This window comes from Aulonocara sp. 'chitande type north' Nkhata Bay, linkage group LG4 (assembly GCF_057382095.1).
Source record: "Aulonocara sp. 'chitande type north' Nkhata Bay isolate Kocher_YH1m ecotype deep benthic linkage group LG4, A_spYH_male_GT1.1, whole genome shotgun sequence".
Classification (NCBI taxonomy): Eukaryota; Metazoa; Chordata; class Actinopteri; order Cichliformes; family Cichlidae; genus Aulonocara; species Aulonocara sp. 'chitande type north' Nkhata Bay.
The window spans coordinates 38,089,812-38,161,078 of record NC_141347.1 but is presented as its reverse complement, the minus strand read 5'-3'; the positions used below and the strand labels follow the sequence as shown (position 1 = coordinate 38,161,078).

The 71,267-nt window shown below is 44.6% G+C and overlaps 3 protein-coding genes across 5 annotated transcripts; 2 read left to right on the top strand and 1 right to left on the bottom strand.

Moving 5' to 3' along the window:
- The first annotated feature begins 15,841 nt into the window (after positions 1 to 15,841).
- Positions 15,842 to 17,460, top strand: gh1 (growth hormone 1). Its single transcript, XM_086290430.1, has 6 exons — positions 15,842 to 15,906; positions 16,000 to 16,133; positions 16,554 to 16,670; positions 16,773 to 16,916; positions 16,989 to 17,135; positions 17,215 to 17,460. The coding sequence occupies exons 1-6, from the start codon at positions 15,888 to 15,890 to the stop codon at positions 17,275 to 17,277; spliced, it is 624 nt and encodes a 207-aa protein (XP_086146556.1). The 5' UTR covers positions 15,842 to 15,887; the 3' UTR covers positions 17,278 to 17,460.
- Positions 17,461 to 33,420: 15,960 nt separating this feature from the next.
- cdc27 (cell division cycle 27) lies at positions 33,421 to 55,735 on the top strand. Of its 3 annotated transcripts, none has more exons than XM_086290429.1 (20): positions 33,421 to 33,611; positions 46,353 to 46,428; positions 46,507 to 46,654; positions 46,809 to 46,934; positions 47,018 to 47,115; positions 47,199 to 47,344; positions 47,424 to 47,644; positions 47,734 to 47,833; positions 48,345 to 48,454; positions 48,685 to 48,784; positions 48,899 to 49,079; positions 49,166 to 49,338; positions 50,559 to 50,711; positions 50,787 to 50,867; positions 50,996 to 51,123; positions 51,824 to 51,941; positions 52,304 to 52,432; positions 53,782 to 53,856; positions 54,031 to 54,160; positions 55,356 to 55,735. In XM_086290429.1, the coding sequence occupies exons 1-20, from the start codon at positions 33,585 to 33,587 to the stop codon at positions 55,445 to 55,447; spliced, it is 2,412 nt and encodes an 803-aa protein (XP_086146555.1). In that variant the 5' UTR covers positions 33,421 to 33,584; the 3' UTR covers positions 55,448 to 55,735. The 3 variants fall into 3 exon arrangements, with proteins under 3 accessions (XP_086146555.1, XP_086146554.1, XP_086146553.1); XM_086290428.1 differs by lacking the exon at positions 33,421 to 33,611 and adding an exon at positions 34,111 to 34,234 and having other exon boundaries at positions 55,359 to 55,735; XM_086290427.1 differs by lacking the exon at positions 33,421 to 33,611 and adding an exon at positions 34,112 to 34,234.
- A 1,920-nt stretch (positions 55,736 to 57,655) lies between these two features.
- Positions 57,656 to 62,849, bottom strand: maptb (microtubule-associated protein tau b). Its single transcript, XM_086290426.1, has 10 exons — positions 62,552 to 62,849; positions 62,182 to 62,250; positions 61,840 to 61,880; positions 61,609 to 61,666; positions 61,453 to 61,532; positions 60,007 to 60,156; positions 59,850 to 59,931; positions 59,632 to 59,741; positions 59,123 to 59,290; positions 57,656 to 59,022 (listed from the first exon to the last, which is right to left on the bottom strand). The coding sequence occupies exons 1-10, from the start codon at positions 62,640 to 62,642 to the stop codon at positions 58,990 to 58,992; spliced, it is 882 nt and encodes a 293-aa protein (XP_086146552.1). The 5' UTR covers positions 62,643 to 62,849; the 3' UTR covers positions 57,656 to 58,989.
- Between the last annotated feature and the right edge of the window lie 8,418 nt (positions 62,850 to 71,267).

Genomic DNA, 71,267 nt, shown 5'->3' with positions numbered 1-71,267 from the left:
GAGAAACTGATCAGGAAGGCTGGCTCTGTGGTCGGCATGAAGCTGGACACTCTGGTGACAGTGGCAGAGAAAAGGACACTAAAAAACTACTGGACATTATGAACAATGCTGGGCATCCTCTGTACACGGCCATTAACAACCAGAGGAATTTGTTCAGTGACAGGTTGCTTCTCCCAAAGACAAGAACCAACAGACTTAAAAACTCCTTTGTCCCACACGCAATCAGACTGTTTAACTCCTCTCTGGAGGGGAGAGGGAGGGGAAACAGGAGGACAAAGGAGGGGGGAACAACTAAGCTGTAGTGCCTCTTCACTTCACTGTGCAATACCTTTAGTGCAATACTTTTGTTAATAGTCAACGGTGTGTCACAACCCAGCTCATAGGAAGTGACAAACAAATGGGAGACCACACACAGGCTTTTAAAGGCTGTAAGACATATTTAATGAAAATAAGGTAAAGCAACTTAAACACAATTTAAAGGACATAACAGCCATAACTGAAACTTCCAAATGAGCATGACAAGTGCCAGAGAGAGCGTCAAAGCCAGCCACCACTGGTTCAGTCAAGGTGTCTTTAAACACTGGGACTGGCCTCTCAGGTGTGCTGCATCACTAATTGGGTCAGCTCCACCTACCTGCAAGAAACAGGTAAAAGAAAAAGCAAAACACAAGGCCAGCCCACTGGCTGTCACACTTCCCCCCATAGAACAGGGTGTCACCCTGAATTGGCAAACACATTTACATTATGAATTTGCAACTAGAAGAACTAACATATATTAAATACATAACATATATACACACATAAGCACCCTCACTTTCAACACCTTTTGTATGCTCAAAAATCATCTTCAGCTCAACTCCAACCTCAGCAACCTTGGTACCTAGGAGCAATTTAAGAGGAAGGAAAACGATACTGGAGAGGACATACTTCAAGCATATGAGGAGTGAAGCTGCTGGTTACAAAGGGGCACGGGACAAAGCATCTGCCAAGACATTATCTTTGCCCTTAATGTGCTGGATATCCAAATTGTAAGGATGCAAAAAGAGAGCCCACCGCATGAGCCTCTGATTTGGGTTCTGCAATGTGTTCAAGAAAGTGAGACGGTTATCGTCAGAAAATACCTCAATTGGCCGAGCAGAATCTAAATATACCCTAAAATGCTGCAAGGCCAAGACTAATGCCAAAGCTTCCTTCTCAATGACCGAATAATTCAGCTGATAAGAGTGGAACTTCTTGGAATAGAAACTAACTGGATGTTTAGTACCTTGCTTGTCAGCTTGGACTAGAACAGCACCTGCACCAATGTGGCTTGCGTCCACATACAGCTTGAAGGGCTGATCCAGACAAGGGGCTAAAAGCACAGGTTCAGAGCACAGTAAAGCTTTTACATCCCAAAAAGCTTGCTGGCATGCTGCAGACCAAATAAACTTCATTTTGGCCTTCAACAAATCAGTCAGAGGAGCAACCACTGTTGAGAAGTTTCGACAAAAACAGCGATAATAACCGACCAGACCCAAAAATCTCATGAGTTCTTTTTTGGTTACTGGAACAGGGAACTCTTTGATGGCCAACACCTTTGCATCAACTGGCCTCACATAACCTTGGCCCACAACCTTACCAAGATAGGTCACAGTTGCTTTTGCAAATTCACATTTTGCCAGGTTGATAGTCAGATTTCCCCAAACTAATCGTTCAAACAGAGTGCGAATGCGATCCAGATGATCCTCCCCGGTGTTACTATATACCACCACGTCATCTAGGTAAACAGCACTGCCTTTCAGCCCATTAACAACCATATTTATGAGTCGCTGAAATGTAGCTGGAGCATTGCGTAAACCAAAACCCATGACTGTATATGAATAAAAACCAGATGGCATGATGAAAGCAGATATTTCCTGAGCTCTGGGAGTCAGCGGCACCTGCCAATATCCCTTCAACAGATCAAACTTGCTCACATATTGCGCTGCACCAACTTGGTCAATACAGTCATCAATATGAGGCAAGGGGTAGGAATCGGGTTTGGTCACTGCATTTACTTTACGAAAGTCTGTGCAACAACGTGGTGATTTATCAGCTTTTTCAACCAACAAGCATGGGGAAGCCCAGCTTGATGACGACGGCACTGCAATGTTGTTTTCCAACATGTAATGAACTTCCTTATCGATTATTTTCCTCTTGTCCTCAGAGACCCTGTAGAACCTCTGCCGGATTGGTTCTGCATCACCCACATCAATATCATGCTCTATCAAAGTTGTTTTAGAAGGTGTGTCTCTAAACAATGTTGGATACCTTTTAATTAATGTAGACAGTTCCGCACATTTGTCAGCAGGCAAATGGCCCAACAGCAGCTCTAAGTTCCGAAGAGTCTCTGAATTCTTCAGACGACCCAGCAATAAAGGATCATCAGGTGCTGCCACATCCTCCCCCCCACAAACTGACTTCGCCACTGTACAAGCCGACAACCCTGGACTCGATGTGGAAGGAGAAACGAAAGAGCCCGACAGACCGACGGATAAGGGACGAACATGATAGGGTTTCAACAAATTAATATGGCAAAGTTGATTTCTTTTCCGGCGATCCGGAGTAGCAATCAAATAATTCTGTTCAGACAGTTTCTGTACCACGGTGTAAGGCCCAGCAAACCGTGCCTGGAACGGTGACCCTGCAATCGGCAGTAAAGCCAAAACCTGGTCACCTGTACTAAACTGCTGCTCATCAGAACGCCGGTCATAAAAATATTTCATCTTGACCTGAGCCTTTTCAAGGTTCTGATTGGCCAACTGACCTGCCACATACAGTCTGTGCCGAAAACCATTAACATAATCTATCAAGTTCACTGGTGGTTCACCTGACAACCACTTATCGCACAGCACTGTCAACGGTCCCCGAACTTTGTGGCCAAAGACCAAGTCATTTGGGCTAAACCCAGTACTCTCCTGGCACACTTCACGCGCTGCCAACAGAAGCCACGGTAAACCTTCCTCCCAGTCACTCCTCATTTCGGTGCAATAGGCACGTAACAAGGACTTCAGTGTTTGATGGAAGCGCTCTAAAGCACCTTGGCTCTGTGGATGATAAGGAGAGGCTTTATTATGTACAATATTCAACAGCTTAAGAACTTGTGCAAATAGATGTGACGAAAAGTTTGATCCCTGGTCACTCTGAATAATCTGCGGTATGCCAAATATAGAAATAAACTGTGTCAAAGCCTTCACCACAGACTTAGCTGTGATGGTACGCAACGGATATGCAGCAGGATAAAGCGTAACCTGGCACATTACAGTTAACAGACACTCCGAACCAGATTTTGATCTAGGAAGAGGGCCCACACAGTCAATGATCAAATGTTCAAATGGGTTACTCACAGCAGGGATGGGACAAAGTGGAGCAGGTTTAATAGACTGATTTGGCTTACCTACAATTTGGCAAGTATGACAGGTCTTAATGTAAGCTGAAACATCACGCTTAAGACGTGGCCAAAAGAAGTAGCGCAAGATGTAATTATAAGTCTTCGTCACACCCAAATGCCCAGATTTGTCATGAGAACACTTCAACACCTCGTCACGGTATTTAGTTGGAACCACAATCTGGACAACTGGACTTCCAACACAGTCCAACCCTTGCGGAATCCACCTACGGACTAGCACCTCCTTCTGCAGAAAATAACCAGAGGCCGCACTTCTAGCGTCATCACTAGGTTGCACTTTGTGAAACAGCTCAGTCAGTGAAGCATCAGCACGCTGTGCCTGAATTAACTCTTGCTGGGAAACTGACAAATGTTCAGGAACAATCAAATCTGGTTCAACCTGACACTCTTCTGCTTGAGTTACAGGCTCTGCATCCCTTTTAGCTGCAGCCCTCGTAACAGCACAAGCTGCAAAGTCAGAAAAACCCTGTTCACACTCATGGGACTCATTCAGAACTCTAGATTTAACAGGTAAAGAACTGTCAGCCCAGACTCGATTTCCAGCCAAATCATTCCCCAAAATCACATGTACGCCCTCAAGTGGCAAAGCAGGACGAACACCAAGGCAGATGATATCATCCACAAAACTGCATGACAGCCTGACTTTATGCAATGGAGCACAGATAGTGGTTAAACCCATGCCTTGAACAAGCACGCACTCACCAGTATTAGTAACCTGTGAAAATGGCAACACGGAGGCTAAGATAAAAGAATCCTTCGCGCCTGTGTCACGCAAAATCTTTACAGGAACTTTATGAACATCACCCGGGAGTGATACAAACCCCATCTGACACAAAATCCTCAAACCCCGAATAGCTCTCTGAGTCAGACTTAGTCGAAACTGGCGTCTCCCGAGAGACTACTGAATTTTCCCATGCAGGAATTGTAAGAGCCGCAGGCTTAACCTGTTTGCCTGTACGCGCCAACTTGCTTTTCAACAAGGGACATTCTGCTTTCCAGTGTCCATCACCATGGCAGTAGTTGCATGCTTGACCAAACTTACTGGGCTTCACACCACCAATGGCCTTCGCAGGGTCCGATGACATAAACTTAGTTTGACCAAAAGCTCTAGCGGGAGCACCAACTGAAAAACAGTTTCTACCAACCTGCCCCTTATGTGCCAAGATATATTCATCAGCCAATTTAGCAGCGTCAGAAACTGTTGTCACTTCCCGTTCGGCAATATAAGTGGCAACCACAGGAGGAACACACTCTTTAAACTGCTCCAATACCATCAACTCACATAAATCCTGAAAAGTTGTCACTCCCAGTGCCAAACACCATCTGTTGAAGTGTTTAGTTAAATCCCTCGCAAATTCTATATGCGATTGCGTATCAGACTTCCTCCATGATCTGAAACGTTGGCGGTAAGCTTCTGGTACCAACTCATACGCCCTCAGAACTGCATCTTTCACAGTAGCAAAACTCCGACAATCAACTGCACTGAGTGCTGAATATGTCAGGAATCGCTGTGCGGCAGGCAGGAGTAGGACCCAAAATGCAGGACTCACAGGCACGAGGGAATGAACTCAAAACTCAGCTTTATTTGCTGGCAGAACAAACATACAAACTAAACTAAACTGGGAAACCACAAACTAAGAACTCACAGAGAGACACAGGGAGATCCACACAGCATGAGGGACGACGTCACGCTGAACAGAGGGAGACGCAGACAGAAATACACAGAGGGTTAACGAGGAAGGTGGGAACACACGGGGAACACAGGTGACACTGATAATCATAACGAGACAGGGCGGGGTGAACTGAACATGACATGTACGGGCGTGAGAGTCACAAAGTAAACAGGAAGTGCACAGAGGTTCAGACAGGAGGAGAGAGAGCACGGGGAAAACACAGACATAACGGGCTGGGGAAACATGAAACAACCACAAAGGGAGACGAGGGCTCATAAATACATAGAGGGCACACAGGGGGAAGAGAGAGCACGGGGAGAACTTAGACATAATGGGCAGGGGAAGCATGGAATAAAACATAAGGAGAGACGAGGGCTCACAGATACACAGAGGGGCACACAGGGGGTAAAAGCCATGAAGGGAAAACACTTAGGGAACAACACAACAGGGCAACTCAGAAAACATGGCCTAAGCAAGGAACAAAATACAAACATACAAGGAAACTAAGAACACTGGGCCAACATGGCCCAGGACCATGACAGAATAAGCTTCCTGAGCCTTTCCAGTCAAAACAGACTGTAACATAATCACACAGTCAGCTTCTGGCCATCCCCTCAATTCGGCAATGCGTTCAAAAAGGGAAAAAAAGCATCTGGCTCTCTTTCATCAAATTTCGGCACCAAGCGCAAATTATGCACAACATCAAAAGTTTCAACTCCTTGTGGAGAAGACTCTTTAGCCTCAACACCACCTGATAACTTGCCCACTTTGATTAGGTCTAACCGATACTGCTCTAACTCCAACTTTTCCTTTTCTAAAGAATGCCTTACACGTTCTTTCTCAATGCTCAGCTTGTCTCTTTCCATTTGTAAGAGTAACAACTCCTTTTGCTGCTCAAAAGTCAAAGCAACGGCAGTTGAGACCACAGACTGATCAACCTCAGCCACTAAAGTTTTCATTTTACCTGGCAACACGACTTTCTTTACTAATGCAGCCTTTAACACTCCTTTAATCGCATCTTTCAACTGTTTATCTCCAACGTCGACATCGTAATGTTCAGCAAGCTTCAAGAGTTGTTCTTTAGTACAACTATTCAAAAGTTCCTCCGATGGAGACTGAACAAAAGCATCAACAGTAGCCATAACAGCAAAGTATTGATTCTCGACATGCAATTTAAAACAGCACTTTCCCACTAACTGCCTAACCAAATCTACTTAACTAAAGCCTAGTCTTCATGCAGTTACTTACGGTGGGTACTTATGCACTAAAAACTGCCAGAAAGAGAAAGGCAACTGCAGAAACAGCGACCCCCTCAATCCTGGGGACGTGCTCCCGAGACAACGGCTCTAACCGTGTTCACCGCAACAGAAATTTCAGTGAATGATTCTCGAGAGAAACACTCCTTCAACCTAACAGGGAAAGCACTGATTTCAACTTTGCATATTCAATAATCAACACAGCTCATACGCTCCAAAGTTGACACAAGACAGCACATCAACACTAGCTCCAGTAAACTTAAGTCTACAGCAAACAACAGTATTAACATGACTGCCTCCACTCAATCTGCCTAACCAAATGGCCTCCCAAACACAATACACAGCAGACCCAGATTATCAAAGCACCACAAATAACCAAACTGATCAGCAATCAACTCAATAATTGCCTACCAGGCAAGTCCTAGCCAAGACAGACAGACGATCCCAAACGAGCCCCCATTTGTCACAACCCGGCTCATAGGAAGTGACAAACAAATGGGAGACCACACACAGGCTTTTAAAGGCTGTAAGACATATTTAATGAAAATAAGGTAAAGCAACTTAAACACAATTTAAAGGACATAACAGCCATAACTGAAACTTCCAAATGAGCATGACAAGTGCCAGAGAGAGCGTCAAAGCCAGCCACCACTGGTTCAGTCAAGGTGTCTTTAAACACTGGGACTGGCCTCTCAGGTGTGCTGCATCACTAATTGGGTCAGCTCCACCTACCTGCAAGAAACAGGTAAAAGAAAAAGCAAAACACAAGGCCAGCCCACTGGCCGTCACAGGTGCAATAGACCTCAATACTTGAAATGTGCAATTCACTTGTATATTTATTTTCATTCCTATTTATTCTATTTATCCCCTTCGTATATTTTATTTATATATGTCTCTATATTTATATATGTGTGTATATATATATAATATTCTGCTCACGCTCTGTAACTTCTGTCGGTGCTGTGCTTTTGGAAACCGAATTTCCCAGAGGAACCCACCCGAGGGATTAATAAAGTTTTATCTTATCTTCTTATTTATTTATTGTTATTTTTTATTTCTTCACTGAATGTGTTTTTTGTTGTTTTTGGGTTGTTATGTTTTTTTAAATGTCCAAAATAATAAAAAAAACCTTTAATTACAAAAAAAAATCATCATCAGAAAAATTTTAATTTGATAAATGGCTGACCTGAGAAACTTTAAAAGTGTTTTCTGTTCAGGTTAAAGTTCTGCCTCAGTTCTTCAGGGAAAATAAAGATCTTCAGTTTTTTTTCTTTAGAGGAAGTTTACATGCAGCATTTGACAAGCTAAAAAACCTATCCCTGCGCTGAAACCTAAAGACTACACCAACGGAAGAAGGAGATCTGAAACACTAGCTTCCTCATAGAGACAGAGGGCTGGGATCTTTAACTATTTTCTCTGATAATTTTTCTGTTTTGGACCATCAGACTCTCTGTGTGTCCAGGAAAATCGTCTGTTAGATAATCAAACAAAAAGGACCAGCTCAACATTAAAACAAGAAGTTTGGACATTTTGTATCCCCTGGCACCAAAAGTCCAACAGATAAATAAAGCCTGCCTTATTTTTCCAAATGAATCCCACAGTCGTTTTTAACAGGATATCCTCCAATGTGAATATCAAATATGTAGGGCTGCTGTTTGCATTTGTGTCATGGATCGGCTGTGTGGCAGGCGGGAGGAGGACCCAATCGCAATATTCACAAACACGGGGATGAACTCAAAAGCAGCTTTATTGCTGACAGGCAGAACATAGGAAATACAGAACTCAACTAAACTGGGAATCAATAAACTAACACTCGTAGGGAGACACAGGGAATCCACACAGCAATGAGGGAGAACGCGACGCCGAACAGAGGGAGACGCAGACAGAAATACACAGAGGGTTAACGAGGAAAGTGGGAACACACGGGGAACACAGCTGACACAGATAACCATAACGAGACAGGGCGGGGTGAACATAATACTGACGGGAGACGGGCAGAGTCAAACAGGAAGTACACAGAGGTTCAGACAGGAGGAGAGAGCACGGGGAGAACATAGACATAACAGGCTGGGGAAAACATGGAATAAAACACGAAAGGGGACAAGGGCTCATGAATACATAGAGGGGCACACAGGGGGTGAGAGTCACAAAGGGAAAGCACACAGGGAACAACATAACAGGGCACTTCGGAAACAGAACCTAAACAGGGAACTGAATACAAAAATACAAGAGAACTTAGAATACTGGGCCAACCCGGCCCAGGACCATGACATCACCGCCCCCACAAGGGCTGGCCCCAGACAGCCCAAAACAGGAAACAAAAACGAACAACAGAAAACACAGGAGCACAAGACCACAGTCCAAATAAAGTTCAGGGGGCCGACCCAGAGCCCACCGGCACAAAAGTTCATGGGTCACACGGTCGGGGGGCCGACCAGGCGGGTGGCACAGGTAACAGAGCTGGTCCGGAGGCCGGCCGTGCGCAAGGCAACGGCGGCGACGAAGGAGCAGACTGAGCAGTTCAGGGGGCCGACCGCGCGGAAGGCAGCAGCGGCGGCGAAGGAGACTGAGCAGTTCAGGGGGCCGACCGCGCGGAAGGCAGCGGCGGCGGCGAAGGAGACTGAGCAGTTCAGGGGGCCGGCCGCGCGGAAGGCAGCGGCGGCTCTCCAGTGTCAGGCGTACTGGCCGAGGCCCGGTGGGCACAGGACCAGACGAGGCAGGACCAGACGAAGCATAGGCTGAAGCTGGACCAGGAGGAGCAGAAGCCGAAGACTCTGAGGCTGGGCCAGGCGAGGACGAAGACTCTGGGGCTGGGCCAGGCGATGCTGCAGAGGCTGAGGCTGGGCCAGGCGATGCTGCAGAGGCTGATGGAGGCTGAACAGGCCCCTCGGACCCTCCAGCGGAGACAGGAGGCTGAACGGGCCCCTCGGACCCTCCAGCGGAGACAGGAGGCTGAACGGGCCCCTCGGACCCTCCAGCGGAGACGAGGAGGTGCTGGCCGGGCTGAGCAGAGCCACCAGCGGAGACGAGGTGCGGGAGAGGTTCTCTTGAACCCCCAGCGGAGACGAGGAGCGGCTGGAGGGGTCCTCCTGAACCCCCAGCGGAGACAGGTGCAGAGCCAGCTGGTGCAGAGACTTCTGGCTGAGGGGACGCTAACTGTGGCTGCACAGGGCGCGCAGTCGGCTTAGAAGGCAACGGCTGGGGCTGTGCAGGGCTAACAGTCTGTCCAAGCTTTGTCAGCACGACGCTGTCCTCAACTGGCTGAGTGAGCTCACAAGAGCTTCTAGCAGAGGATGGCGGTGACTGGACGAGTTGCTGAACTACTGACTGATCAGGAAACAAAGTTACTAACTGAGCTAAGAACTGAACAAGCAATGGAAGAAACTGAGGTGACAACGGAGCGGATGACTGAGCGGGTAAATGAGCTGCTAACTGTGCCAAAGTCTGGACTGGTGACAAAACAAGAAACTGTGCTAATGACTGAGCTACAGACTGCGTTGTGGACAGGGATGCCAGGTGTAGTGGTAGGTGCGCTTGTGGTTGAGGTGACGGCTGAATGTCCATCAACCCCACCCGAGGGGTAGGTACGGGTGCCGGGACGAACGGAGCCTCTGCCAGGCTGGGGATAGGAGCAGGGACCAGCTGGACCTCAGCCACCCTCACCCGAGGAGCTGATACGGGTGCAAGGGAAAGCTGGGCCCGCGCTGCCCTGGTTGTAGGAACTGGAGGTGGAGAGCGACACATAGGAACAGAAACAGTGACTGGGTGAACTAAGTTGTTGGAGTCAAATACAGTGTCAGTAAACAGAGACTCATGGTGGGCTGGTTCTAGTATCTCTGCTGTACTTAAGTTGTCCATGTCATAATTAGCAGTTTTAGAAGGAGTGAGTCTAGGAGCAGCCACAGGTACTGGAGACCTCACACAAGCAGCGTCTGGACAACCTGAATGTGAGACAACACTACACACAGTCGTACAGGATGTAGCCCGAGACGAAGTGCACATAGAGTCCATAAAACCTGGCTGAAAAGCACGGCGCACAGAGTTAGACTGACATGACCGGGGAACAGAAAAGTTAACCTGTGCAAACAGCTCTGCAGTGCTCAAACTAAGATCTTTTGCCAGTCTCTGTATGGCAGATGAAACCTTGCGGCTCTTAACCTTAGCAGGCATTGAATACACAGTCTCAAGGAGTCCACAAGGAAAAACAGAAGCAGTTTCCTGCCTAGCAGGCACGAGAGGAGGTGGGTTTACACAGGTAGCGTCCGAGTTAGCACTTTCAAGTTGTGGCACAGAAAAAACCACAGCCTGAGAAACTGAAGGAGCAACACTGGGAGTCACAGATACAAGAGCTGGTTTAAAGATTACACTGTTCATGGCAGAGGAATGGCTACTAGTCTCTGTGTCACCTGGCTCAGGCAGAACGCTAAGCGTAGATGTTAAGTTGGCTGGCTCAGCAACACAGGTCTTGTTCTTAGTAACTCTCTGAGGAGCCGCGAAGGCAGTGGCTGGTTGAGGAGTAGGCTGAGAAATATCAGGAATGTCTAAAGACAAAATAGGCTGGAACATGAAACAGTCACTAGGAGGAGCATTAGCTATAGAACACATAGTCTCTGATGGTTTGTGCTCCTCAGCATGTACCGTTATATCTAGAGCTAATGATGCTACCGGTGTATGGCTGAACTCTGACCGGGAAACCCTAGAGTCCAAGGGCGGAGTAACACAGTTCTGCGGGGCTACAATGCTAGTAGCAGTGTGTAGATGAGTCTGGTGAGAAATAACAGTCTTAGGTTCAGTTACCTCCACGGGTGACACCGTCATATCTGCTAAACCAAAGGAAACGCTGCGAGCGTTTCCTGAATCAGAGGGCTCAAAAACACAGGGGTTACCAGCGAGAGCACCAGGTGAATGATCGGGCACGGAGGTGCCTCGCTGTATAGTGTCCCTGGAGTCCAAAAAAAAGGGAACAGAATTATCCAAGTCCGGTGTCAAAAAAACAGCGCCACTCACGATTGTGCATGAGTTATGGAGTCCGGGATCCGAAGGCTCGGGCTGAGAGTGTGACACACGGTCACTCTCTCCCAGGGGTGAAAACTGCTCCGCTGCTCGGGAACGGCGACGACGGGGATGCCGTTTTCTCCGGGAAGGGGGAGGAGACGAGCCGGGCCGCGAATCCGTCAGCAGGCCGGGCTGAACATCCTCTGGCTCTTCGTACAGGAGCGACTGCTCCGGGAGGACGCCTACAGTGGAGACGAGGAAGTCCTGGATGTGGGGGCGGAGCGCGCCGAATAGCCACGGGAGTCCGGACACCATCCGCTGTAGACGGACGGCTACGGTCTCCCGGTACTCACCCTCGGGCAGCGCCACCCACTCCTGACAGTGATGCTCCACTGTATAAATCAGATCCTCCCGGAGGTCAGCGGAGGGGTTGTGAATCGCTGGGTCCATGTCATGGTCGCGTTCTTCTGTCATGGATCGGCTGTGTGGCAGGCGGGAGGAGGACCCAATCGCAAGATTCACAAACACGGGGATGAACTCAAAAGCAGCTTTATTGCTGACAGGCAGAACATAGGAAATACAGAACTCAACTAAACTGGGAATCAATAAACTAACACTCGTAGGGAGACACAGGGAATCCACACAGCAATGAGGGAGAACGCGACGCCGAACAGAGGGAGACGCAGACAGAAATACACAGAGGGTTAACGAGGAAAGTGGGAACACACGGGGAACACAGCTGACACAGATAACCATAACGAGACAGGGCGGGGTGAACATAACACTGACGGGAGACGGGCAGAGTCAAACAGGAAGTACACAGAGGTTCAGACAGGAGGAGAGAGCACGGGGAGAACATAGACATAACAGGCTGGGGAAAACATGGAATAAAACACGAAAGGGGACAAGGGCTCATGAATACATAGAGGGGCACACAGGGGGTGAGAGTCACAAAGGGAAAGCACACAGGGAACAACATAACAGGGCAACTCCGGAAACAGAACCTAAACAGGGAACTGAATACAAAAATACAAGAGAACTTAGAATACTGGGCCAACCCGGCCCAGGACCATGACAATTTGCATAATATCTCTAAAGTTAGAAACATCCTGTCTCAGACTGATGCTGAGTTGCTGATGCAAGATTTGCGTTAAACGTCGCAAATCTCTCACATCTCAAAACACCGCCGTCACTCCTAAAACTTCCCCCTTCCTAAACAACTAAATGTCATGTTGCCATATCATTTTTTGATTGGTCCACATGGTACATTTTTCCACCAATAGGAAAGGGCGGGGTTTTTTGGTTTTGTTTTTGCTCACAGGCTTTCGAGCGTTTTCCTTATAAAACGCCGTTTTTACCGTTTCTTCCCGCAGTAAATATAAACAACGACAGTATTCAGGAAGAAAAACAAACATTGCAGATATTTTATCATAACTCTGGTTTTACGTGGCCGATCAACACAATTTAAAAACTGGTATAAAGTCCACACTTTGTCCGTCAGTTGATCCGTCTGTCCTGCTCACATCTCCAATGGTTGTACACGTTGTCATTAACGTGGCTTCACTCCACATCAGCCGCTTTGCTCGCTAAAACACCGGTGTCGGCACATAAGGACGCTGTCATAGCCTGTCAACCACGTTGATTAGCTGCGTATATACGAATGTGAATCCCATCATTGGCTGGACTATGGGATAAGGTGGCATCGCAGATTTTCTGTGTGCAGAGACCGTGACAGCAGTGCGCAATTGCGCACGTGCGCAGCTTAGAGGAAACATTTACAATACACACATGGTTCTTAGTTTAAAGAAAGACTTTCTACAACTTCAAGCACATTTCATATGGAGACTGCACAAGATTTTCTCCTTTCTACGTCTTTTTATATCCATTCACTGGGATCCAAATCATCTTCCACCATCAATGCAGCTGCTGAACAAAAGCACAGGAGGAAGAAAGAACAAAGATACGCTGTGGAAGAGAGCCAGAGTATTAATAACTCATGATTAAACACATCAGGAGTGAAAAAGCTGGGTGCAGAAGATGCACCCAGTGCATGGGAAACCTACAGACAACTAAACCTATTGCAGCATATCTGGCTCCGAATCTACTTTTAAATATCCTAGGAAGCTTTCTGTGAAGGTTCTCAGTCATCCAGGTCATGGTTATCAAAGGAGTTTGGAAAGAAAAGCATCTGGACTTCTTTAAGGTTCTTGAATATGTTTCATCCGAGAAGCTTCTTCAGTTCAAAGACCAACTGGTGTAGACTCACAAAATTTTTAGTCCCATTGGGAGAATCCTTAAGGGGTCGCTGACCCACTATTGATCACCTATCTAATCACATGAGCCAAGGTTTGAAAACAGGAGTGGGTCACTATCAGCCAAGTTTGTGAGACCTAGACCCACCCTGTTATGTGACTTACTGAGGTCAAATAGCACAGAATGTGAGTGGGCGTTAAGGCGTCTAGGAAGGGTCTCAAACCGGACTATAGATGGCATGCCAAGTGAGGAGAAAACGAGAGCAGGAAAGCCACAGGTAAGACAGAAACCCACACCTGAGAGAGCGAATTGCTCGTCTACATTTAACTGTTTTACTATCTGGTGCAGATTTTTTATTCTTTACTCTTTTTTTGAGATGATGGGAGCAGGCACAGGCCGTATGGAGACAGAATCGTGCTATAGAAAGTTTTCAGTGCTTCACCCTCGATGCAGGCTGATGTTTGCTGATGTCGCTGTGCAAGTTTTAAATACTGTCATGGTCCTGGGTCGGTGACCCAGCGCTTTTAGTTTGTTATCATTTTCTAGATGATGATTGTTTAAGTTCTGTGTTATATTCGGTCTGCCTCTGAGTCTGCGTCTGTATCTGTCTGTCTATGGTGTTACCCCATCTGTTTGTGAATCTGTCTGTTTAGTTCAATGTCTTGTCTGGTTCCATGTGTCTGAGTTTCCTGTTTTATTGTGAAGGTCCGTGTCGTATGTGAGTGTGATCAGTTTACGTTTCCCCTGTCCCGTCAGCCCAGATTCCTCCCAGCTGTGTTGCCCTCCTGTCTCTCATCCCCTGATTACTGGTGTGTGTATTTAAGCCCTGTGTGTTCTCCTGCCTGTTGCCGGTTCGTCTGTGTAACTCCGTGTCAGTCTGTTACCCTGTGTTCCACCTGGTCCTGGTCTGCGTCTCTCTGCTTCTCTGCTTCTCATCCCGTTGTCGTATGCTCCCAGGTCTGTTATTTTTAGTCCTCCCAGTTTAGGTGTCTTTAGTTATTTGTTATGCCCCACTGTTTGTTTGCCACTACACCTCTGTAAATAAAACCACCGGTATCTCATCCACTGCCTGCATCTTGGGTCCTTCTTCCAACTCCACACGGCTCGCCATCGGCAGCCGTGACAAATACATCTTTCGAACTTTCAGATTTGATCAATTCTTCATCACAGAGTCGTTCATGATCACAATGGCATCTGAGGGGGGTCTCCCAATGAATTATCCTCATTATTAAACACAATCATGTTGCTGTAATGGTAACACTGCTGACTTTAGACTTTAGTCCAGTACACATCAAAAGCTTATCAGCATCAGCAGGAACTATGGATTGAACGTAGCACACATAAGTTTTACTTTGTGGTTTTAATTATATCTAGTGTACTTGATTCTCCATCATGTGACTGATTTCACCTGTAAATGTGTCCATGGCTCGGCCCAGTGTGATATGACACCTGAGGAACAGAATGGGGAGAAGGAACCTTGAATTATGAAATAGCTACACTTTAATGTAAGTTTCATTAAAGTGTTTGCAGGTCCAACTGATAAAGCATGAATGTTAAATTGTGTCAACCTTTATTTCAGAATTTAGTTTAATGACTGAATGTTCAGTCAACAACAGGTGATTGTGAGTCATCAAAGCGAGCACTACTGTCTGTCATCATGAAAACCTGAACAAATGTCAAACTGTCGGTGTGAACATTTCTGGCCAGACTCAACACGTGGAGTTCGAAGTGACTTCTGTGTGGATTAAAGCTCGAATAAAATCTTTTCACCTGAAAAATTTGATTTGATATAAATATTTTGGAGTTCTTAAAAAACTTTACATTATATCTCCTTTTAAGTATTAACTTAATTAATTAATTAATTTCTTTTTCTTTCTTTTTCAGCTATTTATTTATGAGTGACTTATGTATGTATGTATATATATGTATATATTGTACTATTCTTAGTGTATTGTCTGTCTTGTCTTAATGTTGGTTTATAATGGAGCACTGTAACAAAAAATAATTTCCCCCAGGGATCAATAAAGTATTCTGATTCTGAACAAACATGTTGGATGTCAAAGCACTTTAGTCACCAGCGGTGTGTTTTTCATGTAGCATCAATATGATGATTGAGGTGTTAATGTTAATTAGACTTAGGCACACATGTTTGCTTGCATCACATTTCTCCTGATGAATTTAAACATCTAGTTTTCAACTATAAAAGCAAAAACTCTGAGCTGAAAACATCAGAACCACCGACTCACATCATAATCGTCTGAGCCGCAAACAGAGCCTGAACTGATGCCAGCCATGGACTCGGGTAAGACATCTGGGCTTCCACCACGAGAAGGGGCCGCTGCTTTATGCAAAGTAAACCGATGTTTAACAAAGTCTGAAACTGTCTGTCTGTCAGTCGTCCTCCTGCTGTCGGTCGTGTGTTTGGGCGTCTCCTCTCAGCAGATCACAGACAGCCAGCGTTTGTTCTCCATTGCAGTCAACAGAGTCACGCACCTGCACCTGCTCGCCCAGAGACTCTTCTCGGACTTTGTAAGCCTGCAGTAGCTCAGACAGACAAGAGTTCACCAATACCTTCATCAACAATCTTTCTTCTTTCTGAAAAAGACTAAATGTAATGCACAGGACAGAAACTATGTTCAAAATGTGTTCAACAAAATGTTCTGCATATTCAACGTGTGCAGTGAGTTTAGATGCACACAGACATATGGACACACTTCAGATTTGATGTCAAGGGAACTGAGACACTTTGTGAACTGTCACTGGTAAAAACACAGCAGACGTTTACACTTTACATTTTAGTCACAGTCAGCTATAATCTCAGGATATTCAGTTAAGAATTATGAAACGATATTAAAATTTGCTGTCAGAACTAACATTGGATTAAAACACGGGTATTCCTGTGTATTTTTTGTATTTTTGTATGTACCTGTGTATTTTTGTGTGTCATAGGAGAGCTCTCTGCAGACAGAGGAGCAGCGTCAGCTCAACAAGATCTTCCTGCAGGATTTCTGCAACTCTGATTACATCATCAGCCCGATTGACAAACACGAGACGCAGCGCAGCTCGGTCATTAAACTACACAGTACTACGCAACACTGCACAGCAGTACACAGTACTACACATGCGCAAATCTTCTGAAGCTGTTGTCTGCTTATTGATGGGTCACAGGTCCTGAAGCTGCTGTCGATCTCCTATCGACTGGTCGAGTCCTGGGAGTTTCCCAGTCGCTCTCTCTCTGGAGGTTCCTCTCTGAGGAACCAGATTTCACCAAGGCTGTCTGAGCTTAAAACGGGAATCTTGCTGCTGATCAGGGTGAGAAGATAAATTCCACAAACATATTGCTCCATGTATGGTACCAATGCAACTAACCACCTGACCCTACAGGCCAATCAGGATGAAGCAGAGAATTATCCTGACAGCGACGCCCTCCAGCACGCTCCTTACGGAAACTATTATCAAAGTCTGGGAGGCAACGAATCACTGAGACAAACTTATGAATTGCTAGCTTGCTTCAAGAAGGACATGCACAAGGTGAGGCAGTGGATAATGGTGATGTCACTGTGATGATGACAATGATGTAATGATGGTGAAGATGACATTTGTGTTACAGGTGGAGACCTACCTGACGGTGGCTAAATGTCGACTCTCTCCGGAAGCAAACTGCACTCTGTAACTCCACCTGATATTGATACTGATACTTGCTCTGTAGCCCCGCCCTCATGTTAGCAAACTCTGCTTACATGTGTTAGCATTAGCAATAGCATAATAATAGCAGTGGTAATCATGACATCGTAAGTTTTTCTGACATAACTGTGATGCAAGGTGTGAACAGGAAATGATGTCATTCTGTGAAATAAATGTGTTGCATTTATATGTAGTCTGTTCTTTCTGGTTTATTTGGGGGATTTATTCTTTATGCTGTGACTTCTTACACAGAAACACACGCTGACGTAAGCTGAGGTCCATATCGATGGCAGAAAAACTGACTCGAACACTTCAGCTTAGAAATTATCTTCTCGTGGCCTCTGACAGTGGACTCATCTCTGTGCTTGTCCTGCTAGACCTCAGTGCAGCGTTCGATACTCCATAATATCCTATTAGAGCGATTAGAACATGCTGTAGGTATTACAGGTACTGTGCTGCAGTGGTTTGTATCATATCTATCTAATAGACTCCAGTTTGTGCATGTAAATGGAGAGTCCTCTTCACACCCTGAGGCTAATTATGGAGTTCCACAGGGTTCAGTGCTAGGACCAATTCTGTTTACATTATACATGCTTCCCTTAGGCAGCATCATTAGAAGACATAGCATACATTTACACAACTGACAGGGGAGACCAAGCAACCATGGAACAGACAAAAACCAGAATATTAAGAACACCAGCAATAAAACCAAAAGACTAGAAATGATAAATACTGACAAAATCAAAGTTATATAGTAATAATAATAATGTATACTTTAGAATAGAATAGAATAGAATTCAACTTTATTGTCATTGCACATGCACAGGTACAGGGCAACGAAATGCAGTTTGCATCCATCCAGAAGTGCTTTAGTGATATAGATATATTACAATATATATTAGCAATAATATAGATATGTGAGTATATTACAGAAATGGGTCTATTATGGTATGTTATAATGTACACGGTATGAAGTATGTTGTGAATATTCTATAACTATAAGTATGTACAGGCTGTAGTGAGTACAAGCTATGTACAGGATATGAACAGGATATAAATATGAAAAACTATACAGAATATGAAATAAATAACTTTACAGAATCTGGGATATACAGCTATACAGAAATGGGAACTATGCAAGTTGTAAACAGTTGTAGGATTAAAGATTATCGAATGTACAGAATGATTATTTACACAGAGCTATACAGTAGTGCAGTTAAGATAAGTGAGGGTGTAGATAGTTTCTACAGAGGCTATATAAAGTGCTAGTGGTTGTGAGTGGTGGTTCAGTCCATGTTATTATTGTGTGTTTGAGGGTACAGTTGTCCATTGTGGGTGTGTGTATGTTCAGTCCATGAGTTTAACGTGGGTCAGATGTCAGGAGGCAGAGTTCAGGAGTCTGACAGCTGTGGAGAAGAAGCTGTTCCGGTACCTGGTGGTCTTAGTCCGGAGGCTCCTGTGGCGCCTCCCAGAGGGCAGGAGGGTGAAGAGTCCATGTGATGGGTGACTGGGGTCTTTGATGATTTTCCCAGCCCTTTTCAGACACCGCTTCCTGTAGATGTCTTTTATGGCAGGAAGTGGTGCTCCGGCGATGCGCTGGGCAGTTTTCACGACCCTCTGCAACGCCTTCCGGTCCGAGGCAGAGCAGTTCCCGTACCAGACTGTTATACAGTTGGTCAGGATGCTCTCGATGGTGCAGCGATAGAAGTTCACCAGGATGTCTGAGGACAGGTGGTTCTTCCTCAGAGTCCTCAAGAAGAAGAGGCGCTGGTGAGCCTTCTTGACCAGCTTGGAGCAGTTGGTCGTCCAGGTGAGATCCTCGGAGATGTGGACTCCCAGGAACTTGAAGCTGCTCACACGCTCCACAGCCGTCCCCTTAATGTGGATGGGTGGATATTAAGCAGCAGGTTGTTTCTGTCGCACCACTCAGCCAGACGATCCACCTCCTCCCTGTAGGCGGCCTCATCGTTGTCACTGATGAGGCCAATCACCGTGGTGTCATCTGCAAACTTAATGATGGTGTTGGAACCATCAGCAGGTCTGCAGTCGTGGGTGAAGAGGGAGTAGAGGAAAGGGCTCATCACACAGCCTTGTGGTGTTCATTGTGATGTTAGATGAGCAGCGGTTATCCAGCCGGACATGTTGGGGGCGGTTGGTCAGGAAGTCCAGTAACCATTTGCAGATGAGGGAACTGATACCCAGGTCTGTCAGTTTCCTGATGAGTTGTGAGGGGTGGATTGTATTGAATGCTGAACTGAAGTCTATAAACAGCATTCTGGCGTAGGTGTTGTTGTTGTCCAGGTGTGAGAGGACAGAGTGCAGTGCGATGGAGACTGCATCCTCTGTGCTCCTGTTCCGGCGGTATGCGAATTGGTGGGGGTCCAGGGTGGGGGGGAGACAGGATTTGAAGTGTGCTAGGACCAGTCGCTCTAAGCACTTAGTGATGATGGGGGTGAGTGCTACTGGGCGGTAATCATTGAGGCAAGATGGGTTGGAGTTTTTGGGTATCGGGACGATGGAGGTGGATTTGAAGCAGGCCGGTACCACAGCGTGGGCCAAGGACAGATTGAATATGTCTGTGAGCACTCCTGCAAGCTCCCCAGAACACGCTCTGAGAACACGCCCGGGGATGCCATCAGGGCCTGCAGCCTTGTGGACATTGATCCTGCTCAGCACCGCTCCTACATCGGTGGGGGAGAGAGTCATAGGTTGGTGGTCTGGCGTCATGTCTGCTTTGGTTGTGGTTGTGGGGTTCCCTCGCTCAAAACGAGCATAAAAGTTGTTGAGCTCGTTGAGGAAGGAGACATCAGAGGATGCGGGGGAGGGTTTGGTGGTCCTGTAGTCTGTGATGGTCTGGAGTCCTTGCCACATGCGTCGGGGGTTGGAGTTGGAGAAGTGTTCTTCTACCTTCTTTTTGTAATGGTGTTTGGCTTTTTTGATGCCCTTCTTTAGATTAGCCCTGGCTGTACTGTAGGCGTGTGCATCTCCTGACCTAAAGGCAGTGTTGCGGGCCTTCAGGAGGAGACGAACATCCCGGTTCATCCAAGGCTTCTGGTTGGGGTACATGGTGATCCGTTTCTGGGTGGTGACACTGTCTGTGGTTTTGGAGATGTAATCCAGTACAGATGAGGCGTACTGGTCCAGGTCTGTGTGGGTGAACATATTCCAGTCTGTGTTTTTAAATCTGTCCTGGAGCACTGCGTCTGTCCCCTCTGGCCACACTTTAATTGTCCTCACAGCAGGTTTCACACGTTGGATGAGTGGTGAATACCGAGGTGTGAGGAACAGGGAGAGATGGTCCGATTGTCCAATGTGGGGGAGGGGTGTGGCTTTGTAGGCTCCAGCCAGGTTGGAATACACATGGTCTAAAGTCTTGTCTCCTCTGGTGTGGCAGGAGACATGTTGGTGGAATCTGGGGAGGACTGTCTTTAAGTTGGTGTGGTTGAAGTCGCCAGCAACAATAAAAGCAGCCTCGGGGTGTTTATTCTGGTGTTTGTTAATGGCTGCAGAAAGTTCTTTCATGGCCAACCTAGCATTAGCGTCGGGGGGTATATACACGGCAGTGAGTATGATCGAAGTGAATTCTCTGGGGAGATAATAAGGTCTGCATTTGACCATTAAAAACTCCGCATTAGGTGAGCAGTGACTCTCAGTAGTAGTGGAGTTCATGCACCAAGCATTGTTAATATAAATGCACAAACCTCCACCTCTGGTCTTGCCGGAGTCATCTGCTAGCCTGTCGGCTCGGTGTGTGTGGCGTCCTGCTAACTCGATAGCATTGTCCGGGCAGCTGTTGTTCAGCCATGTTTCGGTGAAAAACATGACATTTGAGTCCATAATCCGTCTGTTGTTAGTGATGGAGAGCCGTATCTCATCCATTTTGTTTGCCAGAGAATGGACATTGGCGAGAAAAATACTGGGTAAAGGCAGCCGGTGTGGTGTTAGCTTTAGCTTAGCCCGTAGCCCTCCCCGCCTACCTCGCCTTTGTTTACGATCTCGGCGCCGTCTGCGTGCACTTCCGCCCAGCCGGGGAGAGTGGGCAGCCTCCGGTGTTCTGGAGATCTCTGGGATGAGTCGGAGATCGGCGATAAAACTGTTGGAGTTGTGAGTCCAGATGTCCAGAAGCTCTTGTCTGCTGTAGGTCAGCAACGCACAGCAATTCTGGACGAATAATCCGGTTAAAAGTAGATAAAAAACCGCTAAATAGCAGATTCTGGAGAGACACTGAGCCTCGCGTTGTTCACGCGCCACCATCTTGGATCATTTATTGATCCCCGTGGGGAAATTCCTCTCTGTGTTTAACCCATTCACTCTGTGAAGCAGTGGGCAGCCATCGGGTGCCCGGGGAGCAGTGTCTAGGGATGGTATGTTGCTGAGGGGTACCTCAGGGTAGCCGTTCAGTGGATTCGAATCCCCGACCTTTTGATCATGGGACCACCACAATAAGATAAGATAGATAAGATAAGATAAGATAGAACTTTATTAATCCCTCGGGTGGGTTCCTCTGGGAAATTCGATTTCCAAAAAGCACAGCACCGACAGAAGTTACAGTTACAGAATATTATATATATATACAGTGGGGCAAAAAAGTATTTAGTCAGCCACCGATTGTGCAAGTTCCCCCACTTAAAATGATGACAGAGGTCAGTAATTTGCACCAGAGGTACACTTCAACTGTGAGAGACAGAATGTGAAAAAAAAATCCATGAATTCACATGGTAGGATTTGTAAAGAATTTATTCGTAAATTAGGGTGGAAAATAAGTATTTGGTCACCTCAAACAAGGAAAATCTCTGGCTCTCACAGACCTGTAACGTCCTCTGTAAGAAGCTTTTCTGTCCCCCACTCGTTACCTGTATGAATGGCACCTGTTTGAACTCATCATCTGTATAAAAGACACCTGTCCACAGCCTCAAACAGTCAGACTCCAAACGCCGCCATGGCAAGACCAAAGAGCTTTCGAAGGACACCAGGAAAAGTATTGTAGACCTGCACCAGACTGGGAAGAGTGAATCTACAATAGGCAAGCAGCTTGGTGTGAAAAAATCAACTGTGGGAGCAATCATCAGAAAATGGAAGACATACAAGACCACTGATAATCTCCCTCGATCTGGGGCTCCACGCAAGATCTCATCCCGTGGGGTCAAAATGATCATGAGAACGGTGAGCAAAGATCCCAGAATTCAATTCAATTCAATTCAATTTTATTTATATAGCGCCAAATCACAACAAAAGTCGCCTCAAGGCGCTTCATAGATACAGAGAAAAACCCAACAATCATATGACCCCCTATGAGCAAGCACTTTGGCGACAGTGGGAAGGAAAAACTCCCTTTTAACAGGAAGAAACCTCCGGCAGAACCAGGCTCAGGGAGGGGCGGCCATCTGCTGCGACCGGTTGGGGTGAGAGAAAGAAGACAGGATAAAAGACATGCTGTGGAAGAGAGACAGAGGTTAATAACAGATATGATTCAATGCAGAGAGGTCTGTTAACACATAGTGAGTGAGAAAGGTGACTGGAAAGGAAAAACTCAATGCATCATGGGAATCCCCCGGCAGCCTAAGTCTATTGCAGCATAACTAAGGGAGGATTCAGGATCACCTGGTCCAGCCCTAACTATATACTTTAGCAAAAAGGAAAGTTTTAAGCCTAATCTTGAAAGTAGAGATATTGAGTTGGTTAAATATTTTTAACCTCTTTTCTCTGGAGCCAGCTCCATTTATATTCCATGTAATGAACCTCAGTGTACCCATAGATGTTTGTGTATAACTAGGGATGTATGCTGTGTGCGTCGCTTAGACAGGTGGAGAGAATACGTCACTTGTTCATAAATAAAGAGAAGGAGAGAGAGAAAAAATGTGTGGCGAGATGCTCCCTGAGTCTGACTTTGTGTATGCATAGTTACTAATATGAGTAGGCTTGGCTTAAGTGTGTGTGTGTATCTTATATGACTGTGTGCGCTGTCTGACTGATGTAAATGTGCTGCCGTTGAGCGCATGGTGCGTATGTGTCGAAATAAAGGATGTTTGTGGATGAGTGTCGAAGCAGGTGATCGAGGCAGTGAAAGGAATAAAGAAAGAAACCAAGGACAGGGGTGAGCAGCATAAAACCAAGAGGGGGAAAAGAGAGGAGGGGAAAAAATAAAAAAATAAAAAAATAAAAAAAAAACGAGAAGAAAAAAAAACAGAAACAAAACGTAAACATTCCAATTAAATCACTGACGGAGAGTGACGGTGTTAATTCTGCTATGAAATCACACTTTAAGATGCGATTTGATACTGGTAAGTTAAACAGATGTTAATGCAAGTTAGTGTGAGTGGATAGGGAAATGGTGTAGCTGATTCTTATCTGGTGTGAGGTTAATACAGCCACGGAGTGATGTTGGGGTCGCGGTGGAGCTGTCCATCCACGTACAGCCGGTCCACAGCGATGACAGCGCGGGAGCCCTTCTGGATGATGCAATACTTTTTGTAAATAGTCAACAGTGCAATAGACTCAATACTTGAAATGTGCAATTCACTTGTATTTTTATTTTTTATTCCTATTTATTCTATTTATCCCCTTTGTATATTTTATTTATATTTGTCTCTGTATTTATATATATATGTGTGTGTGTGTGTGTGTGTGTATGTGTGTGTATATATATATATATATATATATATATATATATATATATATATATGTGTATATATATATATATATATATATATATATATATATGTATGTATATATTCATTCATTCATTCATTTTCATTTATTTATTCATTTTCATCATAAAATGATGTATAAAAGACACCTGTCCACAGCCTCAATATATATATATATATATATATATATATATATATATATATATATATATATATATATATATATATATATAACAATTCTGTAACTGTAACTTCGGTCGTTGCTTTGCTTTTTGGAAGTCGAATTTCCCAGAGGAACCCACCCGAGGGATTAATAAAGTTCTATCTTATCTTATCTTAAAAAAAAAAAAAAAAAAAAAAAGAAAGTAGAGATATTGTCTGTCTCCTGAATCCAAACTGGAAGCTGGTTCCACAGAAGAGGGGCCTGAAAACTGAAGGCTCTCCCTCCCATTCTACTTTTAAATACTCTAGGAACAACAAGTAGGCCTGCAGAGCGAGAGCGAAGTGCTCTAATAGGGTGATATGGTACTACAAGGTCATTAAGATAAGATGGGGCCTGATTATTTAAGACCTTGTATGTGAGGAGCAGGATTTTGAATTCAATTCTGGATTTAACAGGAAGCCAATGAAGGGAAGCCAAAACAGGAGAAATATGCTCTCTCTTTCTAGTCCCTGTCAGGACTCTTGCTGCAGCATTTTGGATTAGTTGAAGGCTTTTCAGCGAGTTTTTTGGACATCCTGATAATAATGAGTTACAGTAGTCCAGCCTGGAAGTATTAAATGCATGAACTAGTTTTTCAGCGTCACTCTGAGACAGGATATTTCTAATTTTAGAGATGTTGCACAAATGGAAGAAAGCAGTCGTACATATTTGTTTAATATGTGCGTTGAAGGACATGTCCTGGTCAAAAATGACTCCAAGGTTCCTCACAGTGTTACTGGAGGCCAAGGTAATGCCATCCAGAGTAAGAATCTGGTTAGATACCATATTTCTAAGATTTTCAGGGCCGAGTACAATAACCTCAGTTTGATCTGAATTAAGAAGCAGAAAGTTAGCGGCCATCCAGGTCTTTATGTCTTTAAGACATTCCTGCAGTCTAACTAATTGGTGTGCGCTATCTGGCTTCATGGACAGATAGAGCTGGGTGTCATCTGCATAGCAGTGTAAATGTATGCTATGTCTTCTAATGATGCTGCCTAAGGGAAGCATGTATAATGTAAACAGAATTGGTCCTAGCACTGAACCCTGTGGAACTCCATAATTAACCTCAGTGTGTGAAGAGGACTCTCCATTTACATGCACAAACTGGAGTCTATTAGATAGATATGATACAAACCACTGCAGTGCAGTACCTGTAATACCTACAGCATGTTCTAATCGCTCTATTAGGATATTATGGTCAACAGTATCGAACGCTGCACTGAGGTCTAGCAGGACAAGCACAGAGATGAGTCCACTGTCAGAGGCCATAAGAAGATCATTTGTAACCTTCACTAAAGCTGTTTCTGTGCTGTGATGAGCTCTGAAACCTGACTGAAACTCTTGAAATAAACCATTCCTCTGCAGATGATCTGTTAGCTGTTTGACAACTACTCTTTCAAGGATTTTTGATATGAAAGGAAGGTTGGAGATTGGCCTATAATTAGTTAAGACTGCTGGGTCTAGAGATGGCTTTTTGAGTAAAGGTTTAACTACAGCCAGCTTGAAGGCCTGTGGTACATAGCCGATTATTAGAGATAGGTTGATCATATTTAAGATCGAAGAATTAATTAATGGCAGGACTTCTTTGAGCAGTTTTGTAGGAATGGGGTCTAAAAGACACGTTGAAGGTTTGGAGGAAGTAATTATTGAAGTTAACTCAGAAAGATCAATTGGAGAAAAAGAGTCTAACTTAACATCAATGGTACTAAGAGTAGCTGTAGATAATATTACATCTGTGGGATGATTACTGGTAATTTTTTCTCTAATGATAAAAATTTTATTTGTGAAGAAGTTCATGAAGTCATTACTAGTTAACGTTAAAAGGATGGTTGGCTCAAAAGAGCTCTGACTTTTTGTCAGCCTGGCTACAGTGCTGAAGAGAAACCTGGGGTTGTTCTTATTTTCTTCAATCAGTGATGAATAGTAAGATGTTCTGGCTTTGCGGAGGGCTTTCTTATAAAGCAGCAAACTATTTCTCCAGGCTAAATGATGATCCTCTAAATTTGTGACACGCCATTTCCTCTCCAGATTACGAGTCATCTGCTTTAGGCTACGTGTTTGAGAATTATACCACGGAGTCAGGTACTTCTGATTAGAGACCTTAGTTTTCACAGGAGCTACAGCATCCAGAGTCGTACGTAGTGAGGAGGTGAAATTATTAACAAGATAATCGACCTCTGTTGGAGCAGCGTTCAGATAGCTGCTCTGCTCTATGTTGGTACAGGGCATTGAAGATGATAACAGTGGGTGGATTATATTCTTAAACTTAGTTACAGCGCTTTCAGAAAGACATCTACTGTGATAAAGTCTACTCTCCACCGCTGTGTAATCAATTATTGTAAATGTAAATGTTATCAGGAAATGATCAGACAGGAGAGGGTTTTCAGGAAACACTGTTAAATGTTCAGTTTCTATGCCATATGTTAAAACAAGATCTAGAGTGTGATTAAAGTGGTGGGTGGGTTCTTTTACATTTTGAGAGAAGCCAATTGAGTCTAATAACAGATTAAATGCCATGTTGAGGCTGTCATTTTTAGCATCTACATGGATGTTAAAATCACCCACAATAATTATTTTATCTGAGCTCAGAACTAAATTAGATATAAAGTCTGAGAAATCAGACAGAAACTCTGTGTAAGGCCCAGGTGGACGATAGATGATAACAAGTAAGACTGGTTTCTGAGTTTACAGCTGGGGTGGAGAATGTTAAGCATCAGGCTTTCAAATGAATTAAAAGTCTGTCTGGGTCTTTGGTTGATTAACAGGCTGGTGTGAAAAATTGCTGCCACACCTCCCCCTCGGCCTGTGCTTCGAGGTTTCTGGTAGTTAGAATGACTCGGGGGTGTTGATTCATTTAAACTAACATAATCATCCTGCTGCAACCAGGTTTCTGTAAGGCAGAGTAAATCAATTTGTTGATCAATTATTAAGTCATGTACTAACAGAGACTTGGAGGAGAGAGACCTAATATTTAATAATCCACATTTCACTGTTTTACTCTTTGGTTCAGATGTGGATACTTTATTGTTCTTTCTTTGTAATTGTTTATGTTTAAGTTGTTTGTTGCTGGTTTTTAGTTTGTTTTTTGTCTGTTTGGGAGCTGACACAGTCTCTATGGAGATGGGTTTCTGGGGGGGTAGCAGGAGGAGAGAAGCTGCAGAGAGGCGTGTAAGACTGCAACTCTGCTTCCTGGTCCCAACTCTGGATAGTCATATTTTGGGGGTTTAATAAATTTGTCCATATTTCTAGAAATGAGAGCTGCTCCATCCAAAGTGGGATGGATGCCGTCTCTCCTAACAAGACCAGGTTTCCTCCAGAAGGTTTGCCAATTATCTATGAAGCCCACATCGTTTCTGGGACACCACTCAGACAGCCAGCAATTTAAGGAGAACATGCAGCTAAACATGTCACTCCTGGTCTGATTGGGGAGGGGACCAGAGAAAACTACAGAACCACACGGGGGGGACCTGGTGAATGACCTGCAGAGAGCTGGGACCAAAGTAACAAAGGTCACCATCAGTAACACACTACAACGGCAGGGAATCAAATCCCGCAGTGCCAGACGTGTTCCGCTGCTGAAGCCAGTGCATGTCCAGGCCCGTCTGAAGTTTGCCAGAGAGCACATGGATGATACAGCAGAGGATTGGGAGAATGTCATGTGGTCAGATGAAACCAAAGTAGAACTTTTTGGTATAAACTCAACTCGTTGTGTTTGGAGGAAGAAGAATACTGAGTTGCATCCCAAGAACACCATACCTACTGTGAAGCATGGGGGTGGAAACATCATGCTATGGGGCTGTTTTTCTGCCAAGGGGACAGGACGACTGATCCGTGTTAAGGACAGAATGAATGGGGCCATGTATCGTGAGATTTTGAGCCAAAACCTCCTTCCATCAGTGAGAACTTTGAAGATGAAACGAGGCTGGGTCTTCCAACATGACAATGATCCAAAACACACCGCCCGGGCAACAAAGGAGTGGCTCCGTAAGAAGCATTTGAAAGTCCTGGAGTGGCCTAGCCAGTCTCCAGACCTCAACCCCATAGAAAATCTGTGGCGGGAGTTGAAAGTCCGTGTTGCTCGGCGACAGCCCCAAAACATCACTGCTCTCGAGAAGATCTGCATGGAGGAATGGGCCAAAATACCAGCTACTGTGTGTGCAAACCTGGTAAAGACCTATAGTAAACGTTTGACCTCTGTTATTGCCAACAAAGGTTATGTTACACAGTATTGAGTTGTATTTTTGTTATTGACCAAATACTTATTTTCCACCCTGATTTACGAATAAATTCTTTACAAATCCTACCATGTGGATTCATGGATTTTTTTTTTCACATTCTGTCTCTCACAGTTGAAGTGTACCTCTGGTGCAAATTACTGACCTCTGTCATCATTTTAGGTGGGGGAACTTGCACAATCGGTGGCTGACTAAATACTTTTTTGCCCCACTGTATATATATATACACACACACATATATAAATACAGAGACAAATATAAATAAAATATACGAAGGGGATAAATAGAATAAATAGGAATAAAAATACAAGTGAATTGCACATTTCAAGTATTGAGGTCTATTGCACCATTGACTGTTTACAGAAAGTATTGCACAAGGTATTGTGCAGTGAGGTGAAGAGGCACTACAGCTTAGTTGTTCCCCCCTTCTTTGTCCTCCTGTTTCCCCTCCCTCTCCCCTCCAGAGAGGAGTTAAACAGTTTGATGGCGTGTGGGACAAAGGAGTTTTTAAGTCTGTTAGTTCTTGTCTTGGGGAGAAGCAACCTGTCACTGAACAGACTCTTCTGGTTGTTAATGGCCGTGTGCAGAGGATGCCCAGCATTGTTCATAATCAATGCAAAACTCAAAACACTGGGTCACTGGCCCAGAACCCTGACAGCTCTGAAGTCCAGTGTGAGCACAGGTTTCACGTTTATCTCTGAAAACAGCACGGCAAGTCAGATCAATCAGAGCAGGTTGATGGAGAATCAATATGCTTTTGATTTAAGAAATAACTCTTCTGATAGAAATCACTGAGCACCGTGCAAAGAGTTCTGATTAGAGCTCAGGATTTCTCCAGAGGAAAGCTGCATAACTACAAACCTAACATCTGTGTGGACAGCTGATTTGTACAATGTCCAGAAGAACACTAAACATTGGGGCGATCATGGCTCAAGACCTGGCAGTTCGTCTTGTAATCAGAAGGTTTCCGGTTTGAGCGCCGGCTTGGACAGTCTCAGTCGTTGTGTCCTTGGGCAAGACACTTCACCTACCGCCTACTGGTGATGGCCAGAGGGGCCGATGGTGTGATATGGCAGCCTCGCTTCTGTCAGTCTGCCCCAGGGCAGCTGTGGCTACACCTGTAGCTGCCTCCACCAGTGTGTGAATGTGAGAGTGAATGAATAGTGGAATTGTAAAGCGCTTTGAGGGTCTCGAAAAGCGCTATATAAATGCAATCCATTATTATTATTTACCATCAGATCACGAGCCGTCCCAGTTACTATGTTACTGTGCCACATGCATTTTTACTTTTAGGCATTAATCTAACACGTTAACAGTTTTATTTTTTGCAGATTCAGCAGAGAGGTTGCTTTCTGTGTGCGCATTGCTGAGCAAAAGAAGCTTGTTTCAGTTTATGTCTGCTGTTTCTTGAAAACAGTGTAACTGAGAAACGACAGACAAGAGTAACTACAGAGCAGTGACTGTAGAAAAGATGGCCGACCTGGCTGCACTTCATCCCACTGTACAAAAATGAAGCCAGAATTTTACCTTTCTGCCGTGTTGTCTGTGCACATAGTAACCATATAAGACTCTGTTATTCTAGCCTCTGCCTTCCAATATGAAGCACCTTGAGGCGACTGTTGTTGTGATTTGGTGCTGCATATATACAATTGAATTGAATATTGACTTGAGGTATAGTGTCTGTGTCAGGCTCATGGCCACACACCTAGGCTGCTGGGGGATTCCCATGATGCACTGGGTGTTTCTTCTTCACTCACTATGTGTTTTTACGCCTCTCTGCACTGAATCATTAGTTATTATTATCACTGGCTCTTTGTCCTGTCTTCATCCCATCACCCCAGACTGATGGGTGACCCTCACTTTGGTCTTAGTTCAGTTCAATTCAATTTTATTTACACAGCGCCAAATCGCAACAACAGTCGGCTCAAGGCGCTTTACATTGTAAGGTAGACCCTACAATGGTAAAAATTGCCTGCATTTGTATAGCGCTTTTCTAGTCCCTAAGGACCCTAAAGCGCTTCACACTACATTCAGTCATTCACCCATTCACACACACATTCACACAATAATACATACAGAGAAAAAGAACATGCTTAGGTGAGATGGACCAGTGGAACTACCTGATAAAAAAGTGACATTGCAGAAAAAGTTCTCCAGCATGTCAATTTTTAAGGTGAAATCAGTGTAAAAAACCAAACACCCACAACAAGGTATCGCTGTGGCAGACGGTGGAAAAAAACATCATTTAATTATTTAGGGGAGTCTTATCAATAGGAAAAGATGAACAAAACTTTGTAATCAGTTTGTCTCATTTATACATTTATGGATTATAAAATATTAGATATGAATCCACAAAAAATAATTTGTGATGGAAACTTTCTTTTATTTTTCTGATGTTTACGTTAGCACATTAGCTGACAGTTTAACCAACCGATACATGAACAGGTCTAATTAATGCCAACAGTTCTTCTAATAAACTCCACCGCTTGTGCACCAGCTTGGACATGACAGTCACATGACTTCAGCACCATCTGGCTTTAGGTGTGATGTCTGTACTCTTACTGATCACAAGGGGGTTTCATAGGGCAGGAGACGGGGTACACTGTGGAAAGGTCGCCAGCCTGTCACAAGATGGACAATGGTTCGTACTCACATTCACACAATAACTGCCTGTGTTTGGACCCAGAGAAACCCACGCAGACACGAGGAGAATATGCAAACTGCACACAGGCCTCGGGCACATCCTGGATTCGAGCCCACAACCTTCTTGCCGGGCCTTTTGGTTGCGAAGCTTCGGCATTCACAGTGTTTTTTTACTGACGTGTTTTATGTTGGACACCTCGGCCCCTGCAGGACATGGTCAATTTTTGTGTTCCAGGTGTCGTATGTTTGTTTTTCTTACAGGTGCAGCAGTTACATTACATTGCATTTCTATTTGTACTCTATCCTTTTGTTCCATCTTCCCTTGTTGTCCTCAGGCGTTGTCATACTGTATACTACACATAATGGAAGAACTGTAAAAACAAGAATAGAAATGAAGAAATAATCAGATTAAAGAAACATCTGAACAGGAAGAGCCTATAGAGAGTTTTTAGAGCTGATCTTGGAAAAGCAAAATGTGTTTGGCACCATGGTGCATTCAGATCATAATTCTTTCAAATTCAAATTTTATTTGTCACACACACACAACCATACACAGTATGACATGGGGGTGAAATGCTTGTAGCTGTACAATGCCCGACCATTAAATGACAGAAAAAAAGTTTTACAGTATTTACAATTTACAGGTTACAACAAAATTTACAAATTAATTTAGGAATTTACAGTAAAAAAATGTGCAAATAGCAGAAGAGATTATAAAGATTATAAAGATTATAAATTATAGGAATTATAGGAAATGTGTGGTGGTGCGTGTGGGAGAGTCCAGTCTTATAGTGACGTGTTTGGGTTCAGGGCCCGAATAGCCTGGGGGAAGAAGCTCCTCTTCATTCTCTCTGTTTTGGCCTTAAGGGAGCGGAAACGCTTCCCAGACCTCAACAGTGAGAAGAGTCCATTGTTGGGATGGGAGAAGTCCATCATAATCTTCCTAGCTTTGGACTTGCACCGCTTGGTGTAGATGGACAGCAGGTCAGGGAGCTCTGATTGAATGATGCGTTCTGCCGAGCGCACCACTCTTTGCAGATCTCGTCTGTCCTGCTTGGTGCTGTTCCCAAACCAGGTGCAGATGTTTGCCGTCAGGACGCCCTCGATGGTGCAGGAGTAGAAGTTCTGAAGCTGCCAGGAAGGATTTAAAATAATAACTCTAAACTGGTGTTAAACACAGACCTGATTTCAGACATCAAACCAAAAACACATGTAACACCCACCCACGAAGTGACCAATATAAATCATGTCTCCCTTCACCCTCTCTGTGGAGATCTGAGTTGGAAACAGGTGGGCCATCCTCACCATTCTGTGGCTGATGCAGGAACATCTATTCAGCCTTGGCAGTGAGGTATTCTGCTATCAGATGAGAGGGGAGCAGTAATAATACAACACCTTTCTACTGCGAGTCTAATTCAAAGTCAAATCAAGTGGCTTTTATTGTCATTTCAGCCATGTACAGTGGTACAGCACAGAGTGAAAGGAAACATCGTTCCTCTCACTCTGGTGCTACACATGACATATAACACAAGGCAGTGCAATGGAAATGTGCAAAATGTGCAAATAGTAACCTGGTGTCTGAAAGTTGAAAGTGTGTGTGTGTGTGTGTGTGTGTGTGTGTGTGTGTGTGTGTGTGTGTGTGTGTGTGTGTGTGTGTGTGTGTGTGTGTGTGTGTTCAGGAGTCTGACGGCTTGGGGGAGGAACTGTTCTGCAGTTTTGCAGCGAGGCCTGGATGCTCCGATACCTCTTTCTTGTTGGCAGCAGGGTGGAGAGTGTGTGTGTTCTGTTCATCTGAACGTAGCGTTTTGTGGGAGAAACGTTTCGTCACTTATCCAAGTGACTTCTTCAGTCTCAGCTGACTGCAAGTCAGGAGTCAAGGAGGCCATTTACGTAAAAAGGGAAAGAGAATCTCTGAATTGAGGAGGGGGCCTAAGGGTACATCTGTCACCATCTTACAATGCTGTGATTGCAGCCATTCCCCAAATCTCTGTGAATTTCATTCACTGGTGCTGGTTTCAGTCATTATGCAGATGTACTGTTTATAAGATTGAAACCTGCAGTCAGCTGAGACTGAAAAAGTTTCGTGGATGAGTGACGAAACGTTTCTCCCACAAAACGCTACGTCCAGATGAACAGAATCAACTTTTGGAGACATTGATGGATGTATTAGGAGAAACTCTGGGTTCAGGATCTTCCCCAAAGATAGTCAATCTGCCCAAGACCACAACCGCCAGTTATTTAAAACCGCCATTGTAAATGGCTCACGACTTCATGTCAGCCAGTCTGCTGTTGCTACTAACAAGTCTGAGCACCAGGAAGCGACAGAACACTGAACACCGCTGTAATACGTTTTACCACCAGAGGGCGCAGGAGATACATCGGCTTTCTCCGTTTGACAGTCGCTCATGTCCGTCGCGGCATTTTCCCTCCTCGGGTATCTTCGGCGGTACTCGGTTGCTAACGGTCGGTATGTTCAAATGTTCGGCTGCAGCTCCTCCTGAGTCTCAAGTGAAGAAAGAGCGGAGAGAAAAGAGACCCCCGGACCGGACAGAAGGAGTCTCAGAGCGGGATGACGGTGCTGCAGGAACCTGTCCAGGTATGAAAACACATCTTTGGCTCGTTGTCACGCGTGGGGAGCGGAGCATGTATGAAGTTTGTGCCTGTCTCTGCGCCCGGCCTTAGCGGCGGGTGCAATCCGTGGTGAGAGCGCTGTTCCTCGGCCGCAGGCCCTACAGAGGCCCGCTGACGGCACAGAGAGAGTTTTCTGCGATTATTGGTGGTCGTTAGTACCTTCTGTCACGGCCCGTTCGGGTCACGCAGAGCTGTTAATTTACACCCGGTACAGCTGAGATATGTCATGCCAGACACCTTTTAAAGATTTGTCAGATTAAGATTCCAGGTATTTCCGATCTAATTAAAGGGGAAATTGGTCAGTTTATTTGATATTTCATGATTCGTTTTGTTCCGCACATCTTTTGGGCTCAGATCCAAAAAACGAACACTGTCTAATTTTAAAATAAATCCGGAATCCGAGCAGGTCCATTTGAAGAGGCCTGAGTCCGGCTGAGGGGAAATGACCCGCGGAGAGCGAACAGACACTCTTTAAAGTCAGTATTTCACCGGAACCAACTGTGGGTGGATCACTGACTGTGAGCAGTATTTGTCATAGAACAGGACCCGATGTTCTTAAGTATATCACGGAGTTTAAGATGTGTGCAGGTGAGAGTGCCGAGAGAAACTGTTGGATTTCATATGGAGTTCTGTGTTAGCATGACTCGGTTAGCAGCTAACGCAGTTGCTAGCACTCAATGGAGCTTCAGTGAGGAGGAACTCTGCTTTAAAGTTCATAAAACGATCAAATCCGTTCCTTCGGGGTCTGTTAATGTCAGAGTCTGATCGCAGATCAGAGAACAGATGAAGGTATCCCGCGGCCGTTAGACTCTCACAGCTAACACAGGCTAATGGCAGCTAACTGCCCGGTAACATGAACCGCCGTTAGCTGTTAGCTGCCATGTCAGCCGCGGACTGATGGGTAATGTCTCCTCACAGGTGTGTTTGTGATCTCACTCGGGTAAACTGTGACTGCAGAGTTAAAGTGAAGTGACGTCAGTAACGGAACTGCTGCAGTGATCGATCAGCGTATTGATCAATAACTTTCCTGAGTTTGACCCATCGATAACAGTCTGGCATAAACACGTCCTGTCTCACATGATGCTCTCAGGTGTGTGTTTGGAGTGCTGACCAATGGCAGCACACAGAGTGTTGATCTAACTACGGTATTGGCTATTGATTATGTATGGCTCGCTGTGAGCAGGTACAGGTGACACAGCCTTTATTTTAACCTGGAGTCAAAAACTGTTTACAGTCAGGTAAACCTGTACTGCTGGTAGTCGTTCAGCTTTCTAATGAACAATACCAGCGTTTGATCAATAACTTTGTGTTTACTGTTGAAATACACTGATTATAGCTGAGTGTGGGAGGAGATCTGTTTCTCACAGCAAACTGAGCCAGGAGTTCTGGCTAAATAATGCAGATTTAATGCAAAATCAATCTGAGAAGCTGCACAGATACACCAACGTGTGTGTGGAAACAGTAGGCTTACAGAAGCTCGTCCGTGTCTCCACATGTGGAGGTGATGTGAGACACATCTATGCAGCTGTGTGTCTGGTAACGAGGGCCGGTGACTGAAGTTGGATGTTTTCTGCTCTGCTTGCTGTCGTTGCATTGTTACAGTGAAGTGGGCAAATACATTTATGATGTCACTGCGTGCCGTTGTGTCGTAAGTGGTGAGAACGCTGCTGTCTCTATGGAAATGAGCGGCTTTGCTTCTTTTTCCAACTTCAAACGGCCCAAATCTCCACACTCTAACTCCTCCCACCTCCTTTTCAGCGGCGTCCTCATCTTCAGAGCCTCAGCTTGTCTTGACTTTTCATTGATGTTTTCTGACATCATTTCCTTTTTCTCACTCAGGCTCCTACTGTTAGGACAGGTGTGGTCCTTCCACGCTCTGTGGCTCAGCCTATCCTGACCTGGCTTTGGTAGGGTGGGCAGTTGGAGGGTCATGCCTATTGGAGCCCTTGAGCTCTGGATTCTGAACTCTGATCTTCCTCCTCACCTTAAGCCTCACTCCTGGACTGTAGTTGGGGCTCTAACATAAGAAATCCTACAGGAATGTATTTAATCTCAACATTGTCGCATTGAGTTACGGTCGGCAGATCAGACATGCGAGCGTTTGAGACATGGCTGAACAACAGCATGATGTCTGTTGGGTCTGCGCTTCGCAGGCCCCGCTGGTTTAGAAACCTATTTCTGTGAACAAAGCAAGACAGACTCGAGCTCATGCCAGATAACATTAGACTGTAGTGTCTTTAAACTAATTTCCCTCTGATCAACAGTTTGATTACGTTCTCACATCACGAGAGTTTATTTTCCTAAGTGTCACTGAGATAGATCCACTTTAAAAGAAGTCTCATATATGGCCGTGAGGAGAAGAGAAACTTACAGCAGCGCTGTACTCGGCAGTTCACCTCAGTGTCGCTGTCATCAATCACAACTGAGCTACGTCGACTCAGGTCTGGGATCATCACTGATTTCGACAACTGATTCAAAGGTCCCGACTCAGATTCGGTTTGGGACTCAGTCACAAATGTCATGATGATGATGATGATCATATTTCTTGGATGCGCAGTCATTAAGATGGGCGGAGCAACGTAATCATGCACGGACTGATGTGAAGACCAAACATGGACAAACTAATTTCCCAAAAAATTTGGTCTGTCAGCGTTAACACGTTAATCCGGTGTTGACGCGACTAAAATTTGTAACGCTCTCAACCCATCTGAAGCGCAGAATGAACAAACTTTGGACAAACTGCCTGGAATACGTTGACAGAGACATTTCAGGGATTGTAGCTCAGTCCGGTCCTGATAGGTTAGTTGTTAATCGTCTTTGTCATAATGTCGCTTATTTGGGATGAAAGACGTAAACCTAAGGATGTAACCAAAGCGGTGTGCTGCTTGTGCAGACGTATAGTGCAAGCTAGAGCAGGGCGATATGGCCAAAAATATTTATCACGATATATATTTGAAAATTTGCGATAACGATATAATTGATGCGAGACAAAATACAACTCCACAACATTACTAGCGCAAAAAGACAACCTTCCATTTATTTTCACTTAAACAAGAAGCTGGTTTTTATGTACATTGAAGCTTTATAAAAATGTAACAGTGCAAATGCAAATTCCTTGCTTAAAGTTTAACCAAAAGGCATTTCCAGTAGAAATGGTCTGACATATCCTGAGCATAACCATGTATAATATCCACTGAAGTTAAAAAGAGGTGCTTTGCAACATTAAACTGCAGTGTGCAGTACGTATTTTTCGGACCATAAGGTGCACGGGATTATAAGGCACATTAAGCGAAACAAAGCAGTCAGATAAATCAAACTTTATTAAACTCATTCTTCTTGCTTCCTCCACTTCTGTACCATTGATTCATTAATGTTGAATTCTCTGGCAGCTGCTCTATTCCCATGTTGTTGCAGTATATTAATGACTAACCTTGTATTGTGGATGGATTATCTCAGTTCTCCTGACTGAAGTTTGGTCCGTTTACAGTATCCTGCCATGCGATTGCATTTGTCTCTAATTATCAGGAACCTTAACGTTAACTTTTATAAGTGGAAAAGTGTTAGTGTTCGTCCTCCAGATTCACTGTTTATGTTATGCTAACATAGCTGTGTCACTAGCGATCACGTAGCACATCATTATATACCAGCTAGCCCAACTTCAGTAACCCTACAAACGTCACTGCTGTTTAGTTTCCTGTCTTCATTTATGTTGGACGTGATAGCAGAGCTGTACGTTTGAATTTTTTCAGAAATCTCTCAGTCAGAACATGCTATATCATGCTTAGGTAACTAGCGAAACTAGCGAGCTAACTTCCGCTAGCTTCCTGCTAGCTCCTAACTCCGTTAAATGTAATAAATTTTGTTTTCATGGATGCCTGGAAGTTAAACGTCATAGTTACACCTGGTTAAGCAGCAATGCTGATCGTATTAAAGATGAAAGAATTTAGACAGTTTTTAACTCTCAGTGATGCTGCAGTGTTTGTTTGACCTGAAGCATACGGAGTTTAGGACCCAGATTACTCCCAGATTTAAGAGCATCTTAGTCCGACAAATACGACAATAACGACGGCTGCTTGCATGTTCTGCAAAAAAATGTGCTTTGTCGTGTATCTGACGGACAAACACCAAACCAGTTCCACATCACTGAAGTTGCACCATTTTTACAAACGAATTCTGGTTCATCTGTTTCACTCAACAATCGGCCATGTGCGTATGAAAGGCACTGCGCATGCGTGTTTTACTCCCATTCTATCGCGATATTTCATTTTCCTATCGTTGCCTAACATTATACCGGTATTACCGTGAACGGTATAATATGGCCCAGCCCTAGTGCAAGCAAAGCTCTCAAACGCGGCTAACTTTCAATTAGAGCTGGGCGATAGAACGATAACGATATGTATCGCGATATAACTTTTTCTCGATAGAAAAATTAAACTATCGCAATAGACCTCGCCGCTCTTCTCCTCTTTGAAGAAAAAAAAAAAGAACAGCCAATCCAAATTAAGTAGCGCAGAGCCGAACCAATCACAGCCGCAGCGTCATGTCACGTGACTTGTTACGTACAGCACAAGTGCCAAGCCACATGTGTATTTGTTTGGGAAGCAGCCAGCCACCGTACCGCCCGGGTAATGGAGGAAATGAGTGTGCAGACTAGAAAAATCAACCGAGCGTTACCGAAGAGAAAACAGATGATGGTTCCAACGCCGGAGAGATTGTCGAACGGAAGAGCCATAGAAGTTCCGTAGTGTGAAGGTATTTCGGCTATTTCAAGTCTGACAAAAAACAGAGTAGCGTGCACTGTAAATGTGCCGAAAGCAAGTCTGGAAATACAATAAACTGGTGCATGCGCTACGTCCACACGTACCCGGGCATTCTTGAAAACGCAGATTTTTCTATGCGTTTGCACCTTTAGTCCACACGTAAACGGCGTTTTTGGTCACTGAAAACGAAGATTTTTAAAAACTCCGGCCAGGGTGGATATTTTCTAAAACTCCGTTTTTGCATTTACGTGTGGACTAGAAAAACGGAGAAAACGCAACGTCAAAGGTGTGCGCATTTTTTGACGTCACACTGTGCGCCACGTTATTGTTTCGGTGAAATGAATTTCTACAATACTGTTACTGTTAATTCTACTCTCTGCAGTGTTTAAATGCTTACATATACACACAGTTACTGTCCCTCCACACATACGGCTCGGTTCTGCTTCTATGCCCCAGCTTTGTTTACTTTTTCCCACCGAGGCTTCTAGACTTCTGATTGGCCAACATTTCTGCACGGTTAGGAATCTAGCTCCACCTGCTGCTTTGGCATGTTCATAGCAGCGTTTTCCTTCATTTCTGCCTTTATGTGTGGACGGGATTATTTTTTTAAAATGAAAACAGAAAATCTCCGTTTTCAAAAATACCCGTGTACGTGTGGACGTAGCCTCAGTCTCTGACTGGAAGCGCTAATTCGTCATTCGGGTTTTGTCAGACTAAAGTAACTGTTAAAACTGTTTGAAAAGCTAAGCTATACAACAAGGAGAGATTGAGAATTTCCTTTTAGTTCTCAGTTTATTTGATATTGACAAAAGTTAGTCAGTTTTGTCTGTTCTTCTGTAAAACAAACTAAGATTTATTTTTAGAATTAATATTTTGGTTCTAAGTGGAATTGACAATTTAGTCTGTTTCATTTGTTCTATTTTGAAACTTAAACGCTTTAGCGGCTGCCTTTTGTGTAGTTTGCAATATTTGCCTTTATTTATCTGAAAAAGTCTCATGTTCCTTAAGTACATCTACCCTGTTGAACTTATTATGGGAAATTACTTGTGAGCAACGGCACATTTAAATCTTACAAATATAGTTATTTGGCTGAACCCAGCGATACCAGACCATGCCGTGCAGCCGACGGGGTTCTTTTCGGTTTACCGCATGGACAGGACAATTGAGTCGGGGAAGAAAAGAGGTGGTGGAGTGTGTTTGATGGTGAACAACAGATGGTGCGACAGCACAAACATCTCCCCACTCACACGCTCTTGCTCGCCCAATCTGGAGCTTTTGATCGTTAAGTGTCGCCCTTTCTATCTCCCTCGGGAATTCACTGCGGTCATTGCCTGAACTGTTTACATTCCGCCTCACGCGGACTCGGACACTGCCTTATGTGAGCTACATGAGGCTCTCACACATCAACAAACACTTCACCGAGATGCCGCACTCATTGTTATGGGAGATTTTAACAGAGTGAATCTCAAACGGACATTTCACAACCTTCACCAGCACATCAACTGCCCCACCCGGGGCACGAGGACATTAGACCACTGCTACACCCCGTTCAAGAACTGTTACAAGGCTCAACCCCTGCCGGCATTTGGAAAATCGGACCATTCCGCCATCTTCCTCATACCTGCTTACAAACAAAGGCTAAAGCAGCAACCACCAATCAGGAGGGAGGTCGCTCGCTGGACGGACCAATCGGTGGCCGCGCTGCAGGACGCACTGGATGACGCAGACTGTGACATGTTTCGGCGCAGCTCTGATGACATCAACATGTTTACGGAAGCGGTTGTGGGATTTATCGGGAAACTAGCGGACGACACAGCAGAAAGAACTATCATCCGAACGTTTCCCAACCAGAAGCCGTGGGTGGATAAAAACATCCGCGACGCTCTGAGATCACGCACCGCTGCCTACAATGAAGGGCTTGTCTCCGGTAATATGGACCTATACAAGGCTGCGTCCTACAACGTGCGCAGCGCGGTCCGAAAGGCAAAGCGGAGCTACGGGGAAAAACTAGAGTCACAGCTACGACAGTGCGACTCTAGGAGCCTGTGGAAAGGACTGCGGACTATAACGGACTATAAACGACCAGCTTCTTCAATGATGAATGCCGATGCTTCACTGGCTGATGAGCTGAACACGTTTTATGCTCGCTTCGACGCCGCAGCAATTAAAACAACAAACGGCTGCGCGCGCTCGGAGTGCACCGGTGAAGAAAATGCATTCGTCATCACAGAGCATGCCGTGAGGAACACCTTCAGGAGGGTGAACACCAGGAAGGCAGCAGGACCAGATGCAATCCCTGGCCGGGTCCTTAGAGCCTGCGCTGATCAACTAGCGCCGGTGTTCACGGAGATCTTCAACCTCTCCCTGGCCCAAGCTGTGGTTCCCACGTGCTTCAAACGGTCCATTATTGTCCCTGTTCCAAAGAAACAACAGCCCGCTTGCCACAATGACTACCGTCCAGTAGCACTGACTTCAATTGTGATGAAGTGTTTTGAAAGACTGATGAGAGATCACATCACTTCTTCACTTCCTCCCACCATCGACTCACTTCAGTTTGCTTACCGGACTAATCGTTCCACAGACGATGCCATATCTCACCTGCTCCACACATCCCTGAGTCACCTGGACACTGGCAGAGGGAATTATGTTAGGATGCTGTTCGTGGACTACAGTTCAGCATTCAACACAATAATTCCCTCTAAGCTTTTCACCAAGTTGACGGATCTAGGACTCAGCTCATCACTGTGTCAGTGGATCCTCAACTTCCTCACAGACAGACCCCAATCAGTGAGGGTGGGAAACAAGTCTCCCCCTCCATCTCACTCAGCACTGGAGTGCCTCAGGGCTGTGTTTTAAGCCCCCTGCTGTACTCACTGTACACTTATGACTGTGTAGCCACATCCGACACCACCTCCATTGTCAAGTTTGCTGACGACACTGCTGTTGTGGGCCTGATCTCCGACAACATCGAGACGGCCTACCTGGAGGAGATTAGGAACCTGGAGACCTGGTGCCAGGAGAATAACCTCCTCCTAAACATCAGCAAGACTAAGGAGCTGATCGTGGACTTCACTACAAAGCAGGCGAGGAATTACAAACCCCTCATCATCAGTGGCACGCCAGTGGAGAGAGTGGACAGTTTCCGATACCTGGGTGTCCACATCACTCAGGACCTGTCATGGTCCTGTCACATCAACACCCTGGTTAAGAAAGCCCGTCAGCGTCTCTTCTTCCTCAGAAGACTTAGAGACTTCCATCTGCCACTGAAGGTGCTCAAGAACTTCTACTCCTGCACCATCGAGAGCGTCCTGACGTCAAACATCTGCACCTGGTTTGGGAACAGCACCAAGCAGGACAGACGAGATCTGCAAAGGGTGGTGCGCTCGGCAGAACGCATCATTCAATCAGAGCTCCCTGACCTGCTGTCCATCTACACCAAGCGGTGCAAGTCCAAAGCTAGGAAGATTATGATGGACCTCTCCCATCCCAACAATGGACTCTTCTCACTGTTGAGGTCTGGGAAGCGCTTCCGCTCCCTTAAGGCCAAAACAGAGAGAATGAAGAGGAGCTTCTTCCCCCAGGCTATTCGGGCCCTGAACCAGGTGTAGGACTGGACTCTCCCAAACACGTCACTATAAGACTGGACTCTCACACACGTCACCACACGCACCACCACACATTTCCTATAATCCTATAATTCCTATAATTTATAATCCTTATCTTTATAATGTCTTCTGCTATTTGCACATTCTTTACTGTAAATTCCTAAGTTAATTTGTAAATTTTTGTAGTAAATTGTAAATATTGTAGAACTTTTCTTCTGTCATTTAATGGTCGGGCATTGTACAGCTACAAGCATTTCACCCCCATGTCATACTGTGTATGGTTGTGTGTGTGTGTGACAAATAAAATTTGAATTTGAATTTGAATTTGAATATATCGTGATAGATATCGTTATCGCCTGAAATGAAAAAAACATATCGTGATATGAAAAAATCTTATATCGCCCAGCTCTACTTTCAATTCAATTCAATTTTATTTATATAGCGCCAAATCACAACAAAAGTTGCCTCAAGGCGCTTCATAGATACAGAGACTGGTTGGGGTGAGAGAAGGAAGACAGGATAAAAGACAAAGACTAACTGGCATGAGCATGTGCGTGTTCACCATCCGGCTGAGAATGCTAGGCTATCAGCAGCTTCTGCAGCTCTGTCAACAAGGATTTGGCGCTCTCTGAGGAGGGGGCTGTTTTTTCTGTTGATAGGATCTATTAGCGCCATCATTATTGGCAAACTTACTCATGGGCAAATAAATCAAAACGATGGGCAATAGGCTGATAATCGATAGATTCTTCCAATCGCCCAACCCTAGTTTACAGTCGCTTCAGGACAATAACAGTAACAGACAAATGACAATATTTTATAAAGTTTACAAAATATAAGAAATAGCTCAGTTATAAATATTACAGAGGTGAAATATACACGATCAAGATTTTACTCTAACCTGGAAACTTTGTTATTTTACTGCAAAAGGCTGTTGCTGCTGCACTGTGAGCTGTGTGTTAGGTGGAGGGAGTTCAGTTATATCCACAGGCAGAAAAGATTTCCTGTGTCGTTCAGTGATGCATTATGGGTAATCTCAGTTTCTCACTGAATGTGCAGACTCATCAACAGTTTACGAACAGGGTTCATGCAGGTGCTTGAAACCCTTGAAAATTCGTGGACTTTAATGTCTTTTCAAGGTTTAAAGATTTCGGTTGTGGTGCTTAAAACAGCTGCAAACTGTTTTTCATTCAGCACAAATAACTGTCTGAATACTTTTCTTATCACATAGAGACATAAAATCAGTCGCAAGTTTGTCCGCCTGGGGCTGCTTGCACCTCTGCATGTCAGTTTGCCCCCCCCCCCCCCCCAACATGGGTGGGTGCACTAACATTACTCCAGGTTGCCGTTTTAATGAGTGTTTGAGTATTACATTACGCATGCTAATTTTTAAAGTTATTATTATTTTTTTGCTAACTATTAAACTCACTGGACAAATGATTGAAGTGCACTGAGTGTGATGCAATACAGCAGCGCTACGCAGTTAGTTATGGTGATTTATGTAACTCTGTGTCTTTGGCAACACCTCAGGGGGAAACAATGGTAATACGATTCATACGTGCACAGAGTTGACACGTTTTTGTGCTCCCGAAGTTCCCCGGCCTTCATTCAAAACGTGTTTATTGTGAGCACCTACACATGAAACAAGCTCACACTGAGGCCTTTGGGCACTATCAGGAGACACATATGTTTCATACTTTAAGGCTGCCTGCTTATTTAAGGGAGATGATACATGATGGCTGTACATATTAATATTACAGATGATAGATTAAATGAACAGGTTTTCGATGCTCGTGCATTCTTAAAGTCTCCTATGTCGAATGAACTGAGTGAGTCATGTGTCCACAGCCCCTCCCAGTCAGAGCTTTTCTCCCTGCCTGTTTACTATACATGATGTTATTAGCACAAACACTTTCAAGGTGATCATTTAGGACTTCAACAATAATACACACAGCAGTGTAGTTAAACATCTTACAGTTTTATGTTGAGTGTCACACAGTAAAGAAGCATCAGTATTTGTTGAGAAGACTTTTTCATCTGGCCTGACTGTGTGTTATTTTGTGGTGTTTGGTACAGGTCTCTTGTTTTGTTGGGTTGTTGTTTCCAACAGGAGATGAATATCTCTAACAAGTTAATTTGTTCGTATTTCCACATCTTAATTTTAAGCTAAATGTGTGTTTTGAGTTGCTTTTTAACAAAGGTGTTTAAGCCGAGGGTGTTTTGCTTTAAATTTCACATGGTCTTACTGAGGTGATGTGACGTGAAACATCTATTTTTTTTTTTGGTAATGTCCTTGAAAATGAACCTTAAAAGGTGCTTGAATTTGACCCTGATACAGGCCTGTATAAAACACTCCACAGAGCTGGGGGACACGGGAGGCTATCTTGGTCGTAGACGAAACCTGTGAGGCGTCGGCTTTCAGCGCCGTGTCCGTGCCGTCAGGTGAACGTGTTTCCACGTTTTAGTGGAATCGTTGACCTGGTCTTTCTTTTGTGAGCTTTAAGCTGATTCTGGAGTTTCAAACACATTTATATTTAAAAATCGATGTCAGGATTTAATTCTTCGATAGTGCGTTATTCAAGTTAAAATCGATTTGAATCAGGAAATCTTTTTTTTTTTCCAACCCTAGTTAACTTCTTGAAATAAAAACATACAATCAGGTAAATAAGTACCTGAGCAATGAGCGTGGACACTTGACCCGGTAACTGAGGTTTGTTATCGTGACACAAAAGACTGATAAGCATGAAAATTCATATCTCGTCCACTGTCATTTGAGGGTTTGTCGGTAACGTGGTGAAAATTGTGTGACATGAAGTCGGGCAGGGATACACTCCACAGCATCACTGAACAAAGTCTTGCTCCACATAGTGAGCAAGATGCTTGTTGCGACAGCCTATTTACACTTGTTTATTTACTTTAGCTACATCTAGGCGTGGGCGGTATAAACGTATACGGTAGAAACCATATAAATTTGGCCAACGGTAGAGAGTTTGACTATATACGCGATAGCGTATGTTGATGGTGTCATCGAGCTGCGCCTGTTTTGGTCGAAAGCATTGCAGCGTCTGCAAACAACATCATCTGCTCCATACCATTGATTCATTAATGCCGAATTCTCTGCAGCTGCTCTGTTCCCATGTTGTTGCAGTATATTAATGACTAACCTCGTATTGTGGATGGATTATCTCAGTTGTTCTGGTCCGTTTACAGCATCCTGCCATGCGATTGCATTTGTTCCTGACCAGCAGGAACCCTCACGCTAAATTTTATCGAATGGAAAAAAGTTAGCGTTCATCCTCCAGCTTCACTCTGTTTATGTTATGCTAACCTAACTGTTTTGCTAGCGATCACGTAGCACATCATTATATACCAGCTAGCCCAACTTCAGTAAACCTACAAACATCACTGCTGTTTAATTTTCTGTCTTACTTTATGTTGGAAGTGACAGCAGAGCTGTACGTTTGAATTTTTTTTTATTAATCTCTCAGTCAGAACATGCTATATCATGCTTAGGTGGAAACTAGCGAGCTAACTTCTAACTCCGTTAAATGTAATAAATTCTGTTTTCATGGATGCCTGGATGTTGAACTTAATTGTTACACCTGGTAAAGCAGCAACGCTGATCATTTTATTAAAGATGGAAGAATTTAGACAGTTTTTAACTCTCAGTGATGCCGCAGTATTTGTGTGACTTTGGGACCTGACTACGGCAGCCGTAATGCTCCGACAATCCCTCAAGCCGTGCGGCTTCGTAGCTTACCAAAGTTGGACTGAAACATTTTTGACAGATTTTAAAGCGCCGTGTACCACATAAATTCGGTTCAAGGTCAGTAAGCACAGCCAGAATTCATAGAAAAGGCGCACTGTCAATTTTTGAGAAAGGATTTTAATTGTGCCTTATAGTGTGTAAAATACGTTATACAGAAGAAAAGAATATATGCAACATGTATTGTTACCGCATATGCTTCAAATTATACCGCGATATGGATTTTAAGCCATATCACCCAGCCCTAGCTACATCTACATGTTTAGCAGGTTTTTCACTGTTTCAGGATTATTACATGTCCAGCGTGGCCGACAAGTTAATGTTATGTGGTATGCTCATCTAGCATACGTGGCTAACTTCAGGAAGCTAACTTCAGCGAGCTCCGTGATCCACCGTGGCAGTGATGACGTGACTCTTCGATTCAGTGCCTCTGGTACCAATGAGCTCATAAAGAGTCAAATGAATGTCGGGCACACCTGAGGCCAGCGCATTGCTGTGGACCCCGACAGTTTATCATGTGACCTGTTGTAAGATGACTTGCCCCTCCCAGCTGCGCCTCACTTATCTGTCTCTGTCAGGCTGCAGTGTGGCAGGCTCTGAACCACTACGCCTACCTGGACGCTGTTTTCCTCGCAGAGAGGCTCTACGCTGAAGGTAACACCTGTCTGTGTGTCCACATACACTCCTGTCAGTACCTGTTTTTCACCCGTGTGTCTCACCTGTGTGTGTCAGTGAGGTCAGAGGAGGCGCTTTATCTGTTGGCCACATGTTATTATCGCTCGGGGAAGCCCTACAAAGCCTACCGGCTGCTGAAGGCTCACAGTTGCTCCACGCCACAGGTTCGATTCCTGCTGGCAAAGTGCTGCGTGGAGCTCAGCAAGTAAGAACACATGGCCACACACACACACACACACACACACACACACACACACACACACACAGAGGTAAATGTAAAAGTAGTCAGAAATGATAAACTTCAGGAAATAGAGTCCATTCGGACCCCGCCTCTCTGACCCCGCCTCTTTGTCTCTCAGGCTGGCGGAAGGAGAGCAGGTTCTGATTGGTGGTGTGCTGAACAAACAGAAGAGTCAGGATGACATCATCACAGAGTTTGGAGACTCCGCCTCTTTCACGCTATCTTTACTGGGGCACATTTACTGGTAAGAACCAAACTCACCTGCGCTCCACAGGTGAGGATGCTCTGCTGACTCACCTGTCTCTCTCTCTCTCTCTCTGTGAGCAGTAAGACAGATCGTGTTGCCAAAGGTGCCGAGTGTTTTCAGAGGAGTCTAACTCTCAACCCGTTCCTCTGGTCGCCTTTCCAGAACCTCTGTCACCTAGGTAACGCACACATCCTCCTGTGGAGTCATGAGCACTGTCAGGCTCCACGTGACTTCAATTACACTTGATGCTTTGTGTTTTAGGAGAGAAACCAGACCCAGATCAGGTGTTCAGGTTGTCCTCGCTACAGAACTGCTCCATTGCCCCACCTCCACCATCTGTAAGCCCTGCCCAGAACTCCTCCCATAGATTAGACACCGCCCTCATGGAGACGCCACAGGACACGCTGGTGAGCAACACAAATGCACCTGCAGTGCGGCTGTTTGAGCTTTGACCCATGAGCAGCTGACAGCGTTTTTGTTTTTTAGGAGTTGAATCGTCTGAATCTGGAATCGTCAAACGGAAAGCTGGCGTCTGATTTGTCCGTCTCCTACATCGACTCCTCCCTCATCTCTCCAGACACCGGCTCCTTATTGGGGAACACGGTTTCTATGGCGTCAGCTGGCTCACTTTTAGCTAAACAGAACAAGCCCAAGAGTGGGCGGAGTTTACTTGGAGGTCCTGCAGCCCTCAGCCCACTAACGCCAAGGTGAGTACAACACCTGCACAGGTGAGTTGGAGTCTTACCTTTGCAGCTGGAAGTGTGTTTACAAACTGTGTGTGTGTGTGTATGTGTAGCTTTGGCATCCTGCCCTTGGATCCCAGCCCAGGAGACCCCACATATCTACAGAACTATTCATCCACTATGGAAACACAAACTACAGCCCCCAGCAAGAAGGTAACAGCACAGACACACACAAACAGACAGGAGTGTCTGTGATTTCACCTTTGAGTTCTGGAGCTGAAAAGAGCCAATCAGGAAGATGTTTGCTCATGTAACAGACAGGAGTCGCCCCCTGCTGGTCACCAGTCAGCTATGTCGAAGCTTTGAATAATAACAGAGATGTGACAAACAAGAAGCACATTACTGTCATACTTCACACGTAACCTTCATAACATCATCAAATGGCTCGCACTTAACACTGCATTTCAAAATAAGGGACTTCCTGTCAACACCTTTGACCTTAATCCTAACTCAGTGGTTCTGAAATAAATGACAACAATGACATGTTTCAGTTTTTCTTCTTGACCCCAGTAATGTTCACAACAAGGCTAGTACAGGTTAAACACTTCCTGTTCACCTCACAGGAAGTTACATCATTCCCTTTGAGAAACACAAACAGTCCCTAGCCGTAGGATGATATCCACCCCTCTTCCTCTGCTCACCTGTACCTGTCTCTCCGTCTCAGGCTGTTTCCAGGATCAGTCAGTCCAAGTCTGTCTTCAGTCAGAGCGGTAACAGCAGAGACGTTCTCCCCATCCCCTTCAACCAATCGCAGACCTCTGCACCTCACAGCAGGTAACTATGGCAGCCAATCACAGGACCTGCTGCACAGCAGGGATCAGTTCCGACTGCCTGATGATCCAAACGTGTCGGCCCTTCAGCTGCTTTGATCTTCTTTAGGTGATCTTCAGGAGGAAGATGAGAAGCTGAAAATTGTATATGATGACTCGTAATTTCACTTTACCACCTCTGATGGACTTGCAGGTACCAGTGTGTCCACCTCTGATCACCTGTCTGTGTCTCAGTGGCTCTCCTCAGGTCCTCAGTCCCAGCATGTCGGGGCCGCCAAATGTTCAGCCCAGAAGAAGCTCCAGATTGTTTACAAGCGCCAGCTCTACTGCCAAGGTACTCACTGTAGTACTCACTGTAGTAGTAAGTTAAATCTAACCACTACATGCTGTAGTAGCACCTGTTTGGTGCCTCCAGCCTTCCTCCTGACTGTCCTTCTCCTCTCTGCAGGAGAACAGTAAGAAGCTGAAGATGAAGTTCCCGACAAAGATCCCGAACAGGAAGACGAAGTGTAAATCGGCGAAGACGTCCAACAGCACCAACCTGAACGAGAGCCTGGACATCCTGAGACTGGATCCCAGCCTGAGTCTACCTGAGACAAAGATCCCACAGTACCAGAGGGCCGCCGCAGGTACGCCTCCAGGCTCCGCCTCCTCCAGGGCTGCTGTAATCAATGCAGTAAGTACAGTTTATGTGACGCACCTGTTATGTTTTCAGACAGCATAATGGCGTTGCTACGGGAACTGGGACGGGGCTACCTGGCGCTGTGCTCGTACAATTGTAGAGAAGCCATAAACATCCTGACCTCGCTGCCCCCCCAGCACTACAACACCGGCTGGGTCCTCACGCACATCGGCAAGGGCTACTTCGAGCTGGCCGAGTACACACAGGTAACGCACACAGGCCTGCAGGTATCAGGCTGTTGTTCTCCTTCATCTCATAGTGGACAGAAATTATTTTTGGAGCGGCACAAATAATTTGTGTGGCATCAGATTTGATGCAGAACAGCTGATTGTTCTGTAAATAGTTTGAAATGTTTGTTGAAAAAACGCCTTGGCTGTATTTTCAGGTAAACAGCTGCAAAAAACTTCGTTGTTTGTATAACTCAGTTACTTTTTTGAAGAAGTAACTACATAATTAATTGCCCAACATTGGTCATTATTTACTGTATTTTGCAGACAGAGTTACAGACTCTCTCCCAGACCACAGACTCACAATACAAGTCAGAGCTTTATTAAAAAAAAAAAAAAGAAAAGGAAAGTTGTGTTTTCAAAATTGGAGTTATTTTTTACTTCCAATAGTGTTAACATGCTACAGGTCATGAACAAGATTTGTTTTTTTTTAATTTTCATTGTAAGTGGGCTAAAGCAGTTAATTAAAAGTAGTCTAATATAAATGTAAATGCTGTAATTTGATTATTTTAATAAACCATGTAACACGTCTGCTGTTGCTCACTGTGGTCCAAGTGTCCGCTCAGGGAGTTTGTGTGTTCAGACACATGAAACATCAGAGGGAACATTGGTTGCGACTCACCTATACACAGTGCTGTGCAAAAGTAACTTCCCTGACCTGATGACTGTCAGTGACCGATTGTTTGAGTTCAGATTCTTTGGAGAGCCAATCAGAGGTGGAGTTGCTGGTGTGTTTCAGATCACCATCCTGCTGCCCAAGTGCTCTTGAGCTTCAGGGTGTGAACTGATGGCTGGACATTCTGGCAGAGAGTGGTCCAGGTGCTGCAGCAGCCCCAGACCGTCACACCACCACGTCTGACTGTAGAAATGTCTCCGTCAATTTTTCAGACCACCTCACTTTGTCTTTAGATGGTGGTGTGACGTGCTGACGTGGTCTCATCGTGATTTAACAGCAGGGGCGGTTACCTTTGCACACAGCGCAGGTGTGTTCAGATTGGTTGTACTAGCACCGCTGGCACTGGACTCAGTTTTATCTGAAACGTATCTGTGTCACAGACATGGGGAGGGAAAAAATAAGGAAGGGGGCGGTGTCTTTGTGGTCATCTCATGGCGCACCTGCAGACTGCCTCCAGTCCAGGTGAAGCCTCATTTGGATACTGCTGGTGCTTGTCCGTTGTCATGACAATGTGTGTTTGTAGGCGGAGCGTATGTTCAGCGAGGTGCGCAGGATCGAGTCGTACAGAGTGGAGGGGATGGAGATTTACTCGACCACGCTGTGGCACCTGCAGAAAGACGTCGCCCTGTCGGCGCTGTCCAAAGACCTGACCGACATGGACAAGAACTGTCCCGAGGTAAGGAGCTCACCTGTCCAGGTCAGAAACCCACTGATTGTGTGACACTGAGACACATGTACTGTGTGTCTACAGGCCTGGTGTGTAGCAGGAAACTGTTTCAGCCTGCAGAGAGAGCACGACATCGCCATCAAGTTCTTCCAGAGAGCCATCCAGGTATGCCACGGTTACAAGCACTGATTCTGGGAAGAAGGTCTCTGGTCAGCTGGGGCCACCTCACCTGTACAGAAATGGTTTTGTGTTCTGAGTCAGCTGATGCCCCTCCCTCTCTGTACCCGTCTCAGGTGGACCCGGGCTTCGCGTATGCGTACACTCTGCTGGGTCACGAGTTCGTTCTGACAGAGGAGCTGGACCGAGCGCTCGCCTGCTTCAGGAACGCCATAAGAGTCAACAACAGACACTACAATGCCTGGTACACTGATACCGCCTCCACATTGACCACGCCCACTGACAGTACATGTATAAAGGTTCCACCACGGGGCCCTGCTCTCCCTGATAGGTGTAGCCTCTTTAGAAACAAGCAGATGCTGAGACAGCAAGTGTAGTGGTACAGACAAGGTACGCAGAGAGACATGTGGGAATAAACCAGTGAGAATGTGAGCAGCTTTACTGCTGAGAGCAGAACCTACACCGTCGTCGTTTTCCAGAGTGGAGCACAAAAGGTCTCAAACTTAAACCTCGTGTTAGAAGTTATGAAAACACAGAGTAAAAGAGTAAAGTTACAGTTCAGTGTTGACTGTTACATAAAATCAACTGTATACAAAGTTTTTGTGTGCGCACAGGTCCACAGGCCTGAACATGATGAACTTTGACCTGCTGCTCACCACAAACACACGCAGATATTTTTCTTTTTCTTACGACTACAGTTAAACGACAGTCTTACTCAGTGAGGTAACACAACGTGTTTTTATTGTCACAGCAGCTTTTTCTTCATCATTTAAAAAAAACGCAGATATTTCTTGAACACCATAGTGGGCTGTCTGTGGGCCGCACTCCTGCTCCACACTCATAGACACTGACACCAATTTTTTTTTTTTTTTTTTTTTTTTAACCCGTAATGATCGTTTTTAATCTTCTTCATTGTGTGTGTGTGTGTGTGTGTGCGCGCGCAGGTATGGTCTGGGAATGATTTACTACAAACAGGAGAAGTTTAACTTGGCTGAGATCCACTTTAAGAAAGCCCTGAGCATCAACCCTCAGAGCTCCGTGCTGCTCTGCCACATTGGAGTGGTAAGTTTTCACACGCCCACTGGAGGCGCACCTGAGCACGTGCAGAATGAACCGTTACAGTTCCAATTTTTTAGATGTTTACAAGATTTCTGTGTGAAAGGGATGTCACGACACCATGAGCCGCTTTACAGCATCCTCCATTTTGGTTTGGGGCATGAAGCGAGCAGTCATCTCGTGAGAGCCTTACTTCCACCTGCTGCTTCTCCGCATAGGAGACAAACAAATAAACATCAACCGGTTTCTGACCAGTGAGACTAATGAAGTGCAATGACTGCAACAGATGAGCTGTTAGCTCGTAGCACTGACCCTCTGGTGTGTGTGTGTGTGTGTGTGTGTGTGTGTGTGTGTGTGCGCGCACGCAGGTGCAGCATGCTCTGAAGAAGTCTGATGCAGCCTTAGAAACATTGAACCGAGCGATCGGTATCGACCCCAAAAACCCACTCTGCAAGTTCCACAGAGCCTCCATCCTGTTCGCCAACGACAAGTACAAGGTAATCAATACTTGTCAGAACTGACTGTGATGAATGTAATCGGCTGGTGTGAAAACACACTGAGGGTCTGAAAGCTGACCGGAAGGAAACTGTGTGACATCATAAAGTGCTCTGTGGATTAAAACCCAGAGCCAGTGACTCCCTGATCAATACTCTTCTGTTCTAACCCTGTTCTGTAATCAGATTACATAAAGCATGACCTTTGACCTTTGTCTGTGTGAAGTCATGTTATTCATACAGAAACATAAAAACATTTCAAATCTTAAAACTGAGAAAATGAATCCTTTTAATAAATTGATGAGCTCGTGAATGAGAATCAGCACGGTCCTCAGCCAGGAAAGGGTGCAGCGCCCACTCAGGGACAGCTCCTGCTCCAGGTGGGGCAGTTTAAGTATCTCAGGCTCTTGGGGTTTGATAGAAGGGAGCGGGAGAACCACAGATGGATTAGTACTGCAGTGACGCGGACGCTATACCGGTCTGTCGTGGTGAACAGAGAGCTGAGTGTATCTACGTCCTTATCCTCACCTATGGTCACAAGCTGTAGGTCATGATGGAAAGAACGAGATCGTGGATACAAGCGGTGGAAATGAGCTTCCTCTGAAGGGTGGCTGGACTCTCATTTAGAGATGGGATGAGAAGTTCAGCCATCCGGGAGGGAACCGCTGCTCCTCCACATCAAAAGGAGCCAGCTGAGGTGGTTCGGGCATCTGACAAGGATGCTCTGGGCAGGTAGGACAGCTCCGTGTTTCCTCTCTAACATCAGTCTGTGATGTTGGAGAGGAATCCTCCATCCTGTGATGGAGGATTCCAGCTGTTCAGCAGTCCTGGCTCTGCTTCGTCCTGTTGTTGCTTACATGATGCTCCAGATGTTGTCAGCTGGCCAGAGGTCTGGACTGCAGGCGGGCCGGTTCAGCGACCGTGCGGCTGAGACAGATGCAGTCTGCGGTTTAGCATCCACGTTCGCAGGCAGCATCCACGTTCGCAGGCAGCATCCACGTTCGCAGGCAGCATCCACGTTCGCATGCGTCTGACCTCAGATTAATTTTAAAGGAGCTTTGATGTTTCTCCATCGTGGTCACATGTGGCTTCTTCTATGCATGATGCGTGGACTGCACGCTGAGTTCTCATTGGTTGACGGCATCAGAAAGGGAGCGACAGCAGCATTCACTGCAATGTAAACGAGCAGGGAAAAAAGGAGCATGAAAACCTCAGACAACAGCAGGAGGCCACACGCCACTTAGACAGCGCCCCCTGCTGTTAGACGCTTGTACTGTTGTGCTGTCTGCCTCTCTGATCTGTGTGTGTGTGTGTGTGTGTGTGTGTGTGTGTGGGTGCGTGCATGCGTGCAGGCGGCTCTGCAGGAATTGGAGGAGCTGAAGCAGATTGTTCCTAAAGAGTCGCTGGTTTACTTCCTCATTGGAAAGGTAAGTGTGACCTTTGACCTCTTTTTGTCATCAGAAACGCTGTCATCACTGAAAGCTGTTCAGGTGTGCAGAGAAATTAAGCAGCTAGTCAGAGCAATCCTTGGAGCAACTGTAAGCCCGTAATTTCCTGAGTGATGAATAAATGTTCTGATGACTGTTACACCTGTGCCTCAGGTGTATAAGAAGCTGGGGCAGACTCACCTGGCTCTGATGAACTTCAGCTGGGCGATGGACCTGGACCCTAAAGGAGCCAACAACCAGATCAAGGAAGCCATCGACAAGAGATACCTGCCTGAGGACGAAGGTACGCACTGTTGCCACTGTTTGGTGATGTCATATGCAGAGAGGAAGTAGTCCACACTCATGTTTAGTTGATGGCGTTTTACCGTCTGTGGTCCTGGGTTTGATTCTTCTGTAGAATCACTGTGTTCGGCACCACTTCACAGAACAAACATGTTTTCACAGCAGAAAACTGTAAACGTGTTTAACATCATTTCCAGAATTACAAACGTAAATTTAAAATGTGTGTAGAAATCTTGCAAACAATAAACTTGATGTAAAAACGCAGCAAGGGCCTTGGCCACGCATGTATTTAAACCCGTTACAGAAGCTGTCACAATAGGACGCCACACAACAGATTTGTGCCAAAAAGTCGTTCCTGTCCATTACAGGGCAGCAGGGCAGGTCACAGCCCTGACACCTGCAGGTGTATCCCTCCTCCTGTTGTCCACCTGGGCCCATGTCTGAGTATTGTCATTAGAAAATCTTGTTTTTCCCCGTAACTCTGGTTTTACTCGGCCAATCAACACCAAGTCAGGTTTACAGTTTGAATTTTCAACACAAGTGGAAACGGAGACTTGGTGAGGCTGCGTTGCCATGTGACGCGGACACGCCGGTGTGTCCGTCAAGGGTTAAAGATTCTGTATCTCTGTTAAAATAAAATATTTCAGGGCTTTCTGACAAATACTGAATTTTGGAGTGTGTGGATCAAACGCGAAAGAAAACATCGAGGACGTCATTTCCACCCCACAGAAATGAAAAACTGCTGCTGCGGCCCGACGGGTGCCTAGCAACACGATTGTTTACACACATTTTGACATGAAGCATTTGACAATGAACTGTAACACAAGCCACACCAAGCTAGCTGTGATTGATAAATAAATATAAGAGATGAGTAACTACTGCACGGCTCAAGATGGGATGTTGAGCAGAGCGTGTGAGTGAGCCGGGAACTGATGAGCAACGAGGGAACCGTGGCTGAACGCAGCCAAGTGAGAGCAGAGCAGCAGGAGCGGAAGCCTTCTGCTTCTGCAGTCACTAGTTTGAAATGTGCTGATGTCTTTCTAACCGTTCATTATTTTAGCACACACACATTATCCAGATTCATTTTGATCTTTCACGTTCTTCTGGAAACGTTACTTATTGAATTCTGTTGTCAGCTTATTCCGAGTTTATTTGTAAAAAAAAAAAAAAAAAAGGTCTAACCTGTCTCCCTCCAGCAGCCGAGGTGGACGACAGTCAGGACAGCAGCATCATGACGGACGCCGACGACACGCAGCTCCACACGGCCGAGAGTGATGACGTTCTTTAACCATGCCCTTTGGCTCCGCCCCAACCCTGGCTTGAGCCAGTCCCTCCCCTGTTTTGATTGGCCAGAGGCGTACTGTTCCTAGGCAATGACAGACCTTCAGTTTAGCTCCGCCTCTCTCCCCATCCTCCTGTTGGCTGAAACGGACTGCTGGTGCCCTGAAACCCCGCCCCCTGACACTTCCTTCCTGTCATGTCATCACAGCTGGGTTTTTTTTGTTTTGTTTTTAATATTTTTCTTTTGTTTTGTTTTCCATCCTGATGGTAATAATCAATAAACATTTAAACCCCGCCCACTGCTGTCTGCTTCCTCTGTAGCCAGCCAGAGCCCAGAGTCCTTTTATAGGAAGCAAGTTCAGCTAAAACTGAGTTTGCTAATATTACCATGGTAACAGGTAATGACTCAGATCGGTGAACTCTTCTTCACGTTTGTAACCAAAAACATTTCTCTTCACACTATAGGTTTATCGATGTGAAACTGTGGCTGACCTCTGACCTTTAACTGCTCTGTGAGTGAAGCTGGCATTAGATGACAGTAGAAACATTAGCGTAGCATTTGCCACGAGGCTGTTCAGCTGTCTTGAACAGATGTTGAGTCTGTTGCCATCAATGACCTGATCAGATTGTTAGATTTTAGGTCAAAGGTCAGGATTCAGCTTCATCTGATCTTGAAGGTGACCATAGACGGATTTGAATCAAACTTATTCATTCTGCGATCACAACAGTATCCTGGTATCTGAGCTCCACTGATGATGGCGGTCTGTCACTCAGGGTGAACCTACGACTCTGGTTGCTGAACTGAGACCAGCAGAGTTTGTTTTTAAACTCTGTTTTAATGAATCTGCTTCCTGGATTAGGGCTCAGGTGAGTCACCACAGGTAACATGAACAGGTGTTAGATGGGAACATGATATCACGTTTCATGCTTTGCCTGAGGACATGCGTGCAGCAGAGGGAGATTTTAATTTCAGGCCAAAATGAAGCTAATCACGAGTGTGTGTTTAAATAGACATTAACGCATTTACATGAAAATACAGCTAGATCGTTTCCAGCATTTAAGGACCGTGGACCTACCGGTATGTGCGTTTTTGGTTATTGTTTTGCCACTGTCTTCATGGATTTAACTATATTTTCTATCTGGTAATGCTACTTCTGCAGGCGTGTCCGTTTCAAGTTTTGGAGAACCAAAGTGTGAACTGCACACAGTGGACTGGCAAGGCTATTACATGTTTTGCCGTGACACTGGTTTGTACAGGTGATGATTCTTGTGGTTTTGAGCTGATGTGGACTAATTGCAGCCAGTTTCATATTGAAAGACATCCCATAACATCCATCCATTCGCTTCTGCTTATCCTTTTCAGGGTTGCGGGGGTGCTGGAGCCTATTCCAGCTGTGATAGGGGGCGAGGCAATAAAAGGCTGCATGTAGCTGCTAACTGCGGCTCCAAGCTAAAATTTTAAACTGATTTTGCCGCGATTGTGCATATCTCATAATAGTCAACCTAAAAACCTCACTCTGGCCTACCATGAACTGTTTACATCATCTGTCCATCCAGACAAAGGGCATGGGGGGGTGGAGCCTATCCCAGCTGTACTCCTGTCTGTCACAGGTCTAACAGACAAGCAGGTGTTTGGACTGTGAGAGGAACCCAGAGAACATGCTCGAGCTGGGATACAAACTAGGAACCTCACAACAGTGCTAACCATTGCGCCTGATGTAGTATTCAGAATGGCGTTTTTCTGGTTTGGTTTCATCACTGGGTCTTGCTTAGGGGAGATCGGCAGACGGATTAGTGATCTGGATGCTGTACCTGTCCTTCATGGTGTAGAGTGAGCGGATACAATGCGCTTCCTCTGAAAGGGGGCTGGCCTCCCTTAGAGATCAGGTGAGGAGCTTAGCCTGCTCGAAAGGAGCCAGTTGGGGTGGTTTGGGCATCTGACAAGGATGCCTCCTGGGTGAGGTGTTCCAGGCATGTCCCACTGGGAGAAGTCCCCGGGGAAGACCCAGGACACGCTGGAGACACGATATCTTTCTAACCCTGGGAACGACAAGGTGACTGGGGAGAGGGAGGTCTGGACTTCTCTGTTTAGGCGACCCGTCCCCGGATAAGTGGAAGAAGCACATAAATCTGATAAAACTGCTTCCTTTTTATGTTGTTGACAGCGGTTATGAGGCTGGTGTCATGGCGTTTCTCTGCAGTGATGAAAAACTCGTCAGATTCAAGAGAAACTTTATTGGTACAAAGCACTTGAACAGCCAACAGGCAGAGAGACACAAATGTTTTGGCACCTGGTATCAAACGGCATTCTGGGTATTTTTTTTTTAATGATGGTGGTGGTGAGGGGTTGGTACAGCACGTCAGCAAAAACACAGAAGAGATATGATTGGTAGAAAGATGACATCAGAGAGATAGAGGCTCGATGATTGGACACATTTTATGAACAACGCTAATAACACTCTTCCTGTTTCCAGAGTCACATGACTTAATGTTTCACTTTTTCCCACCGTTCTCACACTTCCTGTTTCCTCCAGGAAGTGCTCAAGACAGATGTTAAAATAATGGCGAGTTCAAGCTTCAGATGCTTTTTCATCGACTCAGTGCTCAAAACGAAACTTCTGCACAGCGCAGGCGGACTAAGGATGATCTGATATCCTCGTGTCGGTGTTGTTCCCACATCATCATAATAAATGTTGTTCCAGGTTCAACATTGCAAGTGACCAATCACATTGTTGTGACGTCATACTTTTGCAAGCCAAGCGATTTATTAATTTATGAAATTACAATGTTGCAAGGACAATCTGTATAATGCTTACAGTTTATTAAAAACAGTATCCTGAAATGCAAAGAATTCAAATTGCTGTATTGTCGGACAAAGGCGGTTTCTCACAAGTAGATTATATTTTTAAGGTGTTTTTTTCCGAAGTCGCAAAAGTATGACGTCACAACAATGTGATTGGTCACTTGCAATGTTGAACCTGGAACAACATTTATTATGATGATGTGGGAACAACACCGACACGAGGATATCGTGCGGCGGACTAACTGGGACACGTTCACGGCCGTGCGTCTGTCGCCAAATTCAAAACGAGCTCAAATTTTCTTCAAAGGTCAGATTAAAGAGCGGGCTCCGGGTATGGGGGGGGCGCTGTGGGCATTTACGCATCACAGGTTTGTGGAGTGTGTGTGTGTTTAATCGCATTTAACGCCGTTGGGTCTTTGATCAGGTTTTTAAACGCTGAGCTGATCAGCTTACCACAGGAACTCTTAAGGTTAAACATTTATCTGCTGAAAGTCATATTTATTCATTCATTTGTCACTGCTCAGCTTAAAGTTGATTCGCAGTGGAGATAACAAATATAAGTGAGGCTGATCATGTGAGGCTGATCATGTGACCCTGGGTGAACTCTGGGTGATTTCTGATTCATAAAATCTCTCCAATCCTCGGTAGCTTTGTGTAACATGTATGATGATTTTTTTTTTCTTCCATTAGGCCGTTTCCTTGGTGACAGCAGGGGGGCAGGGTCTGTAGGCACAGGGTTTGTCCAATCACAGGCCTTGTTTGGCGAGAGAGGCGGACACCTTACGGAAAGAGGAAGTGGTGTGTTAGCATATGTTATGTTTTTACTTTGTGATTTTTTTTTTTTTTTTAATTTTTTTTTTTCTTCCCCGGACTTCTTACCTCATCGGCCAGGGTGTCGAGGGGTGGAGTTTCAGTTGCATTAAGACTTCCATGGGAGGAAGTGTTGCTAAGATGACAAGGGGAGGAGTCAGCCTGGATGATGATTTCAGCACCGTGGTCGGTTCGAGCTTTGGCGCTCTCTCTGAAGCTCAGCTTCTGAGTCTCGATCTGCAAACACACACGCAGGTGTCACATGACTGGGAATCAGGTCACATGACAAAAATGTGCTGCTCCTGAGCTGGGTGTGTAAAGCGCCAAATAAAAGGACAAAAGAAATTATGCTTCCACTGTAAGCGGACAGAGTTTACAGCAAAGGACAAATTAGGTCACGTGACACCGGTGACCTGCGTGAGCAGGGCCGAAGACGTCTCCATTTACGGAGGAGACAGCAGGTCTTCTGCGTGCAGGACGTTGTTTGAAGTTTCTATGACACTGCGGTGTAACAGAGGAGTCGGGAGTGCTGACTCTGCTCCTCCAACCCCCATGAGGAGGTGGATGTTAGTGCGTACCTTCTTCTTCCCTCCTCCCGGCACATGAGTGACGTTCTCCAGAGAGCCGACTTTGGACTGAACGGTCTTAAACTCCACCTTCTCTGACTTGATCTCCACCTTCCCTCCACCTGAGGAGTAGAGCGAAGAGATCAGCCGGTACTACTCGTCTGTGCTACTTTTTATTGATCAGCTCTCCACTTAATCTCGAGATATGTGATTGTGGTGTGGAACGTTACCTGGTTTGTGGTGGATGTTGTCTTTGGAGCCGCACTTTGACGTCACATTACTGAGATCCAGCTTCTTGTTGATGATCTGAACCTACAGACAGACAGGTGAGTGTCAGGATCTACCTGAGAGTCAGCTCTGCACAGCAGGTGGACGGATGTACGTTACCTTGCCCCCTCCAGGTGAGTGTTTCAGGTTCTCCGTGGACCCAACCTTTGACTTCACATTGCTGAGGTCGGGCATTGGATGAGAGGGGAGGGGGGGCGTCCGTCCACGAGCACAGCCAGGAGACCTGGGGGGGGTTCGGACCACCGCCACCTGCAGAATGGCAGAACCATTTTAACCACCGTTACCAGTTACAGACACTGTCAGAACCAGTCCTTCTGTTATTGGCTCTTAAAATCCTGCTCCTCACATACAAGGTCTTAAATAATCAGGCCCCATCTTATCTTAATGACCTTGTGGTACCATATCACCCTGGCCCCGCCCCTCCCTGAGCCTGGTTCTGCCGGAGGTTTCTTCCTGTTCAAAGGGAGTTTTTCCTTCCCACTGTCGCCAAAGTGCTGCTCATAGGGGGTCATATGATTGTTGGGTTTTTCTCTGTATGTATTATTGTATTGAATTCTATTCTATTCTAAAGTTTGCAGATGACACTGCAGTGATAGGATGCATCGCGCACAGGCAGTCCAAACAGTCGTTACATTAATTGTGAGGTGATGCGCTCATCAGTGAAAATGAAGACCTGCAGTTTTACTTAATGCTGTGTAAATCACACAGAACTACACACATTATGTACGGACAGTGTTGGGAAGGTTACTTTTAAAATGTATTCCACTACAGATTACAGAATACATGCCCCAAAATGTATTTTGTAACGTATTCCGTTACGTTACTCAATGAGAGTAACGTATTCTGAATACTTCGGATTACTTAATATATTATCATGCTTTTACAACTACATGAATGTGATTTATTACTATTACTGAAGTTCCGCGGGTCTGAACCGTAGTAAAGGGACCTCTGGCTAATACGTCAGGTTCCCTGTTGGGCTCGTAGCTGAAAACTAGCTTTACTTTGTTGTCTGGGTCAACTTTGCTTGCGAGAGAGAGAGAGACAGAGAGAGGCGTTGAAAGGCTGCTCCAACAGAACTTATTGTTTCGGAGGAAAACACGAACACAGCGTACAGTCGAGTCTTAATAGCTTACTTACAACTGGGCTTGTCAGGCACTCTTCTTGGCTGCAGTGGTTATTATTATATTTACATGCTTCCAGCTCCCGTTTCTGCTTGACGATAACTCCTGCTTTTCGACTCTCCTTTTTCTCCCTCCTCGCGCTCACAGACACATAACGTGTATGGCAGTCCATTCTCCCTGCAGCACGGACTACACTGCCCATGAGGCTACATTCTTTAGGGCTATGTCTGTAACACTCTACCTTTTAGCTTAGCACAACAACAACAACAAAAAAAGGCGCTCTCTCACCCAGGAAACACAGTCACAAAGAGAGCGCGTCACCCTGTAACCATGGCAACCGTAACGCTGCTGCCTGGAACAACAGAACGTAGCTGTCCAACAAAAGTATGAATACTTCAGCACCTATCTCAGGTGTTCTCACCTTCTTCACCTCTCTGTTAGGCGTGGACGATCGGCTGGCGGGAGAACGACTTCCTGGACTGCTGACGCCGTCCACGGACTCTGACAGACAGACAGACACGGGTTAGTGGCTCTGATGGGTTAAACTGGTGTGACTGGTTATACTGGGTCAGTGTACCTGTGCTCTTGGCTGAGATCATCTTGGCTGCTCTGGCGCCTCCTGCTGTCCTGGAGGCCTGAAACACAATGTCGGTTACCATGGTGAAAAGGAGCGAGGTCTGAAAGCTGTGAATTTGGGAAAAATCTTCCAGTTCGTGAACATTTCCCATCATCGTGTTGGCCTCGTGCATGGCGCCAGCCTCTGGGAACAGCTGATTATTGATTCCGATCAGTAAGTGTACAGATTTACCTTCATTGATTCTTCAGAAGTTGCCTTCACAGCGGCTTTTTCTGTGGGAGGATTAAAAAAATATCTTAATGTGGACTAATAATCAAAGAACAGCCAGAGTTCGTCGATCGCTGACTCTCTGACTTTGGTAAAAGTTGCTGCTCGTCAGGTTTTTTTCATGTTCATCTTATGTGGAGCAAGAGTCGCTTTCTTCTCCGGCTCCAGTTAACAGCCATCCAATCAGAGTGGAGGGGTGGAGCAAAATAAGTTGGGAGTAGGGTTAGGATTAAAGCTCAGTCAAGTAATCAGTTTCTCGTAACACCTTTAGTTATCGATCAAATGTCAGTAATTATTGTTACCAACCTTCCATCTTCTGCGTTTCATAGGCGGGGCCATCTGTGAGGGGGGCGGAGTCTCCATCCATCTTCACTCCTACAGAGGAGGGGAGGACACAGAGAGGAGAGGTGATGAAGAGGAGTCAGTGAGCATGCTCAGGCACGGTGAATCACCATGATGATGATGATAATGCAGAAATACAATCATAAAAGTCTGAATGTGTCAGCGCAGCTACACCCGAGCCCGCTCTTCCTCCTCCTCCGTGTTAGCTCCGGGCCTAACAGCAGCCTGCGGACTGATCCGGTCACCGCAAACCCGCCGCAGCTGCTCCGAGAATCTCCGAGGAGGAGGATGAAGAGGGTGAAGAGAAGGAGGACGGGCGTTGTCCGGCTCTTACCTCCTGCTGCTGCTGCTGCTGCTGTCGGTCCGTCTGCTGCTCCACCCTGCGCCGCTCTAACAGGGAGGGAGGGGGGCGCAGGCTGCTGCATGCCGGGAGGAAGCTGCCGTTACCATGGCAATCCGTTGCATCCAGACGGAGGAGAGAAAGTGTCGCGTTCTCGTCTCAGGTCGCACGCGATGACGGCGATGAAGTTCCGGCTCTCTTTATAGACATTAAACCAGCTTAAATAACGCGATTCTGCTCCACAGAGTGAAATTCTCACAGGTGTGAGAGGGGTCACAGTAATCTGAACCGGAACTGCAGCTGCACACAGGTGAGAATAAAACAACATGCCGCAAAATACGGCAAAAGCGAGCGGCCGAAGAGGTTTTTTTTCCCAAACTTTATTGAAATGATAAAGCGAACAGTCAGTCATTCCAGTTCAGTTTGTACAGTAGACATACAAGGCAAATAAGAGTAACAATATACAGTACAATGAAATAAGAAGGATAAATAAATAAAGGATAAAAAAGAAAAAGGGGGGAATGTGACAGACTTCATAACAACTTTGTACTTGAAAGTTGTGACAGCTCATTCGTTAAACATTTCTGAATGAATTTCAATCAATGATAAACCTTTTTTATTGGATGTGTGTGTGTATATATGTATATGTATGTGTGTATATATGTATATGTGTGTGTGTATATATGTATATGTGTGTGTGTATATATGTATATGTGTGTGTGTGTGTGTGTGTATATGTATGTGTGTGTGTGTGTATATGTATGTGTGTGTGTGTGTATATGTATGTGTGTGTGTGTGTATATGTGTGTGTGTGTGTGTGTATGTGTGTGTGTGTGTGTGTGTGTATATGTGTGTGTGTATGTGTGTGTGTATATGTATGTGTGTATGTGTGTGTGTATATGTATGTGTGTATGTGTGTGTGTGTGTGTGTGTGTGTGTGTGTATATATGTATATGTATGTGTGTGTGTGTGTGTGTGTGTGTATATATGTATGTATATATGTGTGTATATATGTGTGTACGTACGTACGTACATACATACACATGTCACACAGTGGAAATTTGTATTTATCTTGTATATTGTTTTTATTCTGATTTTTAGTGTTTATTTATGAGTGTTGTTTTATTTGCATGGTTTTATTCTGTTTCTATTGCATGGTTTTTAGTGTTTTATGTGACATGGTTTTTATCCACTGTGGACTGGCTGCACATGGGACAAATTAGCTGATAGGGACCACCTGCTGAGGCAGGGGTGTGTCCAGAGGTGGCCTATCAGCTGTGTAAAGACCTTTTAAAAACAGGCTAGCTGAGCACTGAAGAGAGAGGCCCCAGACTGGAAGGTTAATGCAAGATGGCCAGTGTGATGCGGCGACCAAGTCCTGACCTCATGGAACGGCAACAGTAAGAGACAACGCGTGTGATTGGCAGCAGGGCAGAGGTTTACCTCTGCCTGCATTTGTGAGTAGGGTCTCTACTGTTGTTTACTGGGTGCAACTGGATTGGGAGAGGGTCACCATGGCCATGAGCCAGGGCCGCTTCTGGGACCATTGTTCTGGCCCCTATTTGTTATGTTACAGGACACCGACACAAGGGGAGCTGTGGCGGTGGTCGCATCATGGATTCGGGTGCAGAACGCAAGCCAGACTGGGAAGTGATGGGCCAGCGGAAGGACAAGAAGATGGGTGGCTCTTTCTTGTCTGCCGAAGACGGGGCTGGCGTGGACTCTGCTCTAAAGGAGGAATTCCTGGCCTGCTGATGGACCCATAATGAACATGTGGCCTAATTATAGCAGGGGGGGGGGGGGGGTTTAGTGAATGTAGAAAATGGTAGTTTTACGGGTTTTAGAATTGTTTTTAGTAGAGAGCAAACATTTTATTACGTACATTTTAAGGGTGTTTTTATTTGTGCTCTCTGGCCCAGTAATAAACTGTTCCTGATCAGACCTGCTTACTCTCTGTGCCCGTGGTATCTGACTCGCTTGCTCCCCCTTGTATTTTAAAGAATCTTTCTTTTTAGCGTGACATTCTGGCGCGACCGCTTTAGTGTCCGCCGCGCGTTACACACACACACACACACACACGCACGCATGCACGCACGCACGCGCGCGCGCGCGCACACACACACACACACACACACACACACTGGGTGAATGTGCAGTAGTAGCAGCAAGCAGGTGAATTCTGTACATTAATATGAACAGACATCTGACTATTTTACAGGATGGACAATATAAACATATTTAACCCTTGTGTGGTGTTCGTATTTTTGTTACTCAGCCAGTGTTCATGGGTCTGGTGGACCCGCTAGAGTTTTGGCTTTCCAAATTAACACTATCAAACAATTTTATGTTAAATTACTCAACAGATGTTTACTTCATCCCAATTACAAGACATATGAACAGCAAACATGGTTAATTTTTTCCCTTTACCTTTGTTAGATCACATTTATGAATTAATGTGCTTCTCGTTTTTCTTTTATATAAAATGTTATAAATAAATCAGTTATAATCAAGTAGAGTGAGTGGAAAGACACAACACATTTACACGTGAAAAAATAATTAATTGTTTAATTTTTCTTTTGAAAAAAACTGAACACGGGTCTCACAGACCCGAACACCATACAAGGGTTAAAATGAAAGGAATTGAAATGTACATTGTGCCTTGGTTTAGTGTCTGGAAGAGAGTCCTGTCTCAGTCAATTATAGATGATGTTTTTGATTTGATTTGATTTTTATTGATTAGCATTCAAATATCTCAGTGAAAACAGAACAAAGATCTACCACAAAGCAAGAAAGCATGAGACAAGGCTAATCAAAAGGTATTGGCTGAAGCATTTGCTTATTACGCCAACCCTTTAATAAAAGATATTTTTGCATGCAGCTCCTGTACACAGGGCTCGAAGCAAATAATAAAACAAAGCAAAACAAACAAACAAGAAAAAAAAACTTTCCACCTTAGATAAGTAACTACATCAAAGCAAAAGAATCAAGAGGTTTTTTGTTTTGTTTTTTGCTCTTTTCATTCTTGATTTATATATTTTTCTAATACTCTATTTTTAAACATATTTTTAAACAAGGAAAATGAACTACACCTTTTTAAATCACTGTCATAACTATTCCACAGGTTAAATCCTCTAACAGAAACACATCTCTGCTTTATATTTGTCCTCATCTTGTTTTCCTTAAAGAAATCTGTTCCCCTTAAGTCATATTGACTCTCTCTGACTTTGAACAGCTTCTGAGTACTGCGGCAAAGCAAGTTATTTTGTGCTTTATACATTATCTGTGCCATTTTATATTCAACTAAATCATAAAATTTCAGGGTATTCAGATTAATAAACAAAATGTTAGTTGGTTCTATATAGTTTGATTGGTTTATAATTCTTATAGCTCTTTTTTGTAACTTGAAAATATGAAGAGTGTTCGTTTTATATGCATTACCCCATATCTCCAGACAGTAAGTCATATATGGAAGCAACAGAGTACAATAAAGTGTGTATAATGATTTTTTGTTCAGGACATGCTTTGTTTTGTAGAGAATAGCAATGGTTTTTGACATTTTTGTTTTCACATGGTTTATATGAGACTTCCAACTCAGCTTATCATCAATTATCACTCCAAGAAATTTATTTACGTACACTCTTTCAATTTCAATTCCATTAACCCTGATTTTAGATACATTTTTCATTTGTCTAGTGCCAAAAATAATCAATTTTGTTTTCTTTATATTTAATGATAACTTATTTACATCAAACCAGTTTTTTAATATATTTAACTCCTTTTCCGCTGTAGTCAGAAGCTGTTCTAGGTTTTTACCTGAGCAGTACAGAGTGGTATCATCAGCAAACAATACACATTTTAACAGTTTGGAAACACTACATATACCATTTATATATAATATGAATAATTTAGGGCCCAGCACAGAGCCCTGAGGAACACCACAAGTTACCTTCAACTGCTTAGATTTTACATTATTGAATTCGACATATTGATATCTTTCATCCAGGTAACTTTTCATCCACTTGTATGCTATCCCTCTTATGCCATATCTCTCTAGTTTATTCATTAATATAGAATGATCAATTGTATCAAACGCCTTTTTTAAGTCTATAAAAACACCAACAGTATATTCCTTATTATCTATAGCATTAGATATCCCTTCAACAAGTTCCATCACTGCCATCAAAGTGGACCTTTTCACTCTAAAGCCATATTGGTTATCACTTAGGAGATTATGCTTCTCAATATATTTATCAAGTCTATTAACAAATAACTTCTCTAAAATTTTTGAGAACTGTGGGAGCAGTGATATTGGCCTATAATTGGTAAACTGACATCTCTCTCCGTTTTTATGGATTGGAATAACTTTTGCTATTTTCATTTGTGAGGGAAACACACCAGTTTGAAAGGACAGATTACAAATGTATGCGAAAGGTTGCACTATATATTCTATAATACTTTTAACTAATATCATGTCAATACCAAAACAGTCAGTGGACTTTTTATTTTTAAATGTCTTCACAATGTTAATTATTTCTCTATGAGTTGCAGCACCAATAAACATGGAGGACACATTCTGAGTAATATGTTTATTTAGGTTGTTATTATTTCTTGACTCTGGAATTTCTTTTGCTAAATTAAAGCCAACATTTACAAAGAAATCATTAAATTCATTTGCAATGTCTTTAGTTTTATCAAGCACAATATCTTTATCTTTTTTAAAATAATCTGGATAATTCTTATTTTTTGAGCCCTTTTTGATTAGACTGTTTAATATCCTCCATGTTTCTTGTGTGTTACTACTTTGCTCCAATAATTTGTGGTAATATTCTTTCTTTCTTGTTCTTATAATATTTACTAATCTATTTTTATATAACTTGTACTTTATTTCAGCATCTTTTGTCCTCTGTTTTATGAATCTCTTATATAGATTATTTTTCTTTTTACATGCATCTTCTATCCCCTTTGTGATCCATGGCTTATTGGATCTGTGATGCTTTCTAGTGATCTTCATTAAAGGACAATGTTTTTCATATAGTGAAATTACTGTTGATAAGAATGCATCATATGCACTATTTGAATCTTCATTTGCAAAATCCTCATTCCAATTGTGTTCCTTTAAGTCCACCTGGAGGGCAGCAATGGCTCTTGTTGCTCTATGTCGTATCATATCAAATATTTGATTCTTTTGTTTAGTTTTAATCCCAAAATAATTTTGAAAAATTGCAAAAACAGGAAGATGATCGCTTATATCAGTTATAAGAAGTCCACCTACTATTTCATGGTCAATTTTATTTGTGAATATATTATCTATCAATGTAGCTGTATCAGTTGTTATTCTACTTGGTTTTATAATTACAGGGGAAAGGGAGTTACTATACATTGTATTGATGAAATCTGTTGTTTTCTGATGTCCATTTGGGTTTAGCAAATCTATATTAAAATCACCACAAATTATTTGCACTTTTTTATCATTTAGGTTGCTAAACATAGCAGCAAGTTTTTCATTGAATATCTCAAGGCATGAACCTGGTGTCCTATAGATGCAACTTATACTTATATTGTTAGCTTTTTCAACATGAATTTCAATAGTGACACATTCCAATATGTTATCTATGGTGCTTGACATAAATTCAATCAGACTACATTTCAAAACTTTATCTACATATAAAGCAACACCGCCTCCTTTTTTATTCACCCTGTTCATTGTAAATAATTCATATCCTTCCAGTCCCATTTCACTAACTTTCTCATTATCGAGCCATGTTTCTGATATTGCAATTATGTTAAACTTTTTTAACTTACTTAAACATTCTGTAATTTTAGAAATTTTTTTATACAGGCTTCTACTATTGAAATGTATGACCGACAATGCATTTGCCATTTTAATATTCACATTGAATTGGTCATCTGTATAGTACTCACAAGTATTATTGGTGTTATTGTAGAAGTGGGTATCTGGGTCAATGTTACTTTCAGGGTCATGCATGTTGTGCTCTGCATAGTTAAACGTTTTGAAGTTCGTTTTCTCAGTGTGTGTGGCAAATTAACCACCTTGACAGTCCTTTTCATAATCAAATTCTTTCTCTTCAATATCTCTGAATGGAAACCTATAATCTGTGTCCAAACTTGTCATTTATGTGTTTTTGTTTTTGTTGTTGTTGTTTCCATTGTTTTTGAGCCGTAAGGCCAGAAACACTTTCCATACCCATTGTTCATTATCCAATCGTCACTTTTCCAATAGATTCCATAGCAGATTCCTGATTATTTATATTGCTCTAAGTCTTTGAGTTCTCTTATCATCACAACTTTCGCTTCTTCGGGATTGCCATTTAGTCTTATCATTACGTTGCAGTTCATCGTCCATGTCGCTTGTATCTTATTTTGTTTTCTCAGGCTGCGTGCCTGTCTTGCAATTTCAGCAGTCTTTTTCGTTAAATGTTCATTTAAATACACACCAGTCCCTTTTAGCTTCTTACCCTGTTTCAGTAACTCAATCTTTGTTTTGTGACTCACAAACCGAAGAATGATTGATGGCTTTGTTTTACTGTCTTTTCTGGGGAGCGTGTGGCATGCTGAAATATGATGTCTCTGCTTACATTCTTCGTTTGAAGGAATTTTATCACTTGCTGTTCAAGCGTTTGCAGCTCCTCTACCGGGGCATCTTCACCGTCTTTACCTCCACCAGCTGTTACTCTGGCGTAGGTTCGGTGTTGCGTCTCCAGTCCACTTATGACTAAATCATCCATTCTTGTGTATTGTTCAAGGTCCTCGATTCGCCATTCCAAGTCGTCTATTTTCTTGTCCTTGTCCTTTATGAGGTTTTTTAGTTGTTTTATTTCATCCATTAGGTCATCAGAATCAGAATCAGAATCAGAATACTTTATTGATCCCTGGGGGAAATTATTTTTTGTTACAGTGCTCCATTTTAAACCAACATTAAGACAAGACAGACAATACGCTAACTAAGAATAGTACAATATATACATATATATACATACATACATACATAAGTCACTTATAAATAAATATTTGGAAAAGAAACATGTGTAGTTGTAGCAGCAAACAGTGTGTTAAGTGGATGTGTTGTACAGGGAGATGGCCACAGGCAGGAATGATTTCCTGTGTCGTTCAGTGGTGCTTTTCGGTAATCTCAGTCTCTCACTGAACGAGCTCCTGTGACTGACCAACATGTCATGGAGTGGGTGGGAGGTGTTATCCAACATTGTCTTTATCCATAGGTCATGTAGCATACCTTGTTGTTTAGCCACTTTGCTCAGTTCATCAGACATGAAATTAAGCGATTTCCTAATCTCCTCCAACTCCTCTTCAACTGCTGGGTTTGCTTTTTTAGGCGGCATTTTGAAAATGATGAGATTGGTATTTCCTTGTGATGGCCCGTTGAAATCACTGTTGATTTACTTGTTGGTGCCTTGCTAGAGGAGCCTGGGCCCAGTGGCTGCTGGAGGATCCTGGGCCTGGTGGAGCAGGAGGATCCTGGGCCTAGTGGCTGCTGGAAGAGCCTGGGCCTAGTGGCTGCTGCAGGAGCCTGGGCCTGGTGGCTGCTGGAGGATCCTGGGCCTAGTGGCTGCTGGAAGAGCCTGGGCCCAGTGGCTACTGGGGGATCCTGGGCCTGGTGGAGCAGGAGGGTCCTGGGCCTAGTGGCTGCTGGAAGAGCCTGGGGCCTAGTGGCTGCTGGAAGAGCCTGGGCCCAGTGGCTGCTGGAGGATCCTGGGCCCAGTGGCTGCTGGAAGAGCCTGGGCCCAGTGGCTGCTGGAGGATCCTGGGCCTGGTGGAGCAGGAGGGTCCTGGGCCTAGTGGCTGCTGGAAGAGCCTGGGCCTCTGATGATGTGAGAGGGCGGGTGTGTGTGTTTAGGGCACGGATGGCTTGGGGATAGAAGCTCCTCTTGAGTCTCTCTGTCCTTGCCCGGATGATGCAGAACCTTCTACCAGATTGCAGAAGCTGGAACAGTTTGTTGCCAGGATGGGACGGGTCCTTCAGTATCTGCGCTGCTCTAGTCCGGCATCTCCTGGTGTAGGTGTCCTGAAGCGGGGGGAGAGCAATCCTGCAGCAGCGTTCTGCTGTACGGATCACTCTCTGGAGAGCTTTTTGGTCCTTCACACAGCTGTTCCCAAACCACGATGTCATGTTCTGTGTGAGGATGCTCTCCACAGCGCCTGTATAGAAAATCCTGAGGATCTTTGGAGAGACCCTGAACTTCCTCAGTTGTCGTAGGTGATACAGGCGCTGCCTAGCCTAATGTATTAATTCTGGTTGTGTTTACGGACCTTGAACCTATATTATGTGCTACATGGCGCTCAAAAATTACATCAAAATGTTTTAGTACAACTTTGGTCAGCTACGAAGCCACTTGGTGGATTGTTGGTGGCTGCCATAGTCAGGAGCCTCGCAGAGTAACACGTACCGTGCTTCAACGTAATATTACCATATTGTGTGCGTATAAGGACCCCAAAATAGCTCCTGTTAAGAGACATGCTTACAAAGTGGATTTCAAACTCAGTCACTCAGTAGAACATGTGAACAGAGCAGCTGCGAGAGAATTCAACATTAATGAATCAATGGTACAGAAGTGCAGGAAGCGAGAAGAATGAGATGAGTAAAGTTCGATTTATCTGACTGTTTGGTTTTGCTTAATGCGCCTTTTAATCTGGTGCGCCTTATGGTCTGAAAAACAGGATAGCTTATCTTTCT

Excerpts from the sequence above, each read along its gene's own strand:
- gh1 (XM_086290430.1), top strand. Across the intron at positions 16,917-16,988 it reads GAATCTTGCTGCTGATCAGG|GCCAATCAGGATGAAGCAGA; the intron begins GTGAGAAGATAA and ends CTGACCCTACAG. Across the intron at positions 17,136-17,214 it reads TCAAGAAGGACATGCACAAG|GTGGAGACCTACCTGACGGT; the intron begins GTGAGGCAGTGG and ends TTTGTGTTACAG.
- cdc27 (XM_086290427.1), top strand. The coding sequence starts at position 34,196 with ATGTTCTTAAGTATATCACGGAGTTTAAGATGTGTGCAG. Across the intron at positions 46,655-46,808 it reads TGCTGCGTGGAGCTCAGCAA|GCTGGCGGAAGGAGAGCAGG; the intron begins GTAAGAACACAT and ends TTTGTCTCTCAG. Across the intron at positions 46,935-47,017 it reads TTACTGGGGCACATTTACTG|TAAGACAGATCGTGTTGCCA; the intron begins GTAAGAACCAAA and ends CTCTGTGAGCAG.
- maptb (XM_086290426.1), bottom strand. The coding sequence starts at position 62,642 with ATGCAGCAGCCTGCGCCCCCCTCCCTCCCTGTTAGAGCGGCGCAGGGT. Across the intron at positions 61,667-61,839 it reads CTTCTGAAGAATCAATGAAG|GCCTCCAGGACAGCAGGAGG; the intron begins GTAAATCTGTAC and ends ATTGTGTTTCAG. Across the intron at positions 61,533-61,608 it reads GATCTCAGCCAAGAGCACAG|AGTCCGTGGACGGCGTCAGC; the intron begins GTACACTGACCC and ends TCTGTCTGTCAG.